The sequence below is a fragment of the Panicum virgatum genome, chromosome 6K (assembly GCF_016808335.1).
Source record: "Panicum virgatum strain AP13 chromosome 6K, P.virgatum_v5, whole genome shotgun sequence".
Taxonomy (NCBI): Eukaryota; Viridiplantae; Streptophyta; class Magnoliopsida; order Poales; family Poaceae; genus Panicum; species Panicum virgatum.
The window spans coordinates 40,284,455-40,353,534 of record NC_053141.1 but is presented as its reverse complement, the minus strand read 5'-3'; the positions used below and the strand labels follow the sequence as shown (position 1 = coordinate 40,353,534).

General features: G+C 48.2%; 8 protein-coding genes and 1 long non-coding RNA gene across 10 annotated transcripts in view; 4 read left to right on the top strand and 5 right to left on the bottom strand.

Moving 5' to 3' along the window:
- LOC120712630 (protein transport protein SEC23-like) overlaps positions 1 to 3,112 on the bottom strand; it is a 12,242-nt gene extending 9,130 nt beyond the window's left edge. The window contains exons 1-4 of one of the 2 annotated variants that reach the window (XM_039998471.1): positions 2,726 to 3,112; positions 1,557 to 2,158; positions 1,250 to 1,465; positions 923 to 1,096 (exon numbers count right to left, since the gene is read on the bottom strand). In XM_039998471.1, the coding sequence (XP_039854405.1) occupies positions 923 to 1,096; positions 1,250 to 1,465; positions 1,557 to 2,066 (900 nt within the window). In that variant the 5' untranslated portion in view covers positions 2,067 to 2,158; positions 2,726 to 3,112. The remainder of the gene's footprint in view (positions 1 to 922; positions 1,097 to 1,249; positions 1,466 to 1,556; positions 2,159 to 2,725) is intronic. The other variant, XM_039998470.1, reaches the window with a different exon arrangement.
- Positions 3,113 to 5,218: 2,106 nt separating this feature from the next.
- On the top strand, positions 5,219 to 5,758 carry LOC120713489 (proline-rich protein 2-like). The gene has a single exon (XM_039999440.1). The coding sequence runs from the start codon at positions 5,219 to 5,221 to the stop codon at positions 5,756 to 5,758; it is 540 nt and encodes a 179-aa protein (XP_039855374.1).
- A 2,923-nt stretch (positions 5,759 to 8,681) lies between these two features.
- Positions 8,682 to 9,534, bottom strand: LOC120639232. The gene is made up of 3 exons (XR_005661330.1): positions 9,156 to 9,534; positions 8,889 to 8,959; positions 8,682 to 8,786 (listed from the first exon to the last, which is right to left on the bottom strand). It is a non-coding gene; the product is annotated as an uncharacterized LOC120639232 (long non-coding RNA).
- An 18,966-nt stretch (positions 9,535 to 28,500) lies between these two features.
- Positions 28,501 to 29,561, top strand: LOC120713488 (probable BRI1 kinase inhibitor 1). Its single transcript, XM_039999439.1, has 2 exons — positions 28,501 to 29,152; positions 29,539 to 29,561. Exons 1-2 carry the CDS (start codon positions 28,501 to 28,503, stop codon positions 29,559 to 29,561), a joined length of 675 nt encoding a protein of 224 aa, XP_039855373.1.
- A 1,978-nt stretch (positions 29,562 to 31,539) lies between these two features.
- On the top strand, positions 31,540 to 33,732 carry LOC120712629 (alpha-amylase isozyme 3D). The gene is made up of 3 exons (XM_039998469.1): positions 31,540 to 31,886; positions 32,377 to 33,179; positions 33,264 to 33,732. The coding sequence occupies exons 1-3, from the start codon at positions 31,673 to 31,675 to the stop codon at positions 33,543 to 33,545; spliced, it is 1,299 nt and encodes a 432-aa protein (XP_039854403.1). The 5' UTR covers positions 31,540 to 31,672; the 3' UTR covers positions 33,546 to 33,732.
- Positions 33,733 to 34,643: 911 nt separating this feature from the next.
- Positions 34,644 to 36,017, bottom strand: LOC120639231. The gene is made up of 2 exons (XM_039915216.1): positions 35,349 to 36,017; positions 34,644 to 35,168 (listed from the first exon to the last, which is right to left on the bottom strand). Exons 1-2 carry the CDS (start codon positions 35,709 to 35,711, stop codon positions 35,130 to 35,132), a joined length of 402 nt encoding a protein of 133 aa, XP_039771150.1. The 5' UTR covers positions 35,712 to 36,017; the 3' UTR covers positions 34,644 to 35,129.
- Positions 36,018 to 42,708: 6,691 nt separating this feature from the next.
- On the bottom strand, positions 42,709 to 43,873 carry LOC120712628 (ethylene-responsive transcription factor ERF109-like). The gene has a single exon (XM_039998468.1). It carries the CDS (start codon positions 43,790 to 43,792, stop codon positions 42,974 to 42,976), a length of 819 nt encoding a protein of 272 aa, XP_039854402.1. The 5' UTR covers positions 43,793 to 43,873; the 3' UTR covers positions 42,709 to 42,973.
- Positions 43,874 to 45,238: 1,365 nt separating this feature from the next.
- Positions 45,239 to 54,747, top strand: LOC120713486 (elastin-like). Its single transcript, XM_039999438.1, has 2 exons — positions 45,239 to 45,856; positions 54,628 to 54,747. Exons 1-2 carry the CDS (start codon positions 45,239 to 45,241, stop codon positions 54,745 to 54,747), a joined length of 738 nt encoding a protein of 245 aa, XP_039855372.1.
- A 4,107-nt stretch (positions 54,748 to 58,854) lies between these two features.
- Positions 58,855 to 60,621, bottom strand: LOC120712627 (alpha-amylase isozyme 3D-like). Its single transcript, XM_039998466.1, has 3 exons — positions 60,331 to 60,621; positions 59,410 to 60,212; positions 58,855 to 59,325 (listed from the first exon to the last, which is right to left on the bottom strand). The coding sequence occupies exons 1-3, from the start codon at positions 60,542 to 60,544 to the stop codon at positions 59,044 to 59,046; spliced, it is 1,299 nt and encodes a 432-aa protein (XP_039854400.1). The 5' UTR covers positions 60,545 to 60,621; the 3' UTR covers positions 58,855 to 59,043.
- Between the last annotated feature and the right edge of the window lie 8,459 nt (positions 60,622 to 69,080).

Here is a 69,080-nt window from a genome sequence, read left to right as displayed (position 1 = left end):
GCAGCGTGCACTATTGCTCCAGTTAGTAACCGGTCATCATGACCCGTCGCCCACGCGCGCGGCGCTGAGACACTGCTGCATGCCTCGGTAACAGACAAGCCGCCTCGGTAACTGGCGATCCACAGTGTGGACTGGCAAAAGCTGCCCCGTGCCCAACGGCAGCAGAGCACGCCTCAACCACTCGCACTTAATGCGGGTGGGTGAGGGAGCTTCCAGCGGAAGGCTTGCGCCCGCGCCCGCGCCCGCGTCTGCGTGACACGTGGCGGCTCCGGACCCCTCCCGAGCAGCTAGCTGAGCCGAGAGCTCACGGGGGTCCGGATAGTCACGTGGAGGTCCCGGACCCATCTGCGGGAGTCCGGATGACACGTGGAGGTCCCGGACCAACCTGCGGGGGTCCGGGTCCGCGGCCACAGGTGCTGAGCATTTCCACCTCTAGGACACGTGGTGACACCGGACCCGTCCCCGAGCGGGAAGCGGGTCCGGGACCGTTGGTTCGGTGAGATGGAGTCGGACCCCAGGGGTCCGGCTGCTCAGCTCCTTATGGCGTAGTTACGAATAACTACGCGAGTCTTTCCACAGTAGGAGTGGGTACCCCAGTTGCAGGGTACCGACAGCTTTCCATCCCACAATAGCTAACTAGTTTCCTAGAATATCTACTGCTTTGTATCTTATCTATTGGTTAGGATGGTTATTATAAATTGATTTTATCTGTATCAGTTAGGAGAGCCTGAATATAAGGAAACTTATTGACACAATTGTTATTAAGCAAGAAGAAAAACAAGGCACCTGGTCTACCTTTCTCCCTTACCCCCGGGAGTGCCAAACTGACCATCCTAACATCTACATTTACAGCATCACTGTAGATAGAAAATGTGAATGAAGCGTAAGAACGTGGTATTAAAGAAAAGAACTTCTGACTTACAGAACCAGGTCCCTCCGTAGATGGGCCACCTACAAAGGCCATAATTCTAGCACCTGATCCAGGAACGCAAACCCCCAAGAGACAAGCAGCAACACTTAATGCAACTCCAGTACATCTTGATGAACGTTTATCAGCTGGAACAGGCCAAGGGTCCTTTTGCAGTTCTTCTATAACCTACAGAAAAAGGAAAAGTGTCAATATCATAATGATGGAATAGAAAATTTAAATATGTTCATCTTGGTCGTGGCCATTCCACGGTGTTCTGCATTTTGATCGGGCAAAGAACTTTGATACGTAATGGTTTCATAATCAAGCAGAGCTCTTAACTGAATTCAACACAAACTCGCACTCAGAAGCAGGCAGCAGGAACCTAGCAATGCTCCTTGTCGAAAGGCCATCCCTTGCGCCAGCGATCACCCCTGTTGTGGGTTTAGTTTTCCCCGCAAAGAAGCTCATTTGGTCCAGAATTTGCTCCTTTGTCACTTCTTTGGTCCCTTTGAAGACATATGACTTTGGCAACAAGCCAAAACCCAACTCATGCACCTATACGGAATTATGGATCAAATGTAATTGTTTTAGTAACTGGCCCGTGCATTCAGCAACGGATTATCAAGGAGATAGAGATGATAAGAACCTGCACATATGTCCCAAAAGTAATAAATCCAACAAGGGATTGATCTGGCAATAGTTCAATAGCTTGTGCTAAAGCAGACTTCAAATAGCCAATCTCCTCCTCAATCATACATGTATCAACAACAAAGAGGAAGACAGGAGGCGCCACAGGACCCGTTTCAGCAGTGGATGCATACTCAACGGTGGTATACTGTGGAAACAGTTCGGCAGGGAGGTTGTTTTCTGAAATAGAGGAGTAATGTTGAGGGAAGTGGTTGCGCTGAAAGCAGAATGGACAGACCCAAATCTTTGAGACAAAGTCAACTATGGAGAAGGGGTTTAGGATAGAGCGGCACATGCGGCAACGGAGGGGGGCATAAGGAAGAACAGGAATGGCAGGATTTGGCTTTAGAGGAGTAAAAATGGCGGAAACAGGGACCACACAGTTAGTAGCATCCTGCTTTGTGCCTGGTATAACATTCCATGTCATTCTTATCCCATCCTGGGCCTCAAGGTCCAGAAACTCTGACATTTTCTGCAATCAAGTCGCTATAGTGATAGTTTCTTCAACAGAACTCTGTTTCACAACAGTATCTGGCCTCTGCCAGCAGCAAATTCTCCAGCCTGTAACAGCCAATTCAACATTGGGTTAAACTGATGAAAGCCGAAACCAACAGAGAAAAGGAAAAATAGTAAGCCAGTAACCAACAGTTGATATAAGCTAATAAAATATAACTAGCATATGAAGACAGTATCAGTCATTGTGAACTTCTGAATTTTCAAACCACTGCAGCATACACGCCAAGTCAAGACTAATGACCAAACTGATTCTATAATGAATTGCATTAGTCTCTGAGAAATCCCTAAAGTTTTATTGCTAATAACAGTATTCACAAGCTCACGTGTTATAAGTGGAGGTCTCTAATCTCTACATGGGTAGCCATCACCATCTGCCGATATCGTGAGGTATTATGAGTTCAGTTAAACCCCAATTTTGAAATTAAATAAAAAACATGAACTGCGAAATTAGTATATACCAGATCACAGCAAACCAATTCGCAAAAGCCTGGACGGAATGGAGCATCAAACCCAGCAAACAATTGGGCTTGCTTGCTCGCGATAATTTTCCCGCAGATCAAAACCCCACACCCAGAACAACTGACCCAAGCAAGCAAGCTAGGGCTTTCTTACCAGCAGAAGACGAAATCAATCCCAAGTTCGGATGGATCTCCACTCCAGAGGGAGGGCGGGAGCGACGAGGGTAACTAGAAAAGGTAGAATTCCGCCGCAGCGCTGGCGTGCTTCGCTTAGGCAGAAGGACTGGAGGGTTCGGCGATGGTGTGAGGTCGGGAAGCAGGGGGAGGAAATTGACGGAAGGTGTCGGCTGTTGGCGGTGGACTCGCGCCGCTCCCCCGACGAGAGGGTGAGGGGTGGATGAGGGGCCGGCAGGAAGCAGGCAAGGCAGGGGACGGCGATTGGTCGCGTCGCCTCGCCTCGCCGGTGAAGGGGGAGAGGAAGGATTCGATGTCTCGAACACGACCCTCCTGTCTGTCCTCTGCGGGTTTCCGACTGCTAAACTTGTGAGCTCCCGAGAACCGCGCGTAGCGCGGGTGGCAGGAGCCGGTGGGTGGCTCCCTGCCCACCAGGGTTCGAGCCTCAGGCTCGCTGGTGTCTCATCGGGGTTTTCCCCAATTTCTCTACCAGCTGTTGCCTCACGCGTGGATGTGCCACAATGATCAGGTGACGTGCCCGTCACGTTCGAAGCCTGGTTAACTTCGGATACATCTCAGCCACGTGCAGTCTCTTCGTATAGGGGTAGGTCTAGCTTGCGCACTAGGGCGTGAGTGTGTGAGTGTGATACTACAACTTGTATTGAAGAGTTGAGGCATAAAAAAAACTTGTGAGCTCCCGGCTCCGAGACTGGATGAGACCTTCAGTACAGGCCAGCCTGGTTCATGCCTGAACGGTTGTACTAGTTCCATACTTGAATACTTCAATCACCAAGAATATTGAGCTAACAAATTTATAAGAAAAATTGAGTCAATGAAAAAGTGGTGAACAACATTTCCTGTGAGAATGTTGAGCCCACAAAGCTAACATCATCTTCTCACTTCTGTTTTTTGATCCATCACCAGCTCATAATCCCTCACAAGTCACAAGCTAACAATTATTATAAATAAAAGGATTTGGGCCGTCCCACCAAAATTTATAGAATGAACTCAATGAGGTGGTTCCTCAAATCAAATATTGAATCAACAAAAAAGAAATGGGAATGCACCTTCTAAGAGCATCTCCAACAGTTTCTTCAAATCACATTAGCTAAATTCTATATAACTAACCATTTAACTAATCATTTAACTATCCAAAGAGTAGAAAATCCAACAGCGTCTTCATTCATCCCCCTCCACTCCATCACCTTCTCACACTGAGACTGACTTCAACAACGGAAGAGAAAATGAGAGAGGCATTGGTTCGTTTGCCTCGCGCACAGTCAATGCATCACACACGCAAAATTTCTTGTCTCCAACGGCGGAGGCAAAATCGCGCGGGGAAGGAGGGAGGCGGAGCGAGAAGAGCGCGAGGCGGACCGCGCGCCGGAGGGCCGGTTCCCGCGTCGAGCCCCACGGCCGGCGGAGGCGGGCTGCAGCACCGGCGGACGCGGTGCGGAGGAGGCCACCGCGGCCACGTTCCGGGGCCTGGGCCTGGGCCTGGAGCCGCTCCGGCTCCCTGACAGCGGCACCCACGCACGGCTCGAGACCATCCTCTCGGGCAAGGACGGCCACGCCGCGGCCACGCCACCGGGGGCCGGCGGTGGCGTGCGCGGAGGTTGTTGGAGCTGGAGTTCGAGAAGGTCAAGGGCCTGCGGGACCTCGGCTTCACCTTCTCCGACGCCGAGGTGGACGCCGAGTAGGAGAACCGGGCCGCCGCGTCGGCTCCCGCGGCGCCGCGGGACGCGCCGTCCTCCTCTGCCCCGCCAGAGGAAGCCGCCGCGGCAGCAGCCGCCGCGGCATCAGACGCCCAGGCGCTGCCGAGGGCGGCGAGGAGGAAGCGGAGGTCAGGAGGCCGTGGAGGGGCCGGCGGCCGGCGGAGTAGCACAGCCTCCTCCGCGCCTCCTGCCCCGGTGACGAGGTGGAGGCCGGGTACGCCGTGCCGAGCCGCCGCTCCTGGAACCCCTTGTGCGCCGACGATGCCCCTAGGAGGGAGCCTGGGGAGGAGCCCCTTGCCCGCCGCCGAGCTTGCTCGGCACCGATTCGAGGCGGGGCACGGCGGCTTCTCCGTCCCGGCGGCGGCCGAGGCGAGGCGGACGGGCTTCGCGCGGTGGCCCGACCGCATCCTGCTCCCTGCCTCCCTCCGCGCGCGCAGGGCTCAGCCTCCGCCTCCACCGCCGGGAGGCCCCGCCGTCGCAGGGGTCGCCCTCTGCCGTCGGGAGGCCGTGCGCGCCACCTCCCCTGCATCCCCGGCGTGGTGAGCGGTACAGACCGCGGCGTGGCGAGTGGCAGCGACGGCAGTTTGCATTTGAGGAGAGAGGGAGCGTATATTTGCACCGTCTCTCTCCAGCGACGGCAAAATGCCTCGCGTGTTGCCTCGCCTGTTGGAGGCGGCGCCGCGCGCGCACAGTAGCGACGAAGATGCATTTTGCTTTTGACTCGCCGGTTGCAACGCCTGTTGGGGTCAGTCTGACAAATGCCCGCATCCTCCACCTCCTGCCGGCCGCATCCTCCCACCCAGGGGAGCTCGCGCCGGAGCTTCGTCCGCCCATCGCCGGAGGTCCGCTCGCCCAAGGGAGCTCACGCTGGAGCTCCGCCCGCCCATCACCGGAGCTCCCCCTGCCAAGGGGAGCCCGCGCCGGAGATCCGCCAAGGGGAGCCCATCGCCGGAGATCCGCCAAGGGGAGCCCATCGCCGGAGATCCGCCCGCCCAAGGGAGCTCGCGCCGGAGCTCTGCCCGCCCATCACCGGAGCTCCCCCCGCCAAGGGTGGCCCGCGTTGGAGCTCCGCCCGCCCAGGGGAGCCCGCGCCGGATCTCCGCCCGCCCATCGCCGGAGCTCCGCCCACCCAGGGGAGCTCACTCCGGATCTCCGCCCGCCCAGCAGGGAGGCGCGGCGGCCGGCGGAGCTCGCAGTCCACGAGCAGGGGAGCGCGGCGGTGGCCTGAGCGGGGAGGCGCGACGGCCAACAAAGCTCGAGGCGGGGGTGAGGCGAGGTCGCTGGCGGGGCCGGCCTAGCGGGATGGAGGCGGGGCTGGCGGCGCGTCGGGACTGGCGATCGCCATGACGGGGCCGGCAGCGGGCATGGTAGGGCCGGCGCAGTGCGGTCGGGAGGAGAGAGTGTGGGCCCAGATGGAGATAGCGAAGCCATCTGTCGAGGTAAAAATAGATCACGAGGAGCGCGGGATGCCTATCCAGATTGAGAAGATGGGCAAATAAAGAAACTGTTGGATCTCGTTTTTACTCTTGTTTAGCTATTTTTAGCTATTCAACTTCATTTAGTGAAGCTGTTGGAGTTGCTCTAAAAAGCATACAGCAGGAAGCTAGCTCGCAAAGGAAAGAGTTGTGAGGAAATAGCTAATTTTAAAGAAAGAGGTGAGAAAAAATTGGTAGAAAAAAAAAGAAATTGACCACTACTTAGCTAAATATTAGTGCAGCACAAAATAGAAAAAAATATGCCCGTGTGGCATGTGGTATGGCACTATGGCTTAATATTATTTGCTAACTTTTAGCTATAAAATAATTTGTTGTCTTCGAGTCACTGACATCTTTTATCAGGTAATATGCAATTTTAGAATAATTTTACATCAATATATCTATATATGTTCATGACTCATATTATTTTTTTGAAACACAACACAAATGTAAAGATTCACAAAATCTCACTCCTATAAACGCACACCCTATTTTCGTGAGCATCTCTAATAGATTAGATGGTAAATATTGATTGACTAAGTAATCACATGTATCTCATTGTTAACGGGCACATCGTCTATCACTGACAGAATAATAGAAATAAATGCCGGCCCCTGTCCAAAGTTGAGAAGTCAGACATTACAGGACAAGTTCCACTAACCTGACCAACGGAGCTATGCTAATTTTACTTTTATCAAGTTATAGCTGATCCTTTGTATTTGTGAGGTTCCCGTGTTTATTTTGCTCTCCAATATAACAAAAGGCATTACTAGTTGATAAATAGTGGAACATAATGAGAGAGAAAAAAATTTTAAAATCTAGTTGTAATGTAAACAATTTCCACTTAATTAAGATCGATGCCTTGTAGTTGTGCCTATAATTGTTACCGAACATATGGTCCACTTCAATTGAAAGTATTTTCAAAACATCAATGTGCATTGTGCATACTTGAGTTCATAAATAATGCATGCTATTTATTTTACAAATATTTTGTTTGTGAACTATGCATGTAGATGTAGAATACTTGCAAGCTAGCTTAGCATGTTATTTACATCTTCTAGTCTTATATGATTACTACAAGTTAATTACATTATAGTTAAATGTCAAGTATATTTACTTGGAAGTTTAAATTGACTCTATTTAGAATTTATTCATATATAATCATGAAATGCACGCCTACGTTTTATTTGGCAAAACAAAATCAGTATTTGCTCTGATTTACTAAAGGGCTGGTCAAAATATATCAAGATTGATTTTCCCAAAAATAAATTACGCCGTGTTTAACCCATCCACATTGCCATGTTGATAGCAGTAACAATGTTGCTCATCCACGCTAGCAAAGTATGTGTGATTCGCACATTCCCATCCTGGTTAGAATATTTTTTTAATACGTGAATAATAATTATTGTTGAGAGAATATCTTGTGCGGTTTCATTTTTGGAATCTGCATTAGTAATCAGAGAATTTTTACAATGATCGGAAAAAATAAGAGCCTACTTGTAGCACAACAGCAATATAATAGACTGGCCAAAGTGTAAATGAGGAATTGAATTTCGGTACGGGCCTCTTGCTACAATATCATCGTGTAATGTAATTTAGTTTCTGTTTGAAATAATCCACGCATGCACGTGGACATGTCGTGTGTGTGTGTTATATAAAACAATTGCATCAGGACGTACGTGACCAAGCTACAGCCATTAGTTGTGGACTAGCTTTGTGCCCGTGCGTTGCTACGGGTATCAAAATATTCATAGTGCATTACAAATAGCATTCAATGAATCTAATTCCAATACTAACAATCTAGAATGCTTAATTTGACAATATAGTTCCCAAATTAAATCAAATCTCAGCAGCAACCAGTGATCGATCAAAAACACCAGCAACTCACCTCATGATAAATCTTACAAGTACCTCCAACTGCTTAATCACATGTTTTTATATATATCCCACCAAGTATACAAACAAATATACAATAAATTGTATTATATATCCCAGCCCAGGGGCGAAGCTAGAGCGGAATGGAGGGTGGTGCACTGTCCATGGATTTGCTGCTTGTCCTATTATTTCTATGGTGAAAATTTGTTGATCAACACTGAACTTGTATTTTGGTGTGGGTGCATGGGCACCCATGGAGCTCAACATAGCTCCGCCCCTGTCCCAGCCTATGATGTGGCTAAGATAATAACATCATGTACAATATATGCTGAACATAAACTTATTAATTTGTTAGGAACCATAGATCCCATGATCTCATCTAATCCATGTTCTTTACCTTAACTCATTGGCAGAGTCGGTCTGCACATCCTGATCGGCCGACAGTTCACTGGTCATAGTTATTGAAAAAAACTCATATTGTGCATATCATTAATTAACTATCCACAATGAGTTCCTGCTCGATTGATTCAACATGTTTCTCCTTGTTAGCATTGACTTTATCTGAGTCAACCGTGGCACCCAGTTGGTCACCATGTTATGGTCATGATATCATGAACAGGAATCCATATTGAAGTAGCTTTAATGTAACTTCCACGGAAAATGAGATGGTTCAATCTCTTTCCCATCACCACTCTCCTTAAGCATTATAGGCATTCCATCACCTTCTGAGGTTGCCATTTCAGTTGGCTAGCTTGCACGTCTTGATTTTATCCTTGTCAGCCATATCGTTACCGTATTGAGTGCCGCTGTTGGATGACCACACAATGTTTTTTTGTAAATGGAAACTAAAAACAACTAAAGCATATCAAAGAAAATTTACCAAAAGAATAGACATAATGGGGTGATACACCTTTTACCTGTCTTGCACTGACTCTTCATTGCTCTTGTCTGCGTCGCTACCACTTTCCATCGACTCCTAATGGCAACATTTTTCACTATGAATCTCGTCCCTTACAGAATCGGTCGTGTTGTCGTCGACTGGTCGTGTCATCACTGTATAGGTCACACAGTTATATACCTTCATGAGCGTTCAATTTTCTTGTGGGTCAGAAACTCATAGCCATCCAGGAAGCGTTTGACTCTCTGAATCTACACATCACCAAATCATAGCAATGAGGCACATGAAAAAAAAATTAGAAAACGGCTCTGTATAAGGTTCAGGAACTGCACGTGTGCTAAAAATATGTGTTTCATCAGCTGCAACAATTTGTCAGATGTATGGTTGAGAGAAATTGGATCTCATGGAGGAACAAAACCATTCATATATTGAGAGCTCACAACACACCTTAAATGAATATTGCGACACGGGGATGAGCTTCTCTGGCAGCAGGGCTGATGACGAAGTCCAGGATGGGCATGTCGTCCAGCAGGGGGGCTGACTTGCGGCGGATGACATCTTTGCGCTGCACACCTGCGCCATGCTGGTCCACTACCTGACGGCGGGTGGCCGTGGCCATGCCTCGGCGACGGCGTCCCCTGCACCCTCAACATAATCACGAAGCCGGTGGCGTTGGAAGGAGACGCAGTGAATTCGTATCCTAAACACTTAAACAGGATCACGAAGCCGCCAGCGGTGGAATCGCCTCGAATAGATTACGGAGCAATTATATGGGGTGTCGTGCGCGTGATTTTCGGCCACGGGTCACGTTCGCAGGGTGCGGAGCGAAATCGGAGGATGCGATTGGAGCAGTTGAACGCACGACAGACGATAATTTTTGGCAGACCGACGCGTCGTACGACGTGAAGAAAAACTTCACACTTTTTAGTAGTATATACTCCATCCGTATCCTAATTAGACGTCCTGGAGGCCAAGCTAGTTGCGTAAAAAATTGATGTTGTGGAGGCCGAGTTAAACTTTGGACGGGATTGCCCCTAGCCAGGCACGCGGGCCGCCCGCCCGTTCGCATGGCCGCCCGTTCGCGTCTCCTCGTCATTAATCGCGGACTCCTCGACTAAAGAGATCACGCGCACGCAGACTACTTCATCTCCCTCACGCGGAATACTACTACTTCGTTTCATCACTATGGAGACCGGCGGCGCTCGGGTGCTGGTCGCCGCGGACGGCGTCGGGCCGGAGTCGGAGGTGCTCGCCGCGGAGGACATCGGGCCGGAGTCGGAGGAGGTCGCCGTGGAGGACGTCGTCGACCCGCTGCTGTCTGTGGACGACTCCGACCCTCTGCTCTCCGTCGCGCAGGATTCACAAGAGCCAGACGAGGTCATCGTGGTGCTCGCCGCGGACGGTATGGTGCCGGATTCGCAGGAGGTCGCCGCAGACGACGTGGTTCTAGACTCGCAGGAGCCGGACGAGGGCATCACGCCGGAGTTGCTGGAGCTCCCGCCGGACTCCATGGAGGTGGTGCTGGATTCGCAGGAGGTCGCCGCAGACGGCGTGGCGCTGGACTCGCAGGCGCCGGACGAGGGCATCACGCCGGAGTTGCTGGAGCTCCCGCCGGACTCCATGGACGTGGTGCCGGATTCCATGGAGGTGGTGCCAGATTCCTTGCCGCCGGGGGCATTTGTATGCGGTCACTGTGGTCTCATTCATGAGGATCGCGAAGCATGGAACCGTGCACACTCGCGGTTCTATCCATGCCCTAGTTGTGGTCTCGTCCATGCGGATATCGCCATCGGCGATATGCTCGGCCGCATCAAGATGGAGTACTGTGAACGTTTCAACGAGCACTATCCTGGCTGGCTACCGACAGAGGATGCATCGGTAAGATAATTTAATCCATGCATCATTACAAATTCAGTCCATGCAACAATCGGCAACAAGAAAGGATGACGTCTCTACTACAAAAGCTAACAAGCATCAATCAAATTGTTTCATGCACCAAGAATGAGTACTCCTCGGCAAGACTAGCCTCGGCTTCATGAAGCACTGATGGATCACAAGGGATACAAGATGGAAGCCGATCTTCTCTTTCTAGAGTTTCTTTTTTCATGTGAGGAATCTGAAACTTGTTGCAACCTTTCACTTTCATTGCTTCCATGAAGACACCTTGTAGTGTTAGAAACATCCGGTTTGCTAGGTGTGCCGAGTACTCCATAAAAGCCTACAAAACAATTGTGCAACAAATGAATGAATGAGAAAATTTGTTGTTCAAAAAAACATTGAAACATGTGTGACCAATTTGAATTGCTTCCATGAATTGCAAATTACCTCTTTGACGGTTGGAACTAGAGCCTCTATAGATTTTGCATCCTTCTTATATTGAATTGCTTGTATTGCTCGAAAGAAACCCAAGTCAAGAATGTTGAAATCCGGAGAGTTTGGTGGTTGACAAATTAGGCGAATATCAAATCCTCCTAGCTTAGCGGCCGCACAAAATTCCGGATCATCCACTTTCAAATGAGAGGGTGCATTGTCTTGTTGGATGAAGATTGGTCTACCCACATCTTCTCTTGGCCATTTGGATCTAATGGCCGGCAACACTTGGTTGATCATGAAATCCCTAATCACATCTCTAGTGATCGATGTAATGGGTTTCATAACCATGTCTCCACGAACACGGCCGGTCCTCTCATTACCTCTCATAGCCGGTTCATAATGAACAAGTGGGAAACATCCAATCCTACCATCAAAAGTGCAAACCTCATCCCTAAACCTTGGTCGAGCGCAAACACACAAGAACATGAGCCTAGGGATGTAGTTTTTATTCTTACAAGTCCGATGGGGTAAATCTTCTTCGGGTAGCGAATAATATCTTTCATTTTTTTTATGTAGGTAAAACCATTTCTCATCAATAAAAACAAAGTCATACAACTCCTTAAACTTTGGATCATCAAGCAACTCCCTGTTAACCATGTCAACACACCACTGTAACCTAGCCCTCTTGTTTGCTTCAGTGAGATAGGGTTTGATGCGACTAGAGTGGCGCCTAAGGTAACCTTTTTTCAAATACCTTTGAATCTGCCATTTGCTCAAATTTAGTGCCTTGCACACATCATCTATTGTCATTCTTTGCTTTAGAGGAATGTTTCTCAATGCATCTAAGTCAACAGGGATTTGCTTGCAACCTACTCTACCCTTCTTTAGACCTGAAACAACAACCGGAATGGAGTTTGCTAGTTGTGTTGTACCTCTTTTCCATAACCTCTGAACTGCCCGAATATGAAGCCCAAATTGCTCGGCGACAATGGTAGTGTCCTTCTTGCCTAGTTTACCATTGTTGCTTCTAGCCAACAAAGATTGGTAAACTTGTTTGCGGAGGTGTTCTGTCATCTCTTTCCTTCGATGGGGCTGTTCAACAGGTTCTGTTAAAAAAATAATGCTTAGTGTTCATAGCAACAGCAAGTTCTATTCTTAGCTAGCAACAGCAAGTTCTTTTCAAAGATAAATATCATCACTAAAAACCTTACCAGCATCGTTCCCTATATAAGAGAAATCCACGGCATCAAATTCATCAAGCGGTATGTTCAAATCGACTGTAAAAAAAACAATGATACGGTGCCGGCCGTAAGTGATGAGAACTGAAAAAAAAACTGCAAATAACGTGGACCTTGGTCGCTAAGTGATGCATTACCGCCATGGTTATCTTGTGGCTCGTCATCGACGTGGACGTCGTTGTCGTTGTCACCTTCAACGGGAGCCTCAACAGCATGTTCTACTTGTGTCAGGTTCAAATCAAAGCCTATGTAAAACAAAACGAATGCTTTATAGAAAGTACTATGGCGTCGTCAAATGCGAGTCTGTTTGCAAAAGGAAACTAATAACAGATGCCTTACCGCTTTCATTCTCCAACGGAGGCTCGTCGAGATGAACTTCATCCACGCTATCGTCATCTTCAGGCTCCTCGAGACGAACGTTGAGATCAAACCCAACAACTGAATTGGCCATGGATGAACAAGAGAGGAACAAGCAAGCAAGTGAAGGAGTGGAGTAAAAGTGCCGTGGAGCACAGAAGAAGCAAGCTAGTGAACGAGTGCATTTAAACTGCTCGGAAGATGTGGCATGAGTAATCGAAGCGTCGGCCGAGATGAGCGCCAAAATACAAAGGCGAACGCGCGAACGTAAAAAGTAGCAGCAAAGCAGCGATCCGTGAGCGCCAGCGCAAAAAAAAACATGAAAACGCGAGCGAGCAGTGAGCGCCAGCGCCAAAAACGCGAGCAGCACAACAGCGCAGCGCACAGTGCCATACAAATACACCTGCTCAACGGCAAAAAAAACACCCAACCAGGGATCGAACCAGCGCCCTCCAGCCCCGGGACAAGTGACACATACCAACCGAGGTACACACGTTTTGATGGCTATAGTGCACCCGATAGTATATTTAATAAGGGCAAGACAGGAAAACTAACCCCTAATTAATCATCCCTTGGTAATCGTACTCATGTCCTAAACGTCATCTAATTAGGATACGGAGGGAGTATATAGAGGCTGTGTTTAGTTCCAAAATTTCTCTCTCCAAACTTCATTATTCACCTATCACATTAAATCTTTTACCTTATGCATGGAGCATTAAATATAGGTAAATAAAAAAACTAACTGCATAGTTTTGATGTACACGACAAGACGAATTTTTTGAGCCTAGTTAGGTCATTGTAGGACAACAATTACCACAAACAAACGAAAAATGCTATAGTGTGCTACAATGTCCGATGTGACCTTTTTTACCACCATTTTACACATCTAAACACAGCCGGAGATAGAGATATATGACGCGTTCGGTTGCCATTGGAAAATGAGGCCTTTCGTGTGCCTCACAAACCACGGAAGGCCCACGTCGCATGCATGTTGTCGTCGTGTCAGGTTATTCTCCAACTCGTGTGCATCCGATGGCGAGAAGAAAAAAATGGGCACGATGTCGCTGCTGTGTTATACTGTCCACGTCATCATCACCTTCTTCGGATCACTTGTTGGATCACAAGTTTATCACGACGACTGAGCATGTATCCTTCATTCCCTACCTCGAGAAGCGATCAACTGGCTCACCAGTCACCATGCGCACCCCGCACGCACACACATGCAGTCACACGAACCCCACATCTCAGAGCCATGGCCACACCACCGCCATCGACATCCTGCCGGCCAATAATTATACGTACAGCTTCGTGCCTCGATCGCTCTCGCTGTAACACCCTGGGTGTCTGCACAGTAGTTGTGTATATTTTATATACATCATGTGCTTGAATTGCTTGAAAAATGACCTTTTTGTAATTATAAAAGGTTATATGTGTAATTATGATTTTATGCAAGGTCCTTTCTGCAGTTATGTTTGATTTGGGTGCGCAATTATAGTTTTTGTGGAGGGTGTTTTTGCAAAATTCAGTGCATTTATTGCATGGCAGCAATTTTTGCTTTTAAGTGTAAGTTTAAAGTGAAATTTCTTTGAAAAAGTCAAGTTTCCTTTGAATTCAAAATCCCTTCAATGTTTTTAATTTTAGCTCTTGAATATTTGGTCAAATAAATTTTTACACAACATCAAAGTTGTAGATCTTGAAAAGTTGAACAACTTTCATGTTGGGCACTTTTTCATTTGAGCCCTATTTTAAAAGTTATCGCTGGTTTACAGTTTAGTACCTGGAATTTTCAAAAATTGCAAACTAGCCCTTATCCCCTTCCTCCAGCTCCTCCTCTGTTTTTCCACCGCCGACCGACAGCGCCGCCCGCCGGCGCCGTGGAGAGCCTTCCCGGCCACCACTTTGCTTCGCGCTGGCGCCCACGCGTCGCGCTGCTCCTCCTCCTCCGCCTGTTGCCTCGCGCTGGAGCCCCCGGCCGTGCCACGCGCGCCGCCGAGCCCAGAAACGTCCGCGCCGTCGCCACCTCGCCGTCGCGGTGGAGCGCACGCCGCAGAACGCCGCCGCCGCACCACCCGAAGGCCGGCAAGCTTGACGCCGCCGCGGAGCCGCCTCACCACCGCTCCTCCGCCCGCGCTAACCACCTAGCGAGCTCCGCCGTGACCCCACGCAGCTCCCAGACCGCTTCCCCTAGCCCAACCCTCACCGGAGCACCCTCGCCGTCGGTTGCCTCCGCCGCCGACCCGCCCTGCTCCGTCGAGCCGCCGCCTCCGAGCCCCTCCCCGCACCCCAAGGCCACCCTGTGGTGCGCCTTGAACCCGTGAAGCTCCCACACCCCTCCACCCTCGCCGCCGGTGAGCCCCTCGCCGGGATTTCGCCGGTCAACCACCGCCTCCCCCTCTCTGACCCGGCCCAGGGACCTCGGGTTGAAAGGAAAGAAAACCCAAGGGGTTATTTGAGTAGACCATGACTCAGTTGAATAGTGCCTTAGGGACTTCTTTGTAATTTCTAGCTGAGAACTTTGAAATTCAGTATAAATTCGTAGGAAATTCATAAAATAGCAAATCTTGATGTTCTGGAACCCTTGTGTAAAGCTCTTTGCAGTAGAACCATAATATGTTAGGCTTTTGTTGTAAGTTTTTGCTGTATAAATGATTTTGTGTCACTAGGTAAATAAATACTAGATGTTTTATCTTTTTCTTATCTGATGATATAAGCCATGTCTTGCCGTGAAACTTTTATGGTAGTTTGTTCTTGTAACAATAGTGTTTCTATAAAAATTTCATGATCAGTTCGCTTGTATAACGTTTTCTTTGATTTAAACCTGGTTTATTAGACTTTAATTATGATAAATAGTTTATGCTGATGACAAATCATGAGTTTATTCTTGAATGTTCTTTTGGAGTATCTTAGCTTGTACATGAAGTTAGAGCATCAATTCATGAATATAACAGGAGCTAAAAATGAATCTTGCTTATCTGTTGTTCTGTTTTGTTTATTTTCTCAGAATTAATTCTTTGTAGATAAAATCATGAAAAATTCACAGTAGCTAACTCATTTCTGTGTCAACCTCCTTTTAAATTTTCAGCTTCTGTTTTGATTTAGTTTAACCTGTATAATTCAAACTTGTTCTAGGTGTTGTCTGAATGAATGATTTGTTGTGAATAAATGGCTACATGTTTTGGCATGATTTTTACAGAGTAGCTTAATCTGTTCATATTATGTTTAGGGTAATTGTTTCTAAATTTATTACTATTTGTGCTCTGATTTGTTAATTTATTAGCAAACCTTGGTTTGATTGCTATAGGAATCAACCACCACTTACTTTTTGAAGTTAGTAAACTTCATTTGTGCTGTTCATCATGATGCCTTGTGTAGTTAGATTTGTTGTTTAACTACTCTATAAACGATTGCCCATGTGTGTTTATAATTCTGTTCTTGCATTACATATAGATACGACTACTTTGTCGGACGGGACGTACGAGCTGATTCCGGAGTCTGACGGAGGTGATCTCGAAGCTCAAGTGAACGTCGCTGAACTAACTGAAGCCCCGAACCAGAGTTCGGAAGAGCCTAGAGCTGAAATAGTTAGCAACTACCGAGAAGGCAAGCCCCGGACATAACCTATATTTCAAATTATTATCATTTACTGTTATTACTTACTTGTGCATTTACAATTCTTATGATTTGGATTGAAACCCTAAATGCATGATCCTAGGAACCTATGTACTGAACACTAGACCTGAGTTCGACTACTTGCTAAGCTTATAGGACCGGTAAAAGTCGAGTGATTGCCTATCACTCGCGAGCTTTATAAGAATTGCTTGTTTACTTTCTGTTATCAATGTAAGGACGACAGACGGGGTTGTGTTCGATATCATGACCATATGTGAGACCCCGTCTGTGTTGATGAACTTGTTAAGGTCGCGGTGTGTGGTAGCGGTGGTTAAGTTTTTGAAAGTACTAGCCACATACCGTAAATATGGTACGCGGCAAGCCTAGTAACCGATTGGACCAGGGAGTGGATATACCTCCCACTCTCTCTTAGGGATAGGTTTTATTTTATGTTGCGCAACACTACGACTTCTAGGGACAAGGTTCGGCCTTGGAGCCCTATAGTCGGGGAGAGTGGCACTATCCACAAGCCGGAAAGAAAGGTCAACGGTTGTTTGGAAACGACCCGACGGTGTTCCAAACGTGTGTGTTAGGTTTGTCTGGCCAGGTTAAATTTCGATTCAGAATCGTCCGCCTCTCACGATGAAATGAGACTGCTTGATCCCTTTGCCACACAGAGTAATAAGAGCAACAATATTTTATATCAATCTTGATGTTTGCTTAGTTTTCTACCATGATTAGATAGTAGTTGCTTACATAGAATGGTTAATCAACTAGAATCTTGGAAGCTAAAACTTGAAAATAAGGACCTACTCTTTATTGCTTTTCAGCAAAAAGGAAAACCAGAGCCTCACAAACCTTGCATAGTCTAGCGATAGTGGGCTACTTATACCCGTTGACGGTTAAGTCTTGCTGAGTATTAGAATACCCAGCCTTGCTGTTGAAAACCTTTTCAGGTATGAGTTTTGAGGAGCAAATCGCTAGCTTGACCTATCCTTGCTCGTTGCCTCCTGGCTGGTCCGTAGAGTGGGATACGTCTTCGGCTGGTAATGACTATGACGAGTGATACCATGCTTGGGCTAGCCTGGTATCCTTTTGCGACGTGTTGTAGCTGTCGTGTTTTATCTTCCACTGTCTAAACTCTGAACTTAAGTTATGGATTGTATAACTGTTTTACTTAAGTTGGTTTTGTAATAATGGTTTGAACTGGTTTTGTAATCTTTACTATGCATGTGTTGTAAAATGGTGGTTGTAATATCTCTGGACTCGCCTTCATGCGGGGTATGCTTGTTCGATCCGAGAACCGGTGGTTGTATCGGGACGTTACCCGACAGACCAAGAATTGTTCCGTTTGAAGTGCGTTTGAGCTAGTGTTGCCTTTATGGTGATGCCCTGCGCACTTGAGCCGGGATAATTCAGGTGATTCTGCCACAGCTGGTATCAGAGCTGCAAGCATACACCAGAGGTGTTGGAACCTTAAAAATCATTTTCCGTATAAAATTGGAACAACAAGGTATTTCGGAAAACTATATTGGATTCGTTAAGGATTGTGCATAGAACGTAAAGTCCTAGGGGAGTTACGGGAATTACTAGGTGGCTATTTATGTATGGTTTATGTTATCTGACTTCCAGCACTTTACATTTTGTTAAACCATACTCACAAGCAACTCTTAATTCCTGTAACGACGCACCTAGGTTGAGGTAAGAAGGTAAGGATCCTCAGTCAGCTGAGGGAGTCTGACCTTCCCGTCGGTGATGCGAGCCGAACGCTGCCCTCAAGCAGTGGCTTACTTGAGGTGCTTCCAATATACCGACTATTAGTTGACTATATTGGAAGTAAAGTGTGCTCAGTCAGCTGAGAGAGTCTGACCTTCCCGTCGGCGATGCGAACCGAATGCTGCGCTCAAGCAGTGACCTACTTGAGCTACTGCCAATATATCGATCTCGGTCGACTATATTGGGAGTAAAGGAACTCGTGAATACGCCCCCGAGTAGCGTATGTTAACGTTGGCCATACGGCGGAAATTGTATGGCTGCCGCTTCTATAGTGAGCGGTAATGTTTGGGGACGCTTTCATGAGTGCTGGCATGAAAGGTTCATTGGATATATATATGTTCTGTCAATCTTCTGCAGGTACACTAACCGCGATTCGATAAGTTAAGAGCGGTTAGAATGTATCGACTAGCTATATAGGGAGAGCCGTATCTATGTATGCCACCGTGCTAACCACGTAAGCCCAACCATAGTTGGCAATTGTTTATCTTGTGAGGACGGTCAGGACGTGCATGCATATTGATTGATGTTACTTTGGTTCCTAGTCTTTGAAGTTGTTACCTAAGCTTAGTAAGGAATTTCTAGTATGAACCCTCATAGATAAATGTTAGTATGTTTAAATCATGAGTGAGTCAAATTTTGATTCTAGGAGCATGCTTGTTTAAATGCTTAGACTTTCTTGGATGAAAAAGTTGGTTTTGAGTTGTGCCTTCATCCTAAGCCCCATCTTGTTGTTATAAGGATCTTTTCATTCCTTAGAATCTCAAATGATGAACCAGTGCCAGTTGTGGTTTATTATTTTCTGAGTTTGTAACCATATCATATTTTGAATTAGAATCACATTTGCTTTACCGCAGTCTTCTTAAAGCTTTATTTGAGAAGTCTTGAGATAATCGTATTACTCACATTTGAATCCTTTTTGGTTCAGATGGCGGCTTGTCCCCATATCTTTTGGGATGAGAAGGGAAATGCTCATACCGACTGTCTGTACTGGGAGGGTTTTCCAAGGATTCTTTGGGATTCACTTCGTATCTTCCACTACCCAGATCCACCCCAGTACACGGGACGCCAGTTTTCTGAGGATGGAATTAAGAAGAATAGAGTTACAATGACCATTCCTCAACACCCCACCTTGGAGTGGCCACCGATTGAGATTGAGGTGATTGGGTACCGTCTTGTTGATGCTTTTGAGACAGCAACTCTCAAAGCTATTACTACTTTTTGTGAGCACCATCCTGAGGAGGTAGCTGCGTATCCTATTGGTTTGTTTCCAGCAGTCAGTGCTGGCAATGCAGAGTGGCTGTTCAGGATCACACACTTCGGGCACTTAATTGGAGATGTAGCGGATGAGACTGTTCATGCTGTGACCAGATATATGAATGCTCAGTCTCACTACCAGATACTTCAGCAGCGACACATGGACCACGTAATAGACTTGGCCCAGAGTTTCCAGCGAGGTCTTCGTTTGAAGGATATTCAGATTCAGGGACTTCAGGATGCCGTTGCTAAGAGGGATCAGGCCATTGCGCAGTTTGAGCATCAGGCTTTGGAGCATGGTGCTGAGATAGTGCAACGTGATATAGTGATTGGTTATCTTCAGGGGCAGGTGAATGAGCTTCTAGCAGATTGGGCTGATGCTTTAGCACATGTTGGTGCGCTCCAGGAGCAACTAGATGCTCTAGCTGAGCCTACAACAGCAGATGAGGACCCCGAGGAGGTTGAGGGAGTTTCTGATTTAGATTCAGAGCACGCACTTGCTGAGCCTAACCCTCAGACGGATGACTCTTCTTCCGGTAGTGCCTCTTCTGTGGGCAACCTCGACGACTTCTAGGCACCTTATACTTGTCCTAGATAGTTTGTGTTTTCTCTTGTTGTAGCATATGTACATAGGGAAGAGATGTTGTAAAATAGCCCTACGGAGGAGTACCACTTGTTGTATTATATGTGGTAAGGGTGTGTGATGCTAGGTTGTAAGAAAAATGCTACTTTGGATGTAATATAAGTAGCGACTACCAGTTTGGAAATCATGATCTTCCTACTTACCAAATCTCTTCATTTGTGCATTTCTAGGCTGTTTGATGAATACTAAAGATGTTGCAAGTTTTGTGGCATGTATGCTCATCAAATTTTAGCCTATGGAGTCTGTGAGACTATATTTTTAGTCCAATCACTTCTATGATCTCTGTTGATTAGCAGCATAGCACATAGTGATGAATAGTGAATTGCTAGATTATCTTCTTTACCCTTTTTCTCTCAGCGTTGAGTATCAATACGATGGAGCATGAAGTTATCTAACCGTTGACCAATTCTATATTATGTGGTTGAACAAATATGTGTTAGGCGTATTGTGCTACATCGTATCTAGATAAATTCTGCTGATTTTATTTTGATATCCAATGTATGATCACTGCATGTACCATTGATTTTGGGAGCAAGAAATATGTATCTAATGGATGTCTTCCATAATTACAGATGGTTGGTCATACTCGTGGAACGCCTGATGGCTTCGGTTGTGAAGCTGGCAGTGGATCTCAGCAGCCACCGCCACCCCCGTCGAATCTGGCCGAGTTAATGGCCATGCAAACTGAATTACTCCGCCAGCTGGTCCAAGGGCAACAGAATCAGCCTCGCCAGCAGCATGGAGGACGGGATGCTCAACCAGCGGGTTACCAGGAATTCTTTGGTACCCAACCTCCACTTTTCAGCCGAGCTGATGACCCACTGGACGCCGATGCTTGGCTCCGTACTATCAATTCCAAGTTTGCTTTGCTGGCGGTACCTTGTGCTGACGCAAGCAAGGCCCACTTTGCCGCTTAGCAACTTTGTGGTCCTGCATGTATATGGTGGGATCATTATTGTGCAATGCAGCCTGCTGAACATATCATATCTTGGGAGGAATTCAGAACTGCCTTCAGATCACATCATATTCCTGAGGGACTAATTGAGAGAAAGTTGAATGAGTTCTTGGTTCTAGATCAGGGAACCCGCATTGTTCTACAATATGCACAGACCTTCAATCACCTGTGCCAGTATGCGGGCCATCATGCTGATACTGATGCCAAGGAACGTCTGAACTTGGTTCAGCCCAATACTTATAATGAGCTGGTTAATATGGCCATTACTCAAGAAGACTGTATTGCTGCCCATTGTGCTGAGAAAAAGCGGAAGGCACCAACAGGACCCTCGAGTGCTCAACCACCGAGGTATCGTCTGGTGCAGAACCCTCCACCCAGACCTCCACAGAGAAATGCCCCAGTGGGCAGGCTTGTCTTTAGGCCGTCTCAGCAGCAAGGAGGATTCAGACCTCCAGTGCCTCAGCAACAGCAGCAGCAGTTTAGCCCAAGGCCGAATGCCCCACAGTTCAATAGTGGGAATGGTAATAATCGATGCTTCAACTGCGGCAGTACTTCTCATTTTGCCAAGAATTGTCCGCAGCCCAAAAAGAATTATCCTGGGCAAAACTCCAACCAGAACAACAATAAGGGCAAGGGCAAGAGGCAAATGGTGCAAGTCCGGCAAGGGCGAGTTAACTTTACTACTCTTGCAGACCTTCCAGAAGGAGCACCAGTAATGACGGGTACTTTCTCTATCCACAATAAACCTGCAGTCATATTATTTGATTCTGGTGCAACTCATAGTTTTATAAGTGCCAAATTTGGAGCAAGAATAGGATTGGACTTTTGTCATACTACGGGATCTTTTATGATAACAACCCCTGGTGGGAAGATAGTTTCCAATCAAATCACTAGACATGTGCCAATTAAGCTGGGTAGTAATTTGATCAAGACAGATTTGATCTTGTTGAATTTAGAAGGCATGGATGTTATTTTGGGCATGGATTGGATGACTAAGCATAAAGTATTGTTAGATATTTCTTCCCGTGCTATCGAGATAGATTCACCCCATCAAGGAGCCACCATACTCTATCTGCCACAACGAGAGTGCTTCAACTCTTGTGCCTATGCCACAAAAGAAATTAAACTTGAAGATATCCATGTTGTGTGGGAGTATGCGGATGTATTTCCAGATGATTTGCCTGGAATGCCCCCTGATAGAGATATTGAGTTTGTTATTGAGCTTCAACCCGGTACCGCCCCTATTTCTAAGAGGTCATACCGAATGCCTCCAAATGAGTTAGCAGAATTGAAAGTACAACTCCAAGACCTTCTTGACAAGGGCTTTATACGTCCAAGTTCTTCACCCTGGGGATGTCCAGCCCTGTTTGTGAAGAAGAAGGACAATAGCTTGAGGCTATGTGTTGATTATCGACCACTCAATGCGGTCACTATTAAAAATAAGTATCCTCTAGCCCGCATTGATATTCTGTTTGATCAGTTAGCTGGAGCTAAGGTTTTCTCTAAGATTGATCTTCGTTCTGGCTACCATCAAATAAAGATCAAGCCTTGTGATATTCCAAAGACTGCTTTCTCTACCAGATATGGACTATATGAATATCTGGTTATGTCTTTTGGTCTTACCAACGCCCCAGCATATTTTATGTACTTGATGAATTCAGTCTTCATGCCGGAGCTGGATAAATTCGTCGTGGTATTCATTGACGATATTTTGATCTACTCCAAGAATGAAGAAGATCATGCTGAGCATTTGCGTATCGTTCTTCAACGATTGCGAGATCATCATCTTTATGCCAAATTCTCCAAGTGTGAATTTTGGTTGGACAGTGTGAAATTCTTAGGCCACACTATCTCCAGTGATGGTATATCTGTTGATCCAACTAAAGTACAAGAAGTGATGGATTGGGAATCTCCTATTTCAGTTCATCAAATTCGCAGTTTTCTTGGTTTAGCTGGATATTATCGTCGATTCATTACTGATTTCTCCGGAATAGCCAAGCCTATGACGGAGTTATTGAAGAAGGCAGTGAAGTTTGTTTGGAATGGTAATTGTGAAGAAGCTTTCCAAACTCTCAAAGCACGATTAACTACTGCTCCAGTATTGGCTACACCGGACAGTACCAAACCTTTTGATGTCTATTGTGATGCTTCTGGTACGGGACTTGGTTGTGTGCTTATGCAAGACAACCGGGTTATTGCTTATGCATCAAGAGCTCTCCGGAATCATGAGAAGAATTATCCAACACATGATCTGGAGTTAGCAGCTGTCATTCACGCTCTTAATATTTAGAGACATCATCTTATGGGAACTCACTGTAATATTTACACTGACCATAAGAGCCTTAAATATACCTTCACTCAAGCTGATCTCAACATGAGACAGAGACGCTGCCTAGAGTTGATAAAGGATTATGATCTAGAAGTGCACTATCATCCAGGAAAGGCTAATGTGGTTGCGGATGCACTCAGCCGCAAGTCACAATGCCATTGTTTATCTGTAGAACCATTCAATGAAACTCTATGCCAGGAAATGATGAAGTTAAACCTAGAAATGGTACCTCAAGGAAGTTTGAACCATATATCAATTGAGCCTACACTTCATGATAGCATCATCATGGGGCAATTACATGATGAGGGTATCAAAATCATCAAGGAAAAGTTATCACAAGGAGAAGCAAAGTACAAATGTTTCCGAGTGGATCATAGAGGAGTTCTATGGTTTGAATCTCGACTGGTTGTACCCAAGAATCATCAGCTTAGAAAGCAAATCCTTGATGAAGCACATCTATCGAAGTTTTTGATTCATCCCGGTGGCACCAAGATGTACCACGATCTTAAACAAAATTTCTGGTGGACTCGAATGAAAAGAGAGATCGCCAGATATGTTTCTAAATGTGATGTTTGTCAAAGGGTTAAGGCTAGTCACTTGAAAGTAGCTGGTACTCTCCAACCTTTACTCATTCCATCCTGGAAATGGGAGGACATCAGTATGGATTTTATCGTTGGCCTACCCACTACTCCTCATAAGCATGATTCTATTTGGGTAATCGTTGATAGACTCACCAAGACCGCTCATTTTATTCCAGTACACACAACTTATTCTGCCAAGAGATATGCATAAATTTATCTCGATCAGATTGTTCGTTTGCATGGAGTTCCAAAGACAATTATTTCTGATCGTGTGCCTCAGTTTATTGCACGTTCCTGGGAGCAAATGCAAGAATCCCTTGGAACAAAATTGATTCGTAGTTCAGCTTATCATCCACAAATAGATGGGCAAACTGAACGAATCAATCAAATCCTTGAAGACATGTTGAGGGCATGTACTATTCAATATGGCAAGAATTGGGTTAAGTGCCTAGCACTAGCAGAGTTTTCATATAATAACAGTTATCAATCCAACTTGCAAATGGCACCATTTGAAGCATTATACGGTCGAAGGTGTCGAACTCCTTTGAGTTGGTCACAAGCGGGAGAACGCAAAATTTTTGGGCCAGATTTAGTCTCTGAGGCAGAGGAGAAAGTCAAAGTTATCCAGGTTAATCTTAAAGCAGCTCAATCAAGACAGAAAAGTTATGCAGACAAAAGAAGAGATCCTTTACAGTTTAAGGTAGGGGATTTCGTACATTTGCGAGTATCTCCTACTAGAGGTGTTCAACGCTTCGGTATCAAAGGGAAATTAGCACCCAGATACATCGGACCATTTGAAATCATCGAAACTTGTGGACCCGTTGCCTACCGACTTCGTCTTCCTTCTCAGTTGGCCGCCATTCATGATGTCTTCCATGTATCGCAACTCCGGAAGTGCACCAGGGTACCTACTGAGATCCTTGAACCACAAGATATCGAGTTTGAATCCGATCTATCTTATACGGAGTATCCAATCAAAGTTCTTGACACCAAGGAAAGAAGTACGAGAAGGGAGAAAGTTAAAATGTACAAGATCCAGTGGAAGCATCATACCGAAGAAGAAGCCACTTGGGAGACTGAAAATTTTCTCCAAAGAAACTTTCCCGACTTTCTTAGAACCAATCCAGGTACCAAGTCTTTGCATCCTTTTCTTCCTGTAATCTCGGGACGAGATTCCTTTTAGGGGGGAAGGCTGTAACACCCTGGGTGTCTGCACAGTAGTTGTGTATATTTTATATGCATCATGTGCTTGAATTGCTTGAAAATGGACCTTTTTGTAATTATAAAAGGTTATATGTGTAATTATGATTTTATGCAAGGTCCTTTCTGCAGTTATGTTTGATTTCGGTGTGCAAATATAGTTTTTGTGGAGGGTGTTTTTGCAAAATTCAGTGCATTTATTGCATGGCAGCAATTTTTGCTTTTAAGTGTAAGTTTAAAGTGAAATTTCTTTGAAAAAGTCAAGTTTCCTTTGAATTCAAAATCCCTTCAATGTTTTTAATTTTAGCTCTTGAATCTTTGGTCAAATAAATTTTTGCACAACATCAAAGTTGTAGATCTTGAAAAGTTGAACAACTTTCATGTTGGGCACTTTTTCATTTGGAGCGCACGCCGCAGAACGCCGCCGCTGCACCACCCGAACGCCGGCAGGCTTGACGCCGCCGCTCCTCCGCCCGCGCTAACCCCCTAGCGAGCTCCGCCGTGACCCCACGCAGCTCCCAGACCGCTTCCCCTCGCCCAACCCTCACCGGAGGACCCTCGCCGTCTGTTGCCTCCGCCGCCGGCCCGCCCTGCTCCGTCGAGCCGCCGCCTCCGAGCCCCTCCCCGCACCCCAAGACCACCATGTGGTGCGCCTTGAACCCGTGAAGCTCCCACACCCCTCCACCCTCGCCGCCGGTGAGCCCCTCGCCGGGATTTCGCCGGTCTACCACCGCCTCCCCCTCTCTGACCCGGCCCAGGGACCTCGGGTTGAAAGGAAAGAAAACCCAGGGGGTTATTTGAGTAGACCATGACTCAGTTGAATAGTGCCTTAGGGACTTCTTTGTAATTTCTAGCTGAGAACTTTGAAATTCAGTATAAATTCGTAGGAAATTCATAAAATAGCAAATCTTGATGTTCTGGAACTCTTGTGTAAATCTCTTTGCAGTAGAACCATAATATGTTAGGCTTTTGTTGCAAGTTTTTGCTGTATAAATGATTTTGTGTCACTAGGTAAATAAATACTAGATGTTTTATCTTTTTCTTATCTTATGATATAAGCCATGTCTTGCCGTGAAACTTTTATGGTAGTTTGTTCTTGTAACAATAGTGTTTCTATAAAAATTTCATGATCAGTTCGCTTGTGTAACTTTTTCTTTGAGTTAAACCTTGTTTGTTAGACTTTAATTATGATAAATAGTTTATGCTGATGATAAATCCTGTGTTTATTCTTGAGTGTTCTTTTGGAGTATTTTAGCTTGTACATGAAGTTTGAGAATCAATTCATGACTAGAACAGGAGATGAAAATGAATCTTGCTAATCTGTTGTTCTATTTTTTTATTTTCTCAGAATTAATTCTTTGTAGATAAAATCATGAAAAATTCACAGTAGCTAACTCATTTCTGTGTCAACCTCCTTTTAAATTTTGAGCTTCTGTTTTGCTTTAGTTTAACCTGTATAATTCAAACTTGTTCTAGGTGTTGTCTGAATGAATGATTTGTTGTGAATAAATGGCTACATGTTTTGGCATGAGTTTTACAGGGTAGCTTAATATGTTCATGTTATGTTTAGGGTAATTGTTGCTAAATTTATTACTATTTGTGCTCTGAGTTGTTAATTTATTAGCAAACCTTGGTTTGATTGCTATAGGAATCAACCACCACTTACTTTTTGAAGTTAGTAAACTTCATTTGTGCTGTTCATCATGATGCCTTGTGTAGTTAGATTTGTTGTTTAACTACTCTATAAACGATTGCCCATGTGTGTTTATAATTCTGTTCTTGCATTACATATAGATACGACTACTTTGTCGGACGGGACGTACGAGCTGATTCCGGAGTCTGACGGAGGTGATCTCGAAGCTCAGGTGAACGCCGCTGAACTAACTGAAGCCCCGAACCAAAGTTCGGAAGAGCCTAGAGCTGAAATAGTTAGCAACTACCGAGAAGGCAAGCCCCGGACATAACCTATATTTCAAATTATTATCATTTATTTTTATTACTTACTTGTGCATTTACAGTTCTTAGGATTTGGATTGAAACCCAAAATGCATGATCCTAGGAACCTATGTACTGAACACTAGACCTGAGTTCGACTACTTGCTAAGCTTATAGGACCGGTAAAAGTCAAGTGATTGCCTGTCACTCGCGAGCTTTATAAGAATTGCTTGTTTACTTTCTGTTATCAATGTAAGGACGACCGACGGGGTTGTGTTCGATATCATGACCATATGTGAGACCCCGTCTGTGTTGATGAACTTGTTAAGGTCGCGGTGTGTGGTAGCGGTGGTTAAGTTTTTGAAAGTACTAGCCACATGCCGTAAATATGGTACGCGGCAAGCCTAGTAGCCGATTGGACCGGGGAGTGGATATACCTCCCACTCTCTCTTAGGGATAGGTTTTATTTTATGTTGCGCAACACTACGACTTCTAGGGACAAGGTTCGGCCTTGGAGCCCTGTAGTCGGGGAGAGTGGCACTATCCACAAGCCGGAAAGAAAGGTCAACGGTTGTTTGGAAACGACCCGACGGTGTTCCAAACGTGTGTGTTAGGTTTGTCTGGCCAGGTTAAATTTTGATTCAGAATCGTCCGCCTCTCACGATGAAATGAGACTGCTTGATCCCTTTGCCACACAGAGTAATAAGAGCAACAATATTATATATCAATCTTGATGTTTGCTTAGTTTTCTACCATGATTGGATAGTAGTTGCTTACATAGAATGGTTAATCAACTAGAATCTTGGAAGCTAAAACTTGAAAATAAGGACCTACTCTTTATTGCTTTTCAGCAAAAAGGAAAACCAGAGCCTCACAAACCTTGCATAGTCTAGCGATAGTGGGCTACTTATACCCGTTGACGGTTAAGTCTTGCTGAGTATTAGAATACTCAACCTTGCTGTTGAAAACCTTTTCAGGTATGAGTTTTGAGGAGCAAATCGCTAGCTTGACCTATCCTTGCTCGTTGCCTCCTGGCTGGTCTGTAGAGTGGGATACGTCTTCGGCTGGTAATGACTATGACGAGTGATACCATGCTTGGGCTAGCCTGGTATCCTTTTGCGACGTGTTGTAGCCGTCGTGTTTTATCTTCCACTGTCTAAACTCTGAACTTAATTTATGGATTGTATAACTGTTTTACTTAAGTTAGTTTTGTAATAATGGTTTGAACTGGTTTGTAATCTTTACTATGCCCGTGTTGTAAAATGGTGGTTGTAATATCTCTGGACTCGCCTTCATGCGGGGTATGCTTGTTCGATCCGAGAACCGGTGGTTGTATCGGGACGTCACCCGACAGATCAAGAATTGTCCCGTTTGAAGTGCGTTTGAGCTAGTGTTGTCTTTATGGTGATGCCCTGCGCACTTGAGCCGGGATAATTCAGGTGGTTCTGCCACACTCGCCCCCACCACCACCTCCCTGCCTCCTCCTCCCCCCACCGCTTCCACTCGCCGTCTTCTTCTCCCTCCCCTTGCCTTCCACTGCTCCCCGCCACTGACGACGAAGGCATACCGGCCGCCACGGCGGGGCCGCACGCACCGGCCGACATGTCCCACCGCCTCGGCCGCGTCGTCAGCGACCTCAGCCACAGCAACTCCCGCCGTGAAGCAGCGGGCCAGCATGGCCTCCGCCACCACCAGAGCACGACCACGGCGAGCAACACCGACGGCCGCGGCAACGCCGGCAGGACCAGGCAGAGGCTCGCGTTCCTCTTCTCCGGCGTTGTCGCCTGGACAAGGAGCGAGAGCAGCGGCGAAACGGGCAGCAGCAGCAGGGAGAAGAACAGGAAGCAGCAGCAGCAGCAAACTGTCAGTGGCGGCGGAAGAGCCGGCGCCAGGCGCCGAGGCCTCGACATAGTCCTGGCGCTGCGGAAGTACGTGTCGATGGTGGAGCAGCTCTTCGCGTCCTACTCCGGCGGCGGCGGCAGCGCCCGCCGGGACGGGGACGCGCGGGACGTGCGGCGGCGGAGGCCGCACACGTTCACCTACGCCCACGGCAGCGGCGGCGGCGCCTCACCGTCGTCCAGCAAGCGGCACAAGCAGGGGAGACTGTCGTCGGCGCCCGCGTCGCTGCGGGGGTCGCCCGCCAACAGCGGCCACCTCGCCGTGGGGGAGTCAGTGGCTCGTAAGGCCTCGACGCCGTCGGAGGTGAGCACGATGGAGGAGCTCCACAGCGCCATCCAGGCCGCCATCGCGCACTGCAAGCAGAGCTCCGCCGGCGGCGAGCAGCCGCCGCCGCCGCGCGTGAATGTTTGCGGCGGCGGTGCTGGCGCCGCCGGGGTGTCTTTACGTGCGTGACACTTCACGGTGCCACGTCAGGAGCAAATGTACGTATGTGCAGGCATGCTGTATAGTGTACAGTGCGTATCCGGGGCACGGCCGGCCGTGACAGGTTTAATGGTTTCGGTGTGAAGTTTGATTTACTGGGATCTGTAAATCAAACTGCATGGATGCATCAGTGAATGAAACCAAATAATGCATGCAAAAAGGAGAGAGAAAAAAGAGTCAAATTGATTTTGGTGATAATTGTGGAAAATTATCTAAATTGTGACACACTGGTTCTTTGAAATTTGAATTCTGTACTAGTTTCTGAACTTTTTGTACGATAGAGACACATCAATTTTGACGCAACATGGGATTCTCGTGAAAAGAAGTTTACAAGCACGGCCGAGCTAATAATAACCCTTATTCGACGAGACAGAAACACTGTTGGCAGGTTAATGCAAGACGGTACTGTTGGTAGTACAAAACCTTTCTGACAAAACAGGGACGCAGCATGAGCATTAAGACTGTGTTTAGTTCACGAAAAAATTTGGATTTTGATACTGTAGCGCATTTCGTTATTACTTATCAAATAATATCCAATTATGAACTAATTAAGTTTAAAAGATTCATCTCGTGCTAATCAGTTAGACTATATAATTAGTTATTTTTTCAATTACATTTAATTCTTCATGCATATGTCCAAAAATTTGATGTGACGGGTACCGTATGAAATTTTTTGGGAACTAAACCGGACCTGAGCAGGTGTTGGTTGGCGATAATCATCGCCGTAATGAATTCCAAAGCTTCCTGCACCTGCAGGTCGTACTGGTCGGGGGGGACCCCGTTTCAGCCGCGACGGCGACGGGTTGTTGGCTGGCTGTTTGGCATTGAGAGAATTAAGCATGTGGATCGATCGATCAACCGTCGATCGAACCTGCCGCGAGTGGCTCAGGATCCCGATTTTCCTGCAGGCCCAGGAATAAATGCCAGGTCCTGGTACTGCCGTACTGGTATCTATCAGCTAAAGTTGCAGACTGTTGGTAACGTAGCTTGCTAATGACCCATGAGACTCTGATGCGCCCGCGGCACCGATTACGGGCCGAAAGCTCGATGTACATGGGCCGCGCATCACTTCGTTCAGCCCGTTGTGGCCGCCGAGCCTAGAATTGGGCCGTCGAGCCCCTCAGGCCACAGCTTCTGCGAGGCGGCCCATTCGTCAACCTTCCACCATCCTTCACTCTGCTGCCGCTTTGCTGCTAGTGCTAGTATTACTATCTTCAGAGTCAGCAGACAGCCACCATAGGTGGCACAGGACATGCAGCGATCTCGCAAGTTGGAAGACGTCACGAGACACTGTAGATGCGAGTGCGAACCAACGGGCACGGTACAGCCCACCGACTTGAAACCTTTCAAAAGGGTGTGCGACCAACCTGCAAATCTATGGACGCAAAAGCCATTCAAGATCACACATTTACTGGACGAGAGTAGATTGAGCTCAAAATCTCCAGATTGGATAACCTATGGTCTATGGACTCGGCCTTACTCAGTGCAGACATTCCTTCGAAACGTATACGATCGAAACCTTTGTGGATGCAGAAATGCTCCCGTCGACCAAACCAATTGAATTTGAACAAACAAATGGAATCCGGAATTGAACGTTCTTGCCAGTCCCAGAGCGCATAGAAGTAAAGTCTAGCAAGTCGGCATGCATGCATTCCAACAAGTTGGAGTCCAATTTCGTCAGATGTGTTGACTGGCAAAGAGCTTGCGTTAACTCTGGTCAAGTCCAATCCGGATGACGCTGGAGCAAGCTCCGTCTCTTGGATTGCATCATTGGCCAAGCAAACTAGATCCGTCGGCTCCATTGATTGATTGCAGCATTATCCAGTTCTCCCCTTTCGAGGTTCGCATCAGGGGCTCGACCATCAATCAATCCATCAAACTACCTTTGCGGTTTCTTCAGTTGCAGGATGCGGATAGAACCGCCATGTCAGCAATTTAAGGAGGCCGAAGCCGGCGGCAGCGTCCAGACGACGTCCAGTCAGAGCTACCGCCGCCTCGCCGAGCGCCGTGGCGGCCGACCGGCCGCGCGCCGCCGGTCAGGCCACCGCTTGCGACTGCACGCGAGCTTGATCGGCGAGCTCCTCCGCCCTGCCTGGAGTGGGAGCAACGGCGGCCGACCCCAACGGCGCAGCAGTCTTCGTCGTCAACAGCACCACGCCGCCGCATCTCGGCTCTCTCCCTCTTTCCACGCGGGACCTACGTGGCCCCTCTATCCATATCCACATCACATTAATGTGGGGCCTCGGCTGAACATTGCCAGCCCTCGACCACCGTGCCGGCGAGGCGGCAGCGGCGCCTATATATAGGGCCCGCGGCGAGGCCAGTGGGCACAACCACACACCCTCCGATCTCAGATAGTCAGATCAGTGAAGAAGCACTCACGGACAGACAGATGAAGCATTCGAGCAGCTTGTGCCTGCTCTTCTTCCTCGTGGCCCTCTGCAGCCTGGTCCAGGCACAGGTCCTCTTCCAGGGGTTCAACTGGGAGTCGTACAAGAAACAGGGCGGCTGGTACAACAGCCTCAAGGCCCAGGTCGACGACATCGTCAAGGCCGGCGTCACGCACGTCTGGCTGCCTCCTCCCTCGCACTCCGTCTCCCCACAAGGCAAAAATTTTGCTCCCGTTTAGGAGCCGTTTAGTTCATTGGGTGAAAATTTTTTGATGTCAAATCGACTGTTTGACCAAATGTCGGGAGGGTTTTTCGGACACTAATTAAAAAACTAAATTCAGAATTCACTTGGAAATCGCGAAACGAATCTTTTGAGGCCTTTGACCGCATCATTAAAACATGTGGGCTTACTGTAGCACTTATGGCTAATCATGCAATAATTAGGCTTAAAAGATTTGTCTCGTCGTGTACATCCAAACTGTGTAATTAGTTTTGTTATTTAATTACATTTAGTGCTTCATACATATGTTTAAAGGGGAGGTGAAAATTTTTGGGTGAAAATTTTTGGGAACTAAACGGCCCCACGAGGCAAAAATTTTGCTCCCGTTTATACTTCCTTCAAGTTGAGATTATTTCGTCTTGATTTGCAGACGACCTTTTTAATTTGTAACTCAAAATTTAACAACATGCTGGTAACCGTCGGCAGGTTACATGCCGGGGCGCCTGTACGACCTGGACGCGTCGCAGTACGGCACGGCGGCGGAGCTCAAGTCCCTGATCGCGGCGTTCCACGGCAGGGGCATCCAGTGCGTCGCCGACATCGTCATCAACCACCGGTGCGCGGAGAAGAAGGACGCGCGCGGCGTCTACTGCATCTTCGAGGGCGGGACGCCCGACGACCGCCTCGACTGGGGCCCCGCCATGATCTGCAGCGACGACACCCAGTACTCGGACGGCACGGGCCACCGCGACACCGGCGAGGGGTTCGGCGCCGCGCCCGACGTCGACCACCTCAACGCGCGCGTCCAGCGGGAGCTCACCGACTGGCTCAACTGGCTCAAGTCCGACGTCGGCTTCGACGGCTGGCGCCTCGACTTCGCCAAGGGCTACTCCCCGGCCATCGCCAGTATGTACGTGGAGAACACGAAGCCGAGCTTCGTGGTGGCCGAGATATGGAACTCCCTGAGCTACACGGACGGCAAGCCGTCGGCGAACCAGGACCAGTGCCGGCAGGAGCTGGTGGACTGGGTGGACGCGGTCGGCGCGCCGGCGATGGCGTTCGACTTTCCGACCAAGGGGCTGCTGCAGGCGGGCGTGCAGGGGGAGCTGTGGCGGCTGCGCGACGGCTCCGGCAAGGCTGCCGGCGTGATCGGGTGGGCGCCGGAGAGGGCCGTCACGTTCGTTGACAACCACGACACCGGGTCGACGCAGAAGCTCTGGCCGTTCCCGTCCGACAAGGTGATGCAGGGCTACGCCTACATCCTCACGCATCCAGGGGTTCCCTGCATCGTAAGCACCACGATCGAGTTTGTTGGTTTTATCTATCATGGCAGAAGCTGATCTAACAAATGGCTGCACACATGCATTCTTCAGTTCTACGACCACATGTTCGACTGGAACCTGAAACAGGAGATATCGACGCTGGCCGCGATCAGGGCTCGCAACGGCATCCACGCCGGGAGCAAGCTTCGAATCCTCCTGGCGGACGCCGATGCGTACGTGGCCGTCGTCGACGACAAGGTCATGGTGAAGATCGGGACGAGGTACGACGTCGGCAGCGTGATCCCGTCGGATTTCCACCCCGCGGCGCACGGCAAGGACTACTGCGTCTGGGAGAAGGGCAGCCTCCGCGTCCCGGCAGGGCGCCACCTTTAGCATTTCAATCAGGAGGCCCCTGCGCTGCTGCAACACTCTGATTTGTGATTAGTCCCCACGTTTTCTTTTCTCCCCCATAGCGAGAGCATTTCCTGAATTGTAGTGCTTTTGTATTTCCATTTCGAATTTGACATCATGTAAACACTGTCATCATAAACACATAAATAAACAAGCTTGATCTCCTCAACTTTTACGTGCCTCTTGTCTCTTGAATGAAAATAAGACCCTTTATGGCAGGAATAAAAACGGGAATGCAGGGTGATTGAGTGAAATAAAAAAAAAATTGAGGAATAGCGAAATCAATATGATCTCAGAGAGTTTAAACATTTTGGATGATTTTGTTTGTGAACGATGGGTACAACGGTAGCAGAAACGCAGAACGTTGGTGCATCGAACCGGGTCAATCGCACAGGCGTAGGCTTGTAGCACGGTAATTGTCAATGGAACCTGATACAGCTCACTGACTACGAACGGCGTGGCGTGGCTTGTGCACCTCAAAAGTCCATCTGCTGATCTGCAGACCGCACTGCACGCGGCCAAGAGAACGCAGACCCGCCCGTACCGTACGCGCGCGAGAGCGAGTGCGAGACCCCGGCCACTCGGACCGGAGGACAGGCGGAGGCGGGGACCAGAGGCCCGGCCGGCCGGAGCGGCGGGCAGTCTGGGATGGCGCGCAGGGAGGCCTGTCCGGTGGCGGCAGAGAGATGCTCGCCACCGCGCGTGCAGCTCGGACGGACCTGGAGGGTTCTCCCGGTTGGTTGGTCCGGCGCTGGCGCTGCCCGCGCTCGCCTCCGAATCTTTGGAGATCGGCGCGACGCAGCTTTGACTTCGCCGTCGGCGGCCACGGGCTGTACCTGGCTGTACACGAGTGCGATCCCTTCGTAAACCTGCCTGTCCCACTCCCAGCAACCAGTACCAGCACCATCGCCGCTGGCTGTCAGGCTGTGGCTCCTGCACAAGGACACCGTTTCACCAAGGGGGAGTACTACTGGCTCATAAGGGTAGAGAGCACAGTATTTTTTTTCACATAAGGGTAGAGGACAATACGTCAGGTAAGGAACGTAGCGTCGAGCACATCTTCACAGCTGGGTCGAACAGTTTGATGAATCGGATCAGGTGACCCATTTTTCATTACCCTTTTTTCTTTTCACTGAATGCAAAAGCTACGGACAGACACATTTTACTTTGTACAGGTTGAGATTAAAAACACGCCACAAACGACTAGTCCTGCCGACGACACCCGGCGGGAAAAATACGATCAACTGACCCTCCAGACCAAAGAAGCTAGGGGAAAAAATATATAGAACTCAGCTAGCTGAAAATAATCACCCACTAGTTACTAGTAGATAGCCATTACTCGATCAGTCCTAGCCCGAAAAAAGGTCATAGCAAAGAGCCCAAGATCTTCTTTTCCGCTCCAGAAAGGAATCCAATAGGTGAATGGAGATGGCCGCGCCTTAGGTTTTCTTTCTTCCCCAACCAGTGAAAGAAATGACAAAGTTAGACGACGGTGACCTGTGAAAGATCAATGCTCCAGTTACATGCCGCGCTACTTAATCAAGTGACGGGCCTCAGCTGGCTTATTCACTCTCCTGCATCTGCGGCAGCATGGTCTCCAAGATCCTGCGAATTGAAGAGTGCACGTGCTGTCAGTTAAAAAAAAAAGGGGTTAAAAGTATGCGCTAGCTAGTGCTCGAGAAGCTATGGCGCGATGCACAGTATCTGTCTGCGTGGGAGGAGCAGAGAAAATCATCTCGAAATAGCACCGGAGATCCCACCCAGATGCAACTCAAACAAATTTACCACGTGAGCGTCGGCGGCGGACGCGGCGCCCTTCCTGTGCGCCCTCTTGAGCCCCAGCAGCTCCTTCCACAGCGGCCCGCGGCGGGCGGCGCCGCGGTCGGCGGCGTCGTGCGCGCGCAGCTCGTCGCGCAGGGTCGTCGGGGCCCCGCGCGCCGCCTCCCGCAGCGGCAGGATGCGGCCCTTGGAGAAGAGCTGATCCGCGGCCATCATGGGCCGGCTGCCCACCGGCGAGAACTCGAAGTCGGCGTCCGCGCGGCCCGGCGGGCGCGGCGGCGGCGGCGGCTCCAGCGCGAAGTCGCTGGAGAAGGACATCCGCGGCGGCGCCATGTGCGGCGGCGGCTGCTGCTGCTCCGGGTTGTACATTGTCAACGCGTACGTGCCATCTAACGCGCGCGACCCAAAAACCTGCTCCACACGCGGGGCTATAGCCTCGTGCGCGTGCTTCGATCTCCTCCTCCTCCACTAGTGCAGTGGCTAAGCTAGTCTGCAGACGATGTGCCAAGCTCTGGAGGGATTTGGGTTGGGTGCGAGGGGTGGCTAAATAGCAGGAGCGCTAGCTTCTAGAGGTTGAAGAGAGGCATGGCAAAGCAGGGAAACGGACGGTGGTAGATGAGCGGCGATGAGCCACTCCCTTCCCGTACGTGCACTCACGGCCAACTTGCTCTTGGCCTCTGACGGTCAGACGATTGACTGCGGCCTGCGTACGTGTTCCAGTGGCAGCCAGCCAGCGATGCATGTCAGGTTTGGGAGATCCAAACCTCGGTAAAGGATAAATTTATGCAGCATGCATGTTGATGGCAGCATTGGAGGAGCAAAAGAAAAAGAAAAAAACAAGTACTACCACTGCAAAGCCAAAATACAGTAAAACTCTATTCTCATTCCGTTGACCTTGAGCGCCTGCAATACGCGTCGGCTTTAACTGGTTTTGGCACTAAAATATGCAAGTCAAAATCTCGGGCGTGCTAAGAGGGGTGTCTTTGGAGCTTTGACTTTGCTCCATTTGAACTTGACAAAAAAAAAACCCGAGTTTGACAATCAAGCTGATTGACCCCAAAAAGATTAGGGTTTTTGGTCTCCAGCACACTGTGAAACTGCAGTTTTGCACAAAACACATCGTCATTCAGCACATCGTGAAAGAGTTTTTTGGTCTGCTGCACACCATAGCAAATAAACTAAACATTTTTAACTCAAAAGAAGGATGAAAAGACTATTTTACCCTTGACCCCACCTGTCATCTTTTTCAGCACACTCATTTGCTTCGTTCTCTCTTCCCCTCGGACCATTGCTGCTGCTCCGCTTCTGCCGGTCAACCTCGTCTGCCTCCGTGCCGGGCCGTCCGCGAGGTGGTGGTTTTGCCGAACTGCGAGCTTCCAGGACCTGTGAAGAGGAGGCACGTGCGGACCTTGGCAAGCGGCGAAGGAATTGAAGGCGCTTCCAGGACCCATGCGGACCTTGCCGAGCTGCAAGTCTGCAACTTCCATGTCTTGCCGAGTTGCAACTTCCAGGACCTGTCCGGACCTTGCATGGCAAGTGGCGAGGGAAGGCACGTAGAGGAACTGAGGAAGCACCCGGGCAACGACAACACGAGCGTGGGAGGGTGAGGAGGCTTGTCACGAGGGAAGCGAACACGCCGTTGGACAGCAGCGGCGAGCACACGCAGCGATGGCCGGCGTCTAGCGCACTGTTCACCGACGAGCCGCAGCCGGAGAAGCTGATGTTGCCGCCGCCCGGGGGCCGCTGCCATACACAGCACCTGATCCACCTCCTGTCGCGGACGCTCCGGACGGCACGAAGGCAGACGAGGTTGACCGGCAGAAGTGGAGCAGCAGCAATGGTCGGAGGGGAAGAGAGGATGAAGCGAATGAGTGTGCTGAAGAAGATGACAGGTGGGGCCAAGGGTAAAATAGTCTTTCATCCTTCTTTTGAGCTAAAAATGTTTAGTTTATTGGTTGTGGTGTGCAGAAGACGAAAAAATTATTTCACGATGTGCTGGATACTAAATCAAATTTGACGATGTGCGGTATACAAAATCACAATTTCACGATGTGCTGCAGACAAAAAACTCATTATCTCAAACGCGCACAGTGCACCTTCTCCCGAGCGCCGCCACATTACCACAGTCAAAGAAGAAACATAGGGACACTGTATTATGAGTTTGGTGTATGCTCCAATTGGAAAGAGAGTATTTTGATTTCACTCTCAACACTGTGCAACTTTAAGATCATTTTTCTTTTTTAAAAAATAATCAATCGAGTAAGGAGAAACAAAACACAGTTCTCATATTAAGGGTTTATAGGGTCGTCATGTGCTGTTTGGCCACATGCTTGCCTTGTGATCGACGACGGACGACGATCAGGTCTCCGGGGCTCGCTTGATATCGCACACCTACTAGTACTGCTGATCTGCTAGCGAGCATGGACCCTGTTTGGTTTCATGTACTAAGAGCTTTGACAGCTAATTACAGTATTAAATAAAGTCAATTTACAAAACCAACTCCATAACCCCTGTGCTAGGAACCCTGAAGAATCTAATAAGGTTTTCGACCGCGTGATTAAAGAATAGTTACTATAGCACCACTGTAGCCAATCATCGATTAATTATTGTCATTAGATTCATCGCGAAAAAATATACTCATCTCTAAAAAAATTTACAAATAGACTTCATTTAGCATTCTATACATGTGAGATTTTTTTCCGGATTGTATGCATTAGGAACCTTAGCGTGAGCCAAACAAACAAGATCATAGTGTCGGCAGCAGCAGAAGGGGAGTGGGGGCCTGGGGGGAGGGCTCATTGGCTCAACCGGCCGGCGTCCGTGCATGTTTGTCATGCGTGCCGGGCCGGCACCTGCCGTACACGGCGGCTGGATGCGTGCACGGGATCTCGCTCATTTTCTCGGCGTCGGAGGAGCAGAGCGCGCTGCTCCGTCTCCGTGGCAGGCAGCGCCAGGCGGGCGGGCAGGCTCGCAGCGCAGCCGCGGGGCCGGATTTATTTCTGCGCGTCGTCGCAGGCTGGGGGCGTGCCTGTGCGTGCGATGCTAGCTGGAGCCCAGGTTTCGAGCCCTTTGAATACTGGGTGGGAGTCTGGTGGGGCTTGCAGCGGCACTGCCACACTGTGCCTTTGAATGCGTAACCGCGAACCTACGCACGGCGGCCCTCCGCCCTGGCGTATGGTCGGCGCGGCCGTGGTCGGTGGTGCCGCACCGCGGCTGGACGTGCTGCCCGGTGCAAGAATCTATGACGCGCTCTTGAGCTGGCCGTGGCTTTTGGGAGAGAGAGAAGAGCAGGACTGTTTTTTATTGTGTAGAAGAAACGTTCCAACCTTTTTTTTTGAATTTAAGCCACTTTTGCATTTCATGCAGCCAAAGATGGTTGCGACTTGAGAGCAGCAAGTGTAGCATTTTTTTGCATTTTTGCGACTTGACAGCAGGACTTTTTTGTACTAGCATTTTAGAGGTGAGTGTAGGAGGGCTTTTTTTGCATTTTTTGAAATTAAGTCTTTTTTGCATTTCATGCAGCCAAATATTTGCCCCGTTTGCAATAGCTCTTGTTGCCACCTCGATCCGCTTGGCTCCCTCCGACGACACGCCGCTACACTGTAGCACTTTAGAGGTGTTTTTTTTAAAAGAAAACTTAGAGGTGCTTTGTTTATCCATCGTTGGATTAAGAATTAAGAAAGATGAGAAAAGTTAGTGACATTACACAGGGCACAATGCATAGTAGTACTTAAAGTTTTGGTCGGATAACCATTTTTATATACGGTTTGATGACCTACAAGTGTGTCCGGTTTCAGTACAGCCAGCAGCCAAGTAGACTAACACAAAAAAACAAGTGCATTTCACATCTGGCGTCGGACTTAATTGGATATCACCATAGCCTATCTCTCTCTCATCCGTCCCAGGACGCAAATCCAATTTCACACTCGCTCGCTTGTTCCAAAATGAGCGAGCAATCCGACCCTCGCGCTTCTTCCCCTTTCAGCTGGGCGCTCCGTGCCTTCTTTCCCTCCCTTTTTGGTTGCGCCTCCCCACCGATCCAACCTTTCACGTCTCCCAAATGTTGCATTCGTACGTGCTCCCCGGGAGTGCCAACTGCCAACGGGCAACGGAGTGCCTGGCTATGGTGGATCCCAGCATGCGACAGCTTGAATTCTTTAGCGCAGCAGTGAACGATGTTCTTGCTTTTGTGTTTACTTTTTCTTGGTATTGAGCCAATTCTCATATGTTACTCTTGTTTTTCACTTCTTTTGTTGTGAAGTATTTGTTCTTTATAGCAGTAGTTATGAGCACATACGAGTTACATGTTCTTTTATACAAGTTGTATATAGTCTCTAGATGTTGTGTATATAAGTTGTGTTATAGTATAATAACCTTTTTCCATAAATTATGTATATAAATTTGACTCGTTCCAATAGTTAAGGTGAGAGATTATTGTATATATTTTTGTGAACAAATTATGTGGATAAGTTTGCATCATGCCAATGACTTATGTAGAAAGGATTTTTGATATTTTTTTGCATAAGTTATAAACATAATTGTTTGATTATAGAATTAAGTGATATAACATTACAAAATAAACATTTGTTATAGCCTTTTTATCATAATTTTATCGTGCAATAGGTTGGCACTAAAGATTATTTATATATCTTTTCAGTGCATAAGTTATGTACATAACTTATTTGCCAATAAGTTATGCACATAACTTATGTGCAGATAAGTTAAGCAATATATTACTGTTGAATTTTTGTTATAGATGACAACCCTATATAAGTTTGCATAAAAAACATGCAACACGCCAACCCACTGAATTTTACCATCGAACCTCCCACCCAACTTTTATTCTCTATATTTCCATTAGTCCTGAATGTTTTTGCGCGCCAAAATAGAATGCAACAGTGGTGCCCCGAAAAGAAATTGGCGGCTGTGCCTAGGAGGCCAGGAGGGGGTGCGGAAAGAAAATGCAAACTGGTTCCGCGGGCACCGAACAACCAACGCCTGGTGTGCATGGAAAGCCGAAAAGAGAATGATCCGTGTGCACGTGTGGCTGAAAAGGGAAAGTTTATACGTGTCGTAAATCGATTGCTACCTCCGTTCGTGGCGGGCGCTCGTGAATTAGCATAGCCCGTCCCACGAGGGCGGCTAAGGTTGTTTTTCTAACTTCTTGGGCTAATGTTGGTTATGATTAAGCCAGCCCAAAGTACGATGCTCTTGCTGGGCTGGGCTCAAAGACAATTGTCCTAAAGTGTGTAGTAGCAAAGCATTTTTTTTAGATTAGTAGCAAAACATTTCTTATATTACACAAATGATAGGTGGCATCCAGCCATCCAGAAAATTGTCCCAGCTTAGATTTGCTAAAACTTTAATCTAAAGAACTTTATTAAATCTAAATATGAAAAATTATACATTCGCTGAGGGAACTAGTTGAAATTTTTGTCCATCAATTTAATGGTTTTTCTTGTATTTTCTGAATTGAAGCTTCCATGAGAACAACGGACGGTTGGCCCAAAGACTGAATGAAGCTTCAATGAAATAATTCTCCTTGAGATGTACTCCATCCTTTCTCTTTTATAAGACGCACACATATATTAAGATTCAAATCTTTCTATTTTTGACCAATAATTTGACTATTAATTTTTTATTTTTAAAATATAAATTTACTTATAATCATAAGTGATATAATAGATGATAAATAAATGGTCAAAATATTATTTAGAAGACCGTGTCATGTTCTACTATGCCTTATAATAAACGTGGAAGGAGAGAGTAGTACTTGTATTTTTCTGGATAATGTACATTTGAGGGCCCGTTTAGTTCGTGATTTTTTTTGGGTTTTGACACTGTAGCACTTTCGTTGTTATTTGGTAATTAATATTCAATTATGAACTAATTAGGCTTAAAAGATTCATCTCATACTAATCAGTTAGATTATGTAATTAGTTATTTTTTCAATTACATTTAATACTCTATGCATGTGTACAAACATTCGATGTGACGGGTACTGTACAAAAATTTTTGGGAACTAAACGGGGCCAGTGTCGGAAATAGAAAAGGTCATACTGCGACACTGCGGTCATAAAGTTGACCGGACGGCAGGCATGAGCATGAAAACAAATCAGATTGTGTCGTACGGACGGAGTAGGTCAAAGGCTTAACCGACGGACGGATCGACGGAGGAGTCAAAACTCAAAAATAAAGTCAGACCTCGCAGCAGCCCTTAAATGAGTCCACGCGGGCCTCCAGAAAAGGGGCAAAAAAAACAAAGGAAAAGCCCATGCGCAGGAAGAATCGAACCCTCAGCGCGGTTTCCCCTGCTTTCGCGGGCCAGCGATTCTCCAGCTGGAACCGCGGCTGATGGCGGCCCTGACGCACCTCCTACTATCTGCCAGCCCACCACAGCAGGCGGCCGGAGCCCAACCCACCCGTGCGCGCTCACTCGCCGTCGCCGTCGCCGTCGCCGTCGCTTTGACCGCTCGCTTCCCCAGCCTGTCTGACGAGTGGAGTGGCGGAGCGGCTCCGCGGTCACCGTCCCGGGTGACGGCACACGCACCCCCCCCCCCCCCCCCCCCCCCCCCCCCCCCCGCTCCTCGCCCCGGGCTGACGGGCGGGGACCAACGCTTTCGTCCTCTCGGCCCTCCGAGGTGTACCGTTCGCCGGTCAGTGGAGCTGATGCCCATGCCGCGACGCTCCCAGGCCCGGTCCCAGCCTCCCAGGTTGACGTCGCTGCCAGAAAGACGAAGCATTGGTCCCGGCCCGGCACAAAGAGGACCATCTCCCACGTTTGCAAGACAGTGGACTCGTGCGGGGCGTGCGCGGCCCCGGCCCGGCACAAAGAGGAACGAGCCAAGTGGAGAGATCATCAGGACTTCAGGAGCCAGGCCACCATCTGGATCTGGATCGCGAGCAACTTGGATCATCCGGAAGAGGCCAGCGGGTGATGAACTGATGATAGGACCATCCACACACGTGCTCCAGATGGATTTGAAGTGGGATGGGGTGGTGTGCATCAGTGCATCATGCACGTGTGAGAACAATGTCAACGTCTAAACTAAGTTTCTAAAAAAATAATGGGAGTCAGTTTCAATTAACCGAAAATAAACTCCAGGAGGCATTGATAAACTCTGGTTAACTTTGTATTTGTATCACGCATTCCGCTGCAGGAATAAAATAAACTATCCTTTGCGTAGCTATTCGATCTACCAGTGAACTGCATGATGCAAACACAACAATACTTAATTTGCCAACCACTGATTGAGATTAGCACGTGTATCACATTGATAATTGGGCTTAACCACAAATTAGGCAGGGCGCTCTCCGTACTGCCGCACACCAGTACTCCTAAGTGCGAAACAGCAGAATCCAAAAATGTTGCATCCAAATCCCCGTGTATACAAATTACTACAAATTAGTTGACAAGTCAGTAGCCAGCTCGTGTTCCATGCTTTGCAGTAGAAAGGCACACTCCCAAAATTGCCTGATTAATACAGTTGGTTGGACTCTACAGGTAATTTACAAAACTCTGCTATGATCAAATAAGCACAACAGAGCTGGAAAAAAAAAAGTCACATCGAAAGGCTAGGATGTTCATTTTGGAACCGCTTGAACGGCTAGGATCTAATCGCGCGTACGTTTCAATTCCAAGCGTTGGAAGTTGGCGGGAACCAGAGCTCGGCTTCGTCCAGCCTCATCAGGTCCTGGAGGCCTTCCCAGAGCTGCTCCCCTGTTTCCTGCCCCCCGCCCCGCGGCCACTCCGCCGGCTGCCCCCGCTCCTCGGCGTCCCCGCTGCAGAGCGACGGCGACAGCGTGTTGTCCGAGGACCTGGCGGCCGCGCTCGCGTCGCCGTTGCTGGTGGCCTCGTCGCGCCCCGCGGCCTGCTCGGGGAACGGGAAGTTGAGCTTGGCGCGCGGGCCGCGGAACTCGACGGCGGCGCGGTCGTACGCCTTGGCGGCCTCCTCGGCGGTGTCGAACGTCCCGAGCCACTTGCGCACCGCGCGGCGCGGGTCGCGGATCTCCGCCGCCCACTTCCCCCACGGCCGCTGGCGCACGCCGCGGTACTTGTTCTTCTTCTTCCTCCGCCTCCTCTGCCCTGCCGCGCCCGGCGCCGCGGCCGCATTGCTCTCCGCGCCGTCCAATGCGATCGCCGCGGCGCCCTCGCAGCCGAGGCACCGCTCCATCCCGCACACCCGGCACGCCGCGGCGGCGGGCGGGAAGATCTCCGGCGGCGCGGTTGTGTACCCGGAGACGACGTGCAGCAGGGCGGCGACAATGACCTGGTGCTCCTGCTCGGGGGAGATCACCCGCCCCGCGAACGGCGGCGGCTGCTGCACCTGCACCTGCACCTCCGGCGGCTCGGCGCCGGCGGAGCTCGGCGAGGTGTCGTCGAAGTGGCCGTCGAATCGGATCATGTACGCTTGGTCCCCTGCCATGGCGGAGAAGATGCCGTTGGTCATGCGTGTGGTGTTTCCTTCTCTGAGCTCGTGTGTTTGTCTCTGATGATGGCGAGGCGCTGCTGCTTTGAACTGAGCGGGAACTGGTGAGGGGGGGGGGGGGGGGGGGGGGGAGCGCTTTTATACGAATACGAGATTGACGTCGCAGGCGCCGCGGCGAGTGCGGACAGAGAAGGGGGCGAGGATTAATTAAGCTCCGGCTAATGGCGCCCGCTCGGCCGCGCGAAGAAAACGTGGGGAACGTGCGCGTATTCCGGCCTCTGTTTTTGCACTTTTTTAAAATCCCGGTTTTGCCCTCCTGGCCTGGCTGTAAAGGGACAGTGTGGATGCGGAGCGGTGCGGGGGCACGTGAGGCGATGGCTGCGGTGACGTCATCGGAATTACGGGATTCGGATTGGAACCTGGAGCGTTGTCCCAAACGTTGAAACGGTCAGAGCGGTCAAGGAGCTGATCCGTGGTGAGGAGGCGGTTGGTCTCGTCCGACGTGGCGCGAGCCGCGAGGTCGGTCGTGGGGAATGTTCGGCAGAGGGCCCTACCTGTCAGAAAAGGCTTCCAGAAGATTTTCTGTTTTGGATAAGGATGGAGTTTGCTGGTCACGCTGGTCCAGTGTCCCGTATTCTTACATGCTCGTCACGCTCGAGTATTTAAAGCAAGTCAACCCTGCGACTGATGGTGCGATGGTGTTGGTTGACAGCTTATCTATACGATCATTAAAAATCATTACACGCACTTGAAAACCTTTTAAAGTTCATTCAATCTTTGAAGATAAATTCGAATAGTTTCGTGCATACTATATGTGCCCCTGGCTGATATATGCTCTGTTTAGTTTCTACAAAATTTTCTACAGTACCCGTCACATCGAATGTTCGGACATATGCATGGAGTATTAAATGTAGTTGAAAAAAATAACTAATTACACAGTCTAACTGATTAGCACGAGATGAATCTTTTAAGCCTAATTAGTTTGTGATTGGACATTATTTGTCAAGTAACAATGAAATGTGCTACAGTACAAAAACCAACAATTTTTTCACCAACTAAACAGGGTCATAGTCTAAATAAGATATAATTTATGTTATTTCAGTATAAATTAGTCAAATTGTCGTCTAAACCCCTGTCAGTACCATGTAGCAGGGATATCCACTTCTACAGCAGCAAGGCAGGACTCGCATAGTTATCTGTAACTATGCCATAAGGGGCGGAGCAGCCGAGCCCCACGGGTCAGGCTCTAACCTCACCGGGCCAACGGCCCCGGACCCGCTCCCCGCTCTGGGACGGGTCCGGTGACGCCACGTGTCCCTGAGGAAGGGAAGCTCCGAACCAACAACCGAGGGCTCGGACCCCCCTTAGGGGTCCGGGACCTCCCGCGTCCATCCAGACCTCCCACGCGCGAAGAACCAACATACCACCGGGCCTTCCGCTGGAAGACTCACCCACCCACCTCATTCAATGCGGGTGGTTGAGGTGTGCTCTGCCATCACGGCTCGCGGGGCTGCCGGGGTGCTCGCCGGGCCTGCGCCCTCTCCCGCTGTGCTCGCCGTCGCTGCGCCTGGTGTCGGCGCAGCTGCCGCCGTAGCTGGAGCTTCGAGGGCCATCACGTCGGGAGCTTCGGGGGCCACCACGTCAGGCATTGCCACGCCTGGCACTGGCGCATCCGCCGTCGCCGCGTCAGGCGTTGCTGCGCCTGGCATTGGCGCACCTGCTGTCGCCGCGTCGGGCGTTGCTTCACCTGGTGCTGGCGCACCCGCCGTCGCAGCGTCGGGCGCCATCGGGTTAGCGGAAGCTGCTGCACCCGAGCTCCCCGCATCCACCGTCGCTCCCGCCGTCGCCGCCGAGGCCCTGGTCGCCTGGACCCCTGCTGACGAGCCAGCGATAGTGGAAGAACTGCTTGGGCGAGAGGCCCTGGCAAACAAAGAGAAGAAGCCTTCAGTAAAAAGTGGAGCACCAAGAATAAGGGAAGTGAACGGAAGAACACTTACCCTGAAGCACCGGGTCTCCAGCGCCCACGGAGGCTCGGCGACTGCTTCTGCTGCTGCTGCTCCTGTGGCGGCGGCGGAGGCGCATCTTGTAGCTGCTGTTGTTGTTGTTGCTGCTCTCGAGGCGGCGGCGGAGGCGCACCACGCAGCTGCTGCTGCTCCGGCTCCCGTGGCGGCGGTGGAGGCGCAACCCGTGGCTGCTCCTGCCGCTGTTGTTGCCGGGGGGAGGCATCTCTCGGCGGTGGTGGTGGCGGCGCGGCTGCTCCGGGGGTCCCGCGAGGTCCGGGGGCCCGGGAACTACTCGGGTCCCGTCGCCCCGGTGCAACCTGCGCCGGCCTGCTTCCCCCGACGACGCGCCGGAGCTGCTCCGGGCCTGGCTGGGACCGCTCGTGGCGGCACTACCAGCCACGGCTTGCTTGCCCTTGGCAGTGGGGCCGGACCCCGCGGCGCTCGGCACGGCTTGATCCCCTGACGCGCCAGGGATCCGGACCCCACGGTCTGAGTCGCCTCCAGTCTGGCGTGCGGCCAGCCCACAGTCGTCGAGGGTCGGCAGGGTGGCCAGCACCGCGGTCCTCAGGCGTGAGTCCTCGCAGAGAGGGACGACACCCTGAGGAAGGATCAGGTGCTCCGGGATGAAGATTTCCCCCGTCACCGCCCGCACCAGGACCTCCAGGGCTTCCTGGGTCAGGTCGCTCCCCTCTCCGCGGTGGGTCCTGTTGCAGTCGTTGGGGCCGGTGAAGCTCCAAGCAGGACGCGGCCGCTGCTTCAAGGGGGCGATCCGGTGCTTCAGGAAGTCCCCGAGCACATGCAGCGAGGTGAGGCCGCCCTCTGCCAGCGCCCTGATCTTGCCCAGCACGGAGTCAAAATCCGGCGGCAGGGACGGCTTGGCCCTCCAGAACAGACGGTCGAAGGCGGGCCCCCCGGTCGGCATGACCAGGCGCTCGTTGGCTTCGGTGGTGGCGATCACCTACTCCCTGCGCCACTCCTCCCACTTCCCTCCAACGAGTCCGGGGACGTACGGCGTCCACAGGTCGCTTCTCGTCTGTAAGTAGTACGCCCCCACTTCGTCTTTGCCCTTCCCGGACTTCACCAGGACGAAGAAGTGGCGGAAAGAGGATGACGCAGGGCCGCACCCCCACGAACATCTCGCACAAGTGTACGAAGATGGCCGTCAGGAGGATGGAGTGCGGCGTGAGATGTTGAAGCTGGAGGCCGAAATCTTCCAATAGCAGCAGAAAGAATGAGGAGATCGACAGCCCCAAGCCGGTGGAAATGTGCGAGATGAACAGCATAAATTCCCCTGGCGTGCAGGTTGCCGAGGGGAACCGAGCCTGCTCGAATCCCCCAAGCAGTCTCCTGTGTACTCCACCCAAGCAGGCGGCGCACCGTGTTCAGCTTTTCCTCAGTCTGGAAACGGCGGGGACGAGCAAGGGATGCCATCTCGCTATCGAGGCGAGGAGCAATCTACGCAGGAGAGCAAGGTGCGAGGAGGCTTGAAAGAAAAGGGGCGCAAAGGTTGGAAGGAAGAAGGCGAATGCGGGAAAGTAACTGCGGTATGCGGTTCATCCCTTTATGAAGCCTGACTCAACCGGCGCGCCCCGGAACCGTCGCTGGAACCCAAGCGACGCCCGCACCTGGTGTTAACCGCCCAGTCCATGACAAGGGGGCCCAGGCCCGCCTGTCAGGGAGAGCGGGTAACAAACAAAGGTGTGAAAAAGGCGGGATCTGAACCATCGCCCGCGCGCGAAGCGAGGCAGAAGCTGAGCTGACGTGCGCGCATTAAGCCCTGGCATGACCAGACTTTTCGGGAACTGCGCCGGTGGTAAATATCCCGTTTACTCCGGCCGCAACAATGCTGAGCGTCGCACGCGTGACTAGGTGAACCACTATGCGTGGGGGTCAGGAGTCAGTAAGCCGTTGTGATATGATAAGGCAGCGAAAAATCCGAAGGATGGTCAAAGCCGGACAAGACTCCTGCAGTGTGCATAGCCTAAACGCTACAGGTTTTGAGTTATGCGAGAACCATATCGCAGCAGTGGCCCATCCTGCGGGTTCGACAACCCCCTTTTGAGTGTGACCATCATTTAAGGAAGGAAGCAAGTTTTACAATAGGTTTAATGACCCATAAAACACCATAATGCCCTTTTTTCTAGAAATGAAAAGGAGACATCATATTCTACAAACACCACTAATACTAGCAAGCTGACATGTTGTAAGAAAAAATATAATAATCCATTCATGTAAAGATTAAAAATGTCAAAATCGCAACTAGCAGACCCTTTTCTGCATTGAGTCCATCATCTTGCTCAGCAAGAGCATTTAAGCTGTGCTCAACACGTAGCATGCGAATTTAATAAAGTAATGTATTGGCTAGATTCAGGTTCAAATGTCCTACATTCATGATTTGGAAATACTCCTTCCGTTTCAAATTATAGTTCGTTAGACTTTTTTAACTCTAAGTTTGACTACTCGTCCCATTCAAAACATTTGTGCAAATATATAGTCAAATTTAAGTTATTCTTGAAGGACTTGTATTGATAAAGAAAACCATAATAAAAAAGTGATATTTTACATAAATTTTTTAATGAGATGAGTGGTCAAACTTGACGTTAAAAAAGTCAAACGACCTATAACTTAGAACGGATGGAGTAATAATATATTGCGACAGGGGTATGCTATTTCAAAAAAGGATAATATTCTATTTACATGCCTTAAGCTCCCTTCGTACACGTGCAACGCACCGATCGATTCTGACTTCATAGTTCATACACTCATCAAGGAAACATTGAAAACATGACTTTGTTATTTAAAGAAAAAAAAGTAGACCAGTGTTGCTCACACAGGTGGGTAACTGTAAAAAAAAAAGTGGACCTCAGGTACAAAACCCCTTTTTGTTTATTCGGCGCCCCTGCTGTTAGGCACGCACGAACACCTTGCAGTATTGTTTATTCGGCGCCCAGGCACCAAAAATGAGAACCATGTTGCCCAAACACTCCCTAAAATATCACCGGGATCTCGACGGAGCCGCGGGGCCCACGCCCAGAATCGCCACGGGATACCAAAAGCACTGTGTGTGCCGCCACTTGCCGATCGCCGAATGCCGAAACTGCCCCCCGTTGCTGCTCGGGGCGGGTGGGTGGTGACCTGGGGGGTGAGGGCGACGCGTACAGATTGGCGACAGCTCCCCCGGCGGCCGGCGCGGTTCGCCCATGGCGGATCGGAATCGGAGGAGAGCGTGGCGTGGCGCTGCCGGTCAGCGTCAAAAAAATCCTCTCGCGCAGTGGGTTGCTTTACCGGTTTGCTTGCTGGTGCCCGATGGTATTCCAATTAATAAGCGTGAGTGCCGGAGCGTGAAAAGTCAAAGGCCTGACCGACTGCGGACTGGAATTTATTTTTTTGACCGCGTCGTTTACTCCGAGTTGCGCCACCTGGGGCCGGGAGCGGACTGGGACGTCGGGTGAAGGCCGCGACTGTAGCCTGCTACGGGTTTCGATCTGTGCTGCTGCAGCTCCGACCGGTGGACGCTCACTGAATTCCAGTTGCGTTTCGATCCGTGTTTATCCGAACCGTGATTACGATGACATGGGTAATCGATTCGTCGATTGGACGTGACGACGGGTGCAGGAAAAAAAAAACGAGCATGTGCTTGCCCGTTCACTCTGGTGGTCGGCGGGGATCGGCCGGGCCACCCGCCCATCTGCCGCCGGTGGAGCCGAGATACGCCGGGAGCTCGCGGGACGGCGCCGCCGAGATATGTCATATGTGTGGGTGGGACAGGGCAGGGGCACGTCGCAGCGTCAGGTTGCTGTGCGGAGATGCCGCGAATTCGCTTCCCGGGAGGGCCGGCGCCCGGCGGGCGGCGGAGGGAGCGGCTTGACCGACCACCGGCTGCCGACCCCTCGGAGGACCAACTGAGCCTGGGGTGATGAGACGAGGTGACAAGGGAATAAAAGTGCCTGGCCGCTGCGCTCGTGCCGACCACCTACAGGACATTACGTGTTCAGATTAGGAATTTTACGGGATGATGATGAATAGAAAAGGCACCGAGCAGTATTATTGATGACCCATCTTCCTGAGAGCATGGATTATGATGATCCGGCTTGCTGCCGGCGGCAAGAAAGGGCATGTTAGATTAGCTTGGTGAGGTGTTGGTGGTGGGTCCCACCATTTTCAATGGTGCAATATGAACGAATGAGGGTCTAGGATGGGAGACTATGCGCCCGCTTTTAGCCACGTCTGCTGAGTCGCCCGCTTTCTTCTTTTCCCTGTTTTCTCTTCCATGTCGGACTTCACCGGCTCTTCGCTGCTTATGATACTTGTTCTAAAGAAAATACCGTACCGTAGCATTGACGACCCCGAGGTTTTACCATTTTCAGTAATCCTTGTCCTATAAAAAATCATTTTCCTTCTTTGAGTGATCTTAATCTCTTGTGCTACTTGGGCCATAGCGGCTAGTAATTGATACTCCCTTCGGTCCAGTTTATAAGGTATATTTTGATATGACACAGTCTCTCAAATCACAGTTTGACCATTAATTTATTTCATATTATAATTTTTATGAGTATAAATTTAGACTTATTGGATGTAGCACTACATTTGGTTATAAATCTATTTATATTAAATTTGTCCTAAGATAGTTAAAAATTGTTGGCCAAATTATCTATTATATTAATAAGGGAGTGTTATAAGAAGCCATCACGTTTGTCGAGAGAGTCTAGAAATTCTCACATTAATCTAAAAAAGAGAAGGATTTACACCGTTAGATTTTATGAAGATCTAACGGTCCAAACTAACTCAAGAGTCCATATCAATACACAAACATAAAGAGTCCCTTTCATATATGAGTAATAAATAATAAATATATATAATAAAATAATCAAAATATCAAGATTATAGAAATAGAATACAACTTTGATTATTTAAGAAAGTTTGCGTGCGTGCAAGTCCGGTCACATTATTGAAAAAGAATTCGATGGTCAAGATTATGATTTAAGATAAAGAAAGTTTACATGTGTGTATATTTGAAACAAGTTTGCATTATCTAAAAAGAACGAAACCAAGTCCAACACTCGCAAGAGAGGACGTGAGAACGTGAGAAAAGTCCGATCTGACTAGAAGCCACAATCGCTACTTCGATGAGTTCAAGTATTCAGCACATTATCGTCTTGGGATCATCTCTTACCCGACTGTGGCTCCGTTAGGCCATGACGCCATTCCGACTGCTTGGACCTTTAGTGTAGGTTAAAAAAAACCACCACGTTCAGCGAGAGAGTCTAGAAATTCTCACGTAAATCGAAAAAAGAGAAGGATTTACACCGTCGAATTTTATGAAAATCTAACTATCTAAACTAACTCAAGAGCTCATATCAAATATGATTAATAAATAGATAATATAGGAACTAAAATATTAAGAAAAATTAGGACATGACCAAAGAGTCCAAGCCAAATACAATTAGTAAATAGCTAAATTTGGAATTAGAAAAATAAGAAAATTAGTAGTTAACCAAAGAGTTTGGATAGAATACGATTACTAAATAGGTAAAATTTCATAACTTAAAATAGATATGAAAACCCACGAAGATATATGTGCTATATATTCAACTCAAGACTGCTTGCGTTATATTTTCGGACAAAAGCTGAACAATAAAAGGGAAAAATAAAGGGAAAATTCGATTCATGCCACCACAACTCCGTGAATTTGGGTTTCATGTTGAAAATCATGCCACTCAATGGCATGGATTTCAACATGAAATCCAACTTCAAGAAATTGTAGTGGCATGGATCCAACTAACCCAAAAATAAAGGTACCCTCCATGCAAACACTAACTTGATTCAATCATGTTCGCTTCTCAAACAATGCATGCAGCACATGATCATTCAACTGATAATGTGAAGCGTCCCCACATAAGTAGGGACTAAATGTGATACAAATTTTAGTCCCAGAAGGCTATTAACATATTTATTCAGCAGATGGTTCAGTCACCGTACAAACCTCCAAGGAGACGGACACTCGATACAAACGATAATAAGCAATAAAACAGCTACGGTGATACACCAAAGCACGACCCAGACGGTTTCCAGCTCAGGCTCAGAGTAATGCGCTAGCAGAAGCATCTTGCAGAGGGCCAATACCACAGGCAAGGTTGGGCGCGGACGCAACCTCTACTCAACGTCTTCAACAACGAAGTCCGGATCTTCTTCTGAAGGAAAACCACAAATATAAATCGGGTGAGTACAAAAGTACTCAACAAGTCCAACCCCATCCACGGAGGAGGACAATACAGATATGCACAGGATAATTCAAGGATAAGGCTGAGGTTCATTTGCGGTAAAGCTAGATTTTACACATGCAAGAGTTTATTTTTGAAAAGGGTTTTCTCAAAGCGATTCTTTACTAACCGGGTAATAAGTGGGGTTGATCCTACACAAGGGATCCAAGTTTTAATGCTACCGAAGTCCTCATCCGCAGTAGCTCTCGGCACAACTGCCGGACACTTTTCCCAAAACACTCACGCCAACCCAACCCAATCCCAGAAGAAGTGCTAGTTGTGTGACCAAACCGTAACTCGCCCAATACCGAGGGCACGGCTATTCGAATAAGTTTAAACTCTGTAGAGGTGTGCAACTTTACCCACCAGTGGGGTACCATAGCACGATCACCTTAGTATCGGTGCAGATCCCAACAAATCCATTACCCACCTTAGCTAGACTTGACTAGCCAACACGGACTTCACCAAGGGGCCATTGACCTATCACTGAGGTTTAGCCGGGGCATAAGTCACCACGACCTTATCCCTTCTCCTTGATCACCCATTGCTCTCAGCTCTCCTGATGGCTATCAGACTAACTAGAAGGGTTTATGCTAAGCCGTTGCCACACACAACGGTCGAGTGGTTTGCACGATAGTTGAGTTAGGCAAGATGACACATCAACTCGGTCCTTAACTGCGACAAGATGGATATCTCCCAACCTTGCTCAACCACGCCGGTATGAGCACACCTTTTGGCAATTCATACAAGAATGCCATCCATCTCATCTAAGTACATCCTTCTTTTAGTTTCCAAAAATTCCACATTTTCTCCTTACCACACACTCACATGTTTTTCTTTTATAAAACAAGTTGTACCATATTCGTTGTGTTGTAATTTAAGCACAAGGTTCTAAGCATTCTGGTAGCAATTAACATCCAAATAGAATAAATCATATTTAGACATTAATCTAGGTGGTCAAGAAATAGTTATAACAAATCAAGGGGTGGCTATCCAACCATATTTTCAGCAGTAAAAGCATATGCAATTTTGTAAAATAGGCCAATAGGTTGTGTTTATAAAACTGGGTCGAAATATGCAATAAAAGAATGAGATTGAACTTGTCGTCTTCAAAGCCTTACGGGAGTTCCTGCTCGCGGTACAGTTCTTCAGGCTCCGGCTCGTGGTACTGCTCGGTGAACTCCTCGACGGGCTCTCCCTCATTCACACCAGTATCTACGGTGCACACAAACAACACACAATAAGGAAACGAAAATAAAAGTTTTATCGTCGAGCTCGAATCAGAGAAAATTAAAATATGGGGATAGGAATAATATCTTCGGGGGATTTTCTAATGGCACTGTCAAAACTATATTAGAAATAGCGTGGTCAAATTTGGAGGCAATTGGAGAATTTTTGGCGCATGAAATGATAAGTTAACGAGGTGTTTAGGTGTTAATTGGGGTTTAAGGCTTAACCGCGATTAGTTCTAAAAGGAAAGGGCCTTGTTGTGAATATTAAAAAGGTTTGGGGTCACTTTAAAAAGTATAGGGAGTCCTGTGTAAAGGTTCTGTATAGGGGAAGGGATTCATTTGTAAAAAGGAATTAGGACAAGGCTTATTTTGTAAAGAACTAGAGAAGGGGGGTTTCTTTAAGAAAATGGAAAAAGGCAGGGGGTTTTGGGCAAATCTGCCCTTCTTCTTCCTCTCTCCCATGGGAAACAGAGGAGGGGGTGCCTGGGCACCGGCGGCGGCTCCTGCCGGCGGCCCTGGGCACGGCAGCGGCCGGGGGAAGGGGAAAAGAGAGGGGGCATGTGACACCCCAGCCCAGGGCTTAATAGGATTAATAGGATATTCATACCAACAAGTTGCAACTTTTTTTTCGGAAGCCGGTCTCCAAAGAACTCCGAGGTTAAGCGTGCTTGGCCTGGAACAATTTGGGGATGGGTGACCAACCGGGAAGTTATTCCCGGGTGCGCACGAGTGAGGACAAAGTGTGCAGAAAAGACATGTGTTGGTCTGTGAGGGCAGTCTATGTCCTAGAAAGCTGTCAGATGTAAGCGGGCCCGACCTCGGGGAGGCGGGACGTTACAGAATAACAGTTGTGCACAAAAGTAAGGTTTAACAGAAAGTAAAGAGCTGGAATAAAATAGATATATAGATGCCACCATAACTAATAAACCTAGATAGGGCATACGAGCTATCTATCTTATCCCTTAGCGCAACTAGTGTCAAACTTACGAAACCGAACCTTTTGCAAGCCAAAAAGTTATTTTTAAACTTAATTAAGCATACAAGTAATCATCCCCAGTGCGTTTCGGCTTTGATACCAGCTGTAACGTCCCGCCTCCCCGAGGCCGGGCCCGCTTACATCTGACAGCTTTCTAGGACATAGACTGCCCTTACAGACCAACATATGTCTTTTCTGCACACTTTGTCCTCACTTGTGCGCACCCGGGAATAACTTCCCGGTCGGTCATCCATCCCCAAATTGCTCCGGGCCAAGCACGCTTAACCTTGGAGTTCATTGGAGACCGGCTTCCGGAAAAGAAGTTGCAACTTGTTGGTATGAGTATCCTATTAATCCTATTAAGCCCTGGGCCGGGGTGTCACAGGGCGGCATGGGGGATCGATTCCCCTCCTCAATTTCAGAGAAGGGGGCCTACAGGGAGGGGCGCGACGGCCATGGCCGTGGCGGGCAGGCGGCGGCCGTGGGCAAGGGCGGCCAGGGGTGAGAGTCTGTGGGGAAAAAGGGAGAGGGAGGGCCAGGGCGCCTACCTCGGTCCTTGGCTCGAGCGGAGAGGCGGCAGGCGGGCCGGCCACGGGAGGCAGGCGCGGGAGCGGCGAGCGGCTCTGGTGACGGCGGCGCTGGGGCAAGGCAGGGTGCTGGCGGCGGTGGAGTGGCTTGGTGGCGGGGTAGAGGAGGGGCGGAGGGCTATTTATAGGCGAGGAGAGGCGGTGGAGGAGGGGGGCCGCGGTGGTGGCCGGCCGGTGAGCTTGGCGGGGCGGCTTTAATGGAGATGGGGCCGTCTCGGCCACTCGCCGGCGTCCGCTAGCGGCGCGAGCGCTGAGGGCGTCGGCGTGCAGGGGAGGACGAGCAAGTGGGGGAGCTGTAGTGGCGTGCTGTGCAAGCTCTTCTCGTGCGCTCGTGTCGAGGCGGGCACATGGCGACGGGACGGGTCGGGCAGGGGCGAGCGGCGCTGTGCTGAACGACGGGTGGCGCGGCGAGCATCCGGGGCTCGTGGAGCGCGTGGGTAGGGAGCAGGGCGCGCGTGGGCAGGGAAACAGGGGCGCGCGTGGGCAGAGAGCAGAAGAGAAGAAGAAAGAAGAAAGGAGAAGGAGGGAGAAAAAGAAAAAAAGAAAAAGAAAAAGAAAAAGGGAAAAAGGAGAAGAAAAAGAAGAGAGAGACCGGCGGTCGGCGGGATTCGCGGTGATGGTCGGGAGCATGCGACGGCTTCGGCGGAACGTGATGCACGCGGAACGAGGAGAACAGAGAGATGAGACAGTGATTGATGCGGGTGTCGGGACGGCGGATCGCCGGGAAGGTTTTCGGGAGATTAGGGGCTCGGACGGGAAGGGGTTTAGGAATGATTTGAGCTCAACGATGAAAAGAAATTTTGAAAATTATTTTTAGCACGTGATTTATCTTGGTAAATTTTTTGGGATGTTACATAATGTCAGCCTAATGATAGAAAAAGGCAAATAATGAAATCGATATGAAATTTAACCAAATAATAATATAGTATCCTTTGTCCATTTGGAATTATAATGGGAGAAAGGAAAAACAATAACTCCACCAAAAACCAAACGCGTGGTATATCATCTAGCTGCCATGCATCATCGTGTCTTATATGTTTGTTTCTATTCCATCTCTCACCTCACGAGCCACCTCAAACTGAGACATCAAATTTTAGCGGCATTATTGTTGACACCATCAATATGGATAAGAGCGCTTCTCTAACCGCCTACAAAGGAGAATGGCTTTGGAGCAGGCGGCCCAAAAAGAATAATCCTTGAGGTTTGAAAAGCCACCACATCAGCTCCATATCAGGAGTTAGAAATTTGCATAAGTATGAATAAAATTTAGATTAAAAGAAGTAAAGAAAACCAATCAATATTATTATATTATATAGAGTTGTTAGTATGTCTAATTTAAGCTATTCCAAAAGCAACATCTGGTGTAGCCTTGGAATGAAAAAAGTATAATTTAGGGGTGACTCAATTTTCTAAAATAGGAGCACTAAATTTTATCCCTAGGTGCCCTAATGGGCCAAATATGGAATTTACCCTAATCAGGACTAACGTGCTCTAACAACCAAGTATAAGCTGTGCAATTAGATTACTAATTAGCCCATATTTAGCCCTCTTATTTGGCATCCAAATAATAGAGCTAATGTTTAACTCTCAGATCCAAACGCCCCCTTAATATTTAAGTGTTAAATGAATCCAATGGACTCACATAATGGTTTTATAAATTGCCACAATAATAGGTCAAAAATCATAAATATCTTCACCATTGATCTTAGCATGGACCCATGTCATAACAGATTGATTTTTTATGATACAAGAGTAAACTAAAAGTATCTCAGGATGACACACCTATAACGATTACCTTAAGTGCATAGTATAAGTGCCTGAGTCAATTAGTGTTCATAAAATCATCAAAGTGCAATGTGGGGAGTCGAGGAGATTCATTGTGTCCTAAATTTCTAGCGCTGAGGAAAGATAAGTCGAACAAATGAGACAAACAGAATAGAATAGGTGAATCAGCTATCGTAAGGTAGTGAGGCTTCCTAGCTACGGGAGGATGATCGTGGCATTGGTACATGTCAGTGAAATAGTTTTAGAAGTAAAGGCTAAAGCATAGAAATAATAAATGAAATAAAAAGTACGAAAGAATTAAAATTAAAGATCCATAGTGAGTCAAAGAAGACAATAGAATTAAGTGAAATTATTTCATACGAGTTTATAATTAAAATAATTAAATAAGACTGTATTTCAAATACACAAAAATAACTCCTGTAGTTTTTAAAAAAGTTAAGAAAATCAATATATTGATAGGGATCGGGAGGAAAAAGACATAAATAAATGACTCCTGTAAAATCAACTTCATATTCATAATAATTAAATGTTTAGAAAAAAATGGAAAAATGGAAAAATACAATTTTAGAAGAAGGGACACTAATTATGATATAATCCCTAATTTCTATGTTTTGCTCTTGATTTAATAATTTGTCCAAATTGAGGTACACCAATAAGGGCTGATCAGCCAGGATTATGAAGAAGCACCATCAAAATAAGACATATGCATATAAACTATATGTTTGTACATGATATTACCTATTATCATGTACATATTTTGTGCAATGAAACAACATGATAAAAAAGGTGATATGGGCTATTTTGACAAAACAGTGACAATAAAATAATAAAACAAAATCATTTGAATATATTTCATTTTAAATAAATTAAAATTAAAATTAAAAGGATCCTACTATTATCATGAAAAAGCTAGCTACCCGTGCTATTAGCGCGGGCCCCTTGCTAGTTAGTCAAAGATTGTAAAGTTTAAATTTTGAAAACGTGCACGCCTTATAAAACGGAACGGAGGAAGTACGAGGAGTGCGTGCATTATCTGCTAACCGCCCTGCCTGCTGTTCTGTCAATAAGCACGTCCCTTGAATTCTCGTATCATTCGACGAATCGAGGCTCAGGCACACTGGTGGAGGATGTTGACGATGGCGACGGAGACGGACGCGTACAGATTGGAGACAGCTCCCCGCCGCACGGGGCACCCACGGTGAATGTCTGGACGAGGAGCGTCGGGCTTGGGGTCAACGTCAGATGTCCAAGTCCTTGCTCTGATCTCGCGGATCATCAGAGCAGTAATTAATTAATGGAAACCCCTGCTGTTTAAATTTTGAATCTCGCTTTCATTTGCCATTAACCGTCGTAGTCTAGATTGTACCGACCGTCAGTGATGCCAGATCGGATTTGGCACTGCGGGTGAAGAGACAACGTGCTGCTCATTGTGGTCGGCGCGCGGTACCACAGTCTCAGGAGGCCAATGAGATTTGGCGCACGAGAGGCTGCAGTTGCCGGGGATGAGAACAGAGCGTGCGTGGCCCACAGCCTTTGCCGACCTCCTCTTGTCGCTCTCGTCGGGCAGGCCATGCATAGCAGGGCAGGGCCCCTCACCTCCTGCTGAAAAAGCATGTGGCTAATCTCGTGCGCATAGGCTGTCACTGTCCGCGATGCGATCGTGCAAATGATATCACTGTCAATGCATGGTGCAAACCTGGGCTTGCTACAGACTAGCGGTATTTAAATGGGTTAATTGAATCTGTGCCATTATAATTTCTCCGTTTTTGAAACACACCATTACTATTCAAGAAACTATGTCACTATCATTGTAATTCTTGCATAAGCTGAAATATGCCATTATATACACTTCTAACCAGGGGCGGAGCCGGATGCTCGGTGTCCGCTTCATTAGAGGTCGGTGTCAGCAAACAGTGTGGAATAGTGTTTTCTCACTGGTTTTAGAAAAAATCGCCGTTGTCAGCTGACATCAACACTAACACTTAGTTCCGCCCCTGCCTCTAATGTCTTTGGGCCCATGTGCAGGTGTATAGGCAACATTTTATTTCGTATGGACATATAAACCCCTCCCACTCTACCTCACTTACAGGTGGACCCAATGTGTCATCACCTTCCTCAGTCCTCTCCCATTCCCTGTTCCTTCGTGAACACAGGTGCGCACCTTCATCAATTCAGCCGGTGTAGGCCTCGCTGGCGTCGAGTAGCTAGCCCATGCGCATGTGCTGGCGTTGGCGTAAAAGTTGAGGAGATCAAGCTTGTTTATTTATGTGTTTATTATGATGACAGTGTTTACATGATGTCGAATTCGAAATGGAAATACGAAAGTACTACAATTCTGGAAATGCTCTCGCTATGGGGGAGAAAAGAAAGCGTGGGGACTAATCACAAATCAGAGTGTCGCAGCAGCGCAGGGGCCTCCTGATGAAGTGCTAAAGGTGGCGCCCTGCCGGGACGCGGAGGCTCCCCTTCTCCCAGACGCAGTAGTCCTTGCCGTGCGCGGCGGGGTGGAAATCCGACGGGATCACGCTGCCGACGTCGTACCTCGTCCCGATTTTAACTATGACCTTGTCGTCGACGACGGCCACGTACGCATCGGCCTCCGCCAAGAGGATTCGAAGCTTGCTCCCGGCGTGGATGCCGTTGCGAGCCCTGATCGCGGCGAGCGTCGATATCTCCTGCTTCAGGTTCCAGTCGAACATGTGGTCGTAGAACTGAAGAATGCATTTGTGCAGCCATTTGTTAGATCAGCTTCTGCCAGGATAGATAAAAGCAACAAACTCGATCGTGGTGCTTACGATGCAGGGAACCCCTGGATGCGTGAGGATGTAGGCGTAGCCCTGCATCACCTTGTCGGACGGGAACGGCCAGAGCCTCTGCGTCGACCCGGTGTCGTGGTTGTCAACGAACGTGACGGCCTTCTCCGGCGCCCACCCGATCAAGCCGGCTGCCTTGCCAGAGCCGTCGCGCAGCCGCCACAGCTCCCCCTGCACGCCCGCCTGCAGCAGCCCCTTGGTCGGGAAGTCGAACGCCATCGCCGGCGCGCCGACCGCGTCCACCCAGTCCACCAGCTCCTGCCGGCACTGGTCCTGGTTCGCCGACGGCTTGCCGTCCGTGTAGCTCAGGGAGTTCCATATCTCGGCGACCACGAAGCTCGGCTTCGTGTTCTCTACGTACATACTGGCGATGGCCGGGGAGTAGCCCTTGGCGAAGTCGAGGCGCCAGCCGTCGAAGCCGACGTCGGACTTGAGCCAGTTGAGCCAGTCGGTGAGCTCCCGCTGGACGCGCGCGTTGAGGTGGTCGACGTCGGGCGCGGCGCCGAACCCCTCGCCGGTGTCGCGGTGGCCCGTGCCGTCCGAGTACTGGGTGTCGTCGCTGCAGATCATGGCGGGGCCCCAGTCGAGGCGGTCGTCGGGCGTCCCGCCCTCGAAGATGCAGTAGACGCCGCGCGCGTCCTTCTTCTCCGCGCACCGGTGGTTGATGACGACGTCGGCGACGCACTGGATGCCCCTGCCGTGGAACGCCGCGATCAGGGACTTGAGCTCCGCCGCCGTGCCGTACTGCGACGCGTCCAGGTCGTACAGGCGCCCCGGCATGTAACCTGCCGACGGTTACCAGCATGTTGTTTAATTTTGAGTTACAAATTAAAAAGGTCGTCGGCAAATCAAGACCAAATAATCTCAACTTGAAGGAAGTATAAACGGGAGCAAAATTTTTGCCTTGTGGGGAGACGGAGTGCGAGGGAGGAGGCAGCCAGACGTGCGTGACGCCGGTCTTGGCGATGTCGTCGACCTGGGCCTTGAGGCTGTTGTACCAGCCGCCCTGCTTCTTGTACGACTCCCAGTTGAACCCCTGGAAGAGGACCTGTGCCTGGACCAGGCTGCAGAGGGCCACGAGGAAGAAGAGCAGGCACAAGCTGCTCGAATGCTTCATCTGTCTGTCCGTGAGTGCTTCTTCACTGATCTGACTATCTGAGATCGGAGGGTGTGTGGTTGTGCCCACTGGCCTCGCCGCGGGCCCTATATATAGGCGCCGCTGCCGCCTCGCCGGCACGGTGGTCGAGGGCTGGCAATGTTCAGCCGAGGCCCCACATTAATGTGATGTGGATATGGATAGAGGGGCCACGTTGGTCCCGCGTGGAAAGACAGAGAGCCGAGATGCGGCGGCGTGGCGCTGTTGACGACGAAGACTGCTGCGCCGTTGGGGTCGGCCGCGGTTGCTCCCACTCCAGGCAGGGCGGAGGAGCTCGCCGATCAAGCTCGCGTGCAGTCGCAAGCGGTGGCCTGACCGGCGGCGCGCGGCCGGTCGGCCGCCACGTCGCTCGGCGAGGCGGCGGTAGCTCTGACTGGACGTCGTCTGGACGCTGCCGCCGGCTTCGGCCTCCTTAAATTCTTGACATGGCGGTTCTATCCGCATCCTGCAACAGAAACCGCAAAGGTAGTTTGATGGATTGATTGATGGTCGAGCCCCGTATGCGAACCTCGAAAGGGGAGAACTGGATAATGCTCCAATCAATTAATGGAGCCGACGGATCTAGAGTTTGCTTGTCCAGTGAAGCAATCCAAGAGACGGAGCTCTCCAGCGTAATCCAGATTGGACTTGACCAAAGTTAAGGCGAGCTCTATGCCAGTCAACACATCTGACGAAATTGGACTGAACTTGTTGGAATGCATGCATTGCGACATACTCCCTCCGTCCCAATTTAACTCCACGTCTAGGAGAGAAGTGAGCAACTTAGCAGAAGGGTGAAATTACTATACTGCCCCTATAAAAGAGATTTGTCTTCACAAGTTATGGCCGAACATTATTACACAAAGGTTGTATTTAGATAGAACGCAAAAATTTTTTGCGACGGAATCTTGCTAATTTAAAGTACTAAATAAAGTTTATTTACAAAACTTTTTACACAGATGGGTTGTAAATCGCGAGACGAATCTAACGATGCTAATTAATCTATAATTAGCGGATGGTTATTGTAGCATCACTGTTGCAAATCATGGATTAAGTAGGCTCATTAGATTCGTCTCGCGATTTACATCCCATCCATGCAAAAAGTTTTGTAAATATACTTCATTTAGTACTCCATGCATATGTCAAAACATTTGATGTGATGTTTTTTTTTGTGTTTATGGGTAAAGATCTAAACAGGGCCAATCGTACAAAGTCTGACACGCAAAAGACATGTGTGCATGTAAGGAAGCAGAACACCACAACACGTGGCCACAAATAAGCACAGAACAAGATTACAGACATGTGTGCATGCAAGGAAGCAGAACACCACAACACGTGGCCACAAATAAGCACAGAACAAGATTACAGAAACTTCTAAGACACACGCCATTGCGCCTATCCAAAATTCAAACGAGGAACTTGGGCGCCAATGCCCAATTAGATGGCTTCAGCGCCGCACTATAAAAGCCTCCTCCTGCTCCTGATGAACCCAAAGCAAAGCCATCCACACTTCAAATATGCCAATCTCCATAGCATGATGAAGAGTTCCATCCTGAACCATGGCATTAGATCTAAATACAGTACCTGGTGAAGAAAGTGAACAGCCCTTAATAGCCCGTAGGAGGGTTCCATCAACCATGGCCATAGATCTAAATGAAGTACCAGGCGAGGGAAGCAAAGAGCCCTTACCAGACCTAAATCAAGAGCCTGATGGTGGTGGTGGAGATGAAATCCATTACCTGCAGGAACATCAATTTCATCTCATCAAAGAAGCACAAGTGCATCCACTGACACCGTGTTCGGCTGGTGCACCAGCCTTCAGCCCTACATTATTTCTCTCACATCGCTCCAGCACTAGTCTCCAGCCACCAGCCAGGTAATAGTGTTTTTCTCTCACACCACTCTAGCTCCAGCCTGCCGAACATAGTGTCAAAGGTCAGTCCCACTATCTCCACAAAGAGCAACACGGTGGTCTGTGTGCCATAGATCTCAATAGTCTTGCTTGTGAGGGGCAAGAAGAAGAATGTCATGATGGTAATGTTTATCTTACTTCCATTAGTAAAGAAAGTAATTTTACTATGTAAGCACAACTTTCAGCCTAGAATAAAACTTTGTGCCCCACCTATTGTAGTTCTTCTTGTTGATGAACAGCATCAACAGGATGGAGATGTCAACTTTGATGCTGCACATGAACAAGATTTTGACCTCAACTTAGAAGCTGCTGATCACCGAAATGAGCTGCAACAAATGATCAGTAAGGGTCAATGCAACTTGGATTTTTTTTCTTACTATTTCAATGAGCATATCGACTCACTAGGTTGACACTCTTTGTGTACTGCATGATTAATCATTTGGCTACTACTTGCTGCCTAGGTGAACTCAATTTGAATAAATGAGAAAGACAATGCATGCTGAGTGGATAATCAACAATAATATGTTACTGGTGAACCAAGCACATATAATAGAAACCAAATTGAGATCATAGTAAAGTTCAGTAAAGTTGTCATGCCAATATCTCGAATATTTGTTCAAGTAAACTTATTGTCAGGTTTGTGCACAGAATGCTTCGTGATTCATGACACAGTCCAATAAATATAAATTAGTGGCTGTACTTCCACATAGTCGTTAATATGTCATCTAATCTAGATTCTAGCCAACCTATAAATATAGGCAGCGAACCAGAAATGGTGAACAAGCCATGTAAGCTACTTATCAGGACCAAATATCTCAACATGATTTTATTTCGAAAAATCTAAACAACATTGTGGTACTGCTATCTCACACTTCTTTTTGCAGACATGATCGAAGACATGAACAACTATGGAGTGTACGCTGATGCTATGGACATAGACTTCGATGAAGAAACAGAGGACTCAAATGTCGAAGAAGATGAACATAGGTGCAGAAATTTGACGAACACAGAAAGGCAACAGATATACGAAGCATTGCTTGAGAGAAGTAATCGTGGAAAATTAAAAAAGAACAGCACAAAAAAAGATATTGACATAAACACTAATATATGGTGCATTGATTATCAGTTTAACACACAAAGCTCGTCATGTACAAAAAGTGACAACCTACACTTAGTACACAAAAGCACTTCAGGTACACCATGTGAGAATGTACCCACATCAGCATGGCACAAACATCAGTTCATCATGGCAACAAAAGCATATCATCTACCCACATCAACACAACTTCAATTTAACTCTGAACTAACAACAAATAAACTAGGGAGCTGGGGTGAAGAACATAGGCATAATAACCTTGTACATGCCGATGAAGCATTCGTGGTAGAAAGGTTCCATCTCGGATAGCACCTTGGCCAGGAGCGCTGCCACCTCTGGGTGCAGGTCCTCGCCAAGCACCTTTTTGGCCAGGTGCGCAGCTACCTCTGGGTTCATCTCCATGCAGGCAGCCCCCTCCGCAGCCACCCCGTCGAAGGCCATCGCAGGGACTAGCTCCACGGCAGCAGTCCCATCTGCGCCCCTCTCCACAGTGGACTCATCTTCTTCGGAGTCAAGGAGGTACGCATCGCCCTGGGAGTTGAAGCGCAGGCCAACCCGCTTGATTCGGCACCCACGTACGTAGATCCACGCATCCTTAGCCGAGTCGGCACTGCTTGGTGAAAGGCCCTTGTTTGTTTTGGTAATTGAGTGACAACTTAGGTGGACTAATAAGTGTTTATGTTGAGATACACAGGAGATTAGTCCACACAAAGACACTAGTATGAGCAACATGTGCCATGGAGGAGAAATGGTTAAGGGTTGATGCTATGCTCATATAGTGTGATCGAGGAGCTCATTGCATATGAGACATGACATGGAGTTATGTGACCAAAGTGGAGAAGATCAAGACAAAGCTTGGCTTGATGGACCGGTTGCAATGGAGAAGGGCAAGTCAAGGCTTTGAAGCGAGGGACCGCGAGGCGGTGAAGCTTGGGCAAGATTTGGCGCCGATGGACCGAGGCAACGGTGAAGAGCGAGCAAGGTCAAGATCGATGGACCAAAGAGGTCATGTGATGATATGGATTGGATCATATCATTTAAGAAAGATCAAGCCAAGTGTTGACTCATGATGATGATCAAAAGGCTTGATAGAATTTGGTGCTTGTGTGGCATCAATATTTGGGAAGATGAAATGGAATGCGCAAGGCAAAGGTATGACTTGTAGGGCATTTCATTTCACCGGTCAAAGGTTGTGTAGAGAAGTGTATAACCGGATTTAGGATAGATGGCCGTACTATCAAGAGGGGCAAACTTGTTTGCATATCGGTCATCTAGTGCCACTTGAGCGATCTAATATTGCGATGTTGCTAGGATCGAGTGGCGTGGTGAGATCAAGTGAAAATCCTTTGAAAATGGTTGTGAAATGCTAACACACATGCACATGGTGTTGTTCACGTGGTGGTGTTGCCACATTTGCAAAGGAGAAAGAGTTGGAGTTGATGTTGTTCTACTTTGGGAAGCAAGAAAGGTTTTTTGGTTTTCTCCGGAAATTAGGTTGTCCCTTGGAGTGGAATACTGCTTTGATCCATTGTGTTTTGAATCAAATATTCAGTTGGGTAGTGTATCCCTCTGAATAAGCTTTCCATAGAGTCCAAGATCACCTAGTTTGGACATCGGAGCTAGTAGTTATAGCCGTTTTACCGAGGTACATTTCTGCCGGAAATATACCTGCGGACGGTCCGCTAAAGGGGGGCGGACGATCCGCCGTTATCTCGGATGAGCTTGAACAGAACCGTTTTTGGCTCTGTCAATGGTCCATAATGAACTGCGGACCGTCCGGTCCATGGGGGCGGACGGTCCGCATTTAAAAGCTGAAACGGGCGCAGAAACTTGGTAGTTCTGTCTTGGGTGTCCAAAATGAACTGCGGACCGTCCGGTCCTTGGAGGCGGACGGTCCGCCTCCTACTGAAAATTCTGGGACAGAAACACTGCGGGTTCTGTGTGTGCTCACCTTTTGAACTGCGGACAGTCCGCCCCTGGGGAGCGGACAGTCCGCCGGTCACTTCCAGTTTTAGTTAGAGACGTTTGCAAATCTGTTGGTTCGAGGTTTTGAACCGCGGACGGTCCGCCACAGGGGCGCGGACAGTCCGCCCGGGGCTCTAACGGTCGACTCTGACACATAATCATTGCAGTTCTAGCCGTTGGTTTTGAATGGCGGACGGTCCGGTCTCTGTGAGGCGGACAGTCCGCGAAAACTCTATTTTCATGGGATTTGAGTGTAACGGCTAGTTTGGGGCCTCCCTCTATAAATAGAGGGTGTGGCCGGCCTTTTGAGGTTGCTGAGCATCTTGGGGACTTGGTGTCCATGTGTGAGAGTGCTTGAGAGCCCTCTACTCACTCTAACTTGATAGTAATCATCCGATCTAGTGAGAGAGCAATTCTAGTGCGATTGCTTTGAGAGATTGCATCGAGTGGCACTAGGTGATCGTGTTGCAAGCCGGTGTGCTTGTTACTCTTGGAGGTTGCCACCTCCTAGACGGCTTGGTGGCAAGAGGCTCCATTGAACCCTGCAAGAAGATTGTGCGGTGCTCCGGAGAAGAGATTGTGAAGGGTATTGTGCTCACCCCGCGGGAGTCGCGAAGAGCAACTCTAGTTGAGCGAGACGTGAAGAGCAACAAGTGGTTCGGCCGGATCATGTGATAGAGCTCGGTGTGAGCACTCCACGTGGGAGAGTGTGACTTGAGAGTCACCACTAGCAAGAGGATCGGCGGCAACCTTGGAGCTTGTCTCAACGGGAATTAGCTTGGTGGCAACCAAGTGAACCTCGGGATAAAAATCACCGTGTCAATTTTGTCTACTCTTCTCGGTGGTTTGCATTCTCCAAATTACAAGCCTTGTATTTACATTCATCTATATCTTGTGCTTGTGTAGTTACTCTCTAGTGTAACTAGTTAGCTTGTGTAGCTTAATTAGTTGATCTTGCTTAGATTGTGTAGCTAAGCAAGTTGAGCTCTTGGATTTGGATTGTGTATCCTTATTCTTGAACATCTAGTGAGCTTAGGTTTGGCTTTGTGCTTTTGCTCATTAGAATTGTGTAGGAGCTCCCCCGATTTGTGAAGTACTAGTGCTTAGACTTGTGTGGCTTGGCATTAGAATTGTTAGGAGAGCTCTTGCTAGCTTGGCAATCCATTTGTTTTGTGTAGGATCTCTTTGGAGGTGCCTTAGAGTTATAGTTAGAGGGGTGAAGTCTTGGCTAAGCGAATAGTTTCAATTCCGCATAAGTTTCGGTTAGCCGGCGCAATTAGTTTTAGAAAGGACTATTCACCCCCCTTCTAGTCCGCCATCTCGACCCTACAAGTGGTATCAGAGCCGAGGTCTCTCATTTGTGGTCCCTACCGACCCGAGAGGATGGCGACTTATGGGCTAGATGTTGAGTGTCCACATATTTTTGATGGCACACACCTTGCACGGTGGAAAAATTAGATGATATGTAATTTTAAATTTATTTGCCCTCAAATGTGGTGGATGGTGGATGTAGGTTTTTCTCATGTGTTAGATGAAGGAAATCTAACTCCAACACAAGAGAAATGCCTAGATCTAGAAATCCAAGCTACTAACATCTTGTTTAGATCTTTGCATAATTGCATTCTTGGTGAGATCATGGACAAGGAAACTGCCCATGAGATTTGGAGTTATCTAAATGAGAAATATGGGGCGGCCTCCGATGATCATGATGATTATAAGACCAAGGAGGAAGTGCATGAGGATAATGAGCACATCCATGACATGGTGGTTGTGGAAGATTGCTCCACCTCATGGTCAAGTGATAACGATGATAATCAATCTACAACAAGTTCACTTGACATGATTGACGATGATTCAAGTGTTGCAAATTATGATTCTACACCAAGCATACTTGATGATCAAGTTGGCTCATGTACGGATGATATTGCTACGTCAAGCTCATCTCCATCTCCACATTGCTTCATGTCACAAGGTGACACAAAGGTATCAAATTGCAATGTGATTGATCTTAATTGATATGATGAGCTCTTGAGTAGATATGCTAGCTTGACCAAATTATTTGAGGAAGTGTTAGCCAAAACAATCAAATTTGAAAAAGAAAACTCTTTTCTCAAAGACACATGTGAACAACAAAAGCATCTACTTTATGTCATAAGTTGTTCACATGAGGAGCTAAAATTGACTCATGAGGAGCTTTGCTCATGAGAATTTGGTACTAGACCATGCTTTACTCACTAACAAGCTTTCTAGTAAAGTAATTAAAACTAGTGAGAGCTCATCACATGGGTCAAATGATCAATTGCAAAATGTTGCTAACCCTTGTGATGTAGGCAAGAAACATGTATCCACCTCATGTGATGATTTATTGTCTATGCCATGTACTTCATATATAGATGCTTGTTCTTCTTCTACTATGCATTATGAGACTAACCTTGTAGAAGAAAACAAAGAGCTCCAAAGTCAAGTAAAGTATTTGAGTAACAAGATAGAGAGGTGGACAAAATCAAAAGTCACCCTTGAAAGCATAATCAAAAATCAAAGAAGCTTCAGTGACATGAGTGGCATTGGTTCCAACAAGAGCAAAGCCGAAGGCAAGAAATGGGGCAAAAATAAATATAATAGGAAGATGAAGAAGCAAGAAAAAATGAAGCTATCGCATTTCATGTGATTTCAATGCCATGAGATGGGACATCTTGCAAATGGTTGCCCCAACAAAGAAAAGCTCAAGTTGAAGAAGGAAGAAGAGAAGCTTAAACATGTCAAATGCTTCAAGTGCCGCACTTGGGGTCACCTCACCTCAATGTGCCCAACCAAGCAATTGGTGAAGCAACAAGAACCTCAATCAAAGCCACAAGTTGAGCAAGAGAAGGCACCACAACCTCAAGTCAAGATCAACCATGATGATCAAGTTGATGACTTGAAGATGATAAAAAAGAGAACAAGAAGGGGTGGCAAGGCAAGAGTAAGGCATCCAAGTCATATTCAAGATGCCAAGATGTTGAGCAAGAACAAGATTCAAGATAAGAATCCACATGCTCACATCAAGTGCCATAGTTGTGCAATATTGGGTCACCTAGCTTCGGGTTGCCCAAACAAGCTTGAGAAGAAGGCTCAAGCAAACAATGAGAAGCAAGGCAATGAGAAGCATCAAATGAGTAAGGAAGAAAAAGCTCAACAAAAGAGAAGATGCTACTTATGTCGGGAAATGGGACACATGGCTTATTCATGTCCCTTAGGTAATAATTCTAAGCCTATTTCAATTGATGCAAATATTATGCTTAGAAAGGATGGTAATGGTACCTCATTTGTCACTATTGCAAAACATCCTGCTATTCATACTAAGGCATTTCCAAAGTATGTTGCTCCTAACTTGAGAGGACCCAACCTAGTTTGGGTACCATCAAAACGTGGATGAATGTGTGTAGGTACCAAATGCATTGGAGGCTTGATTCAAATAAAATTCATATTTTTGATCTTATGATTGAATCAAGTAATTAAAGTCTTCTTTGCATACAAACAACCCAATGCCAAGTCAAAACAATGAA

Coding starts and splice junctions, on each gene's coding strand:
- LOC120713489 (XM_039999440.1), top strand. CDS start 5,219: ATGCCCGCATCCTCCACCTCCTGCCGGCCGCATCCTCCCACCCAGGGG.
- LOC120713488 (XM_039999439.1), top strand. CDS start 28,501: ATGTCCCACCGCCTCGGCCGCGTCGTCAGCGACCTCAGCCACAGCAAC. Junction 29,153..29,538: donor CCAGGCCGCCATCGCGCACT/GCAAGCAGAGCT, acceptor ATTCTGTACTAG/TTTCTGAACTTTTTGTACGA.
- LOC120712629 (XM_039998469.1), top strand. CDS start 31,673: ATGAAGCATTCGAGCAGCTTGTGCCTGCTCTTCTTCCTCGTGGCCCTC. Junction 31,887..32,376: donor GCACTCCGTCTCCCCACAAG/GCAAAAATTTTG, acceptor AACCGTCGGCAG/GTTACATGCCGGGGCGCCTG. Junction 33,180..33,263: donor ATCCAGGGGTTCCCTGCATC/GTAAGCACCACG, acceptor TGCATTCTTCAG/TTCTACGACCACATGTTCGA.
- LOC120639231 (XM_039915216.1), bottom strand. CDS start 35,711: ATGTACAACCCGGAGCAGCAGCAGCCGCCGCCGCACATGGCGCCGCCG. Junction 35,169..35,348: donor CCGCCGCCGACGCTCACGTG/GTAAATTTGTTT, acceptor TTCAATTCGCAG/GATCTTGGAGACCATGCTGC.
- LOC120712628 (XM_039998468.1), bottom strand. CDS start 43,792: ATGACCAACGGCATCTTCTCCGCCATGGCAGGGGACCAAGCGTACATG.
- LOC120713486 (XM_039999438.1), top strand. CDS start 45,239: ATGCGGGTGGTTGAGGTGTGCTCTGCCATCACGGCTCGCGGGGCTGCC. Junction 45,857..54,627: donor CGGCGGCGGAGGCGCATCTT/GTAGCTGCTGTT, acceptor GGGGTGTCACAG/GGCGGCATGGGGGATCGATT.
- LOC120712627 (XM_039998466.1), bottom strand. CDS start 60,544: ATGAAGCATTCGAGCAGCTTGTGCCTGCTCTTCTTCCTCGTGGCCCTC. Junction 60,213..60,330: donor GCACTCCGTCTCCCCACAAG/GCAAAAATTTTG, acceptor AACCGTCGGCAG/GTTACATGCCGGGGCGCCTG. Junction 59,326..59,409: donor ATCCAGGGGTTCCCTGCATC/GTAAGCACCACG, acceptor TGCATTCTTCAG/TTCTACGACCACATGTTCGA.